General features: G+C 38.0%; 2 pseudogenes; one reads left to right on the forward strand and one right to left on the reverse strand.

Moving 5' to 3' along the window:
- Window positions 1–6,579: 6,579 nt before the first annotated feature.
- Window positions 6,580–23,418, forward strand: LOC141423994 (cytochrome P450 3A4-like; annotated as a pseudogene).
- An 11,465-nt stretch (window positions 23,419–34,883) lies between these two features.
- Window positions 34,884–36,360, reverse strand: LOC141423841 (thioredoxin-like protein 1 pseudogene; annotated as a pseudogene).
- Between the last annotated feature and the right edge of the window lie 27,216 nt (window positions 36,361–63,576).

The raw sequence follows: 63,576 nt of genomic DNA on the forward strand, positions 1-63,576 counted from the left end.
AGTAAATGGATGGAACTGGAGAAATCACTCTGAGCGAGGTTAGCCAGGCTCAGAAGACCAAAAATCATATGTTCTCCCTCATATGTGGACTTCAGATTTAGGGCAAATGCAGCAATGTGGTTGGACTTTAGTCACATGATAAGGTGAGAGCACACATGGGAGGTATGGGAATAGGTATGAAACCCAAAAAAACATGATAGTATTTGATGTCCTCAATGCAGAGGAACTAATGCAGAAACTTTAAAGGGACAGAGGTCAATAGAAGAAGGGGATCAGGAACTTGCAAAAAGGTCAGTTCCAAAAGAATCAACTTAGAATGTAACACATTTGTACATGGAAGCAATGCTAGGAATCTCCCTGTATAGCTATCCTTATCTCAACTAGCAAAAATGCTTTGTCTTTCCTATTATTGTTTATACTCTCTCTTCAACAAAATTAGAGATAGGGCAGAAAGTTTCTGCCTGGAAGCGAGGTGGTGGAGGGCTGAGGGAGGAAAGGGGGGTAGGGGAGCAGAAATGGCACAAACATTGTATGCACATATGAATAAATGGAAAAAAGAAAGATAAGGAGTCAGTTATTTTTCATAGATCAGGGTAAGGAGTTGTGTACTGCAATACTGGAAAAAAACTCAAGAGTGATTGCAAATTCCTTTGTCAAGTATCTCCTGAATTGTGTCTTCTTTCCCCTTCTGAACTCTCTGAGTTGGAAGTCACTTCTGCTAGCGAGGAACAGTAATCTTGATCTCACAGGATTCCAGTCATTTGAGGCCCAATTAGAAATGGGATCGGTACCGTTAGAATAATAATGGGATGTCATGTGGTTTCTCTTCCCAGGGTTTTGCAGATTTTGATGTAGAGTGTTATAAGAAATATGGAAAAATGTGGGGGTGACTATTCTGGAAACTCCCATTGGGTAAACTTGTTAGGATGAGAGAACCAACTGCATTGGAACAATATCAGCCCAGAACCAATTCAGATTCAGCTGCCATGTATTATGAAGTTTCTGGAGTCTTTTCCTTACAAGGATCCCATATGTCACCAAGTGTCGAGGTCCACAGTCAAGAATTAGGCTAAGACTGATGCATCTTATGACTCTTCCATGAGTATTGATACCGGGGAGACTACGAGTCCAATTTTTTGTCCAGAATCTGACTATTCTCCCTTCTCCATCTTACCTTCCACTTTAATTACATAAAATGCATCATTTGATACCTTTTTATTGTGTGCTTGGCTTTATATTTTTCTTACATTGGTTTCTTTTTTATTTCAAGTCCAAGCAACTGCATTAAAATTTTCTATTTAACAAGCCAGCCGCCAGTGGCTTGTGCTTATAATCCTAGCTATTTGGGAAGCTGATATCAGGAGAATTACAATTTCAGGCCAGCCTGAGCAAAAAAGTTTGTGAGACCCCATCTCAACAGAGGAAAAAAACAGATATTATATTGCATGTGAAGAGGATCACAGTCCAAGTTGATCTGGGCAAAAAGTGAGCCCCTATCTCCACAGAAGCAGAACAAAAAGGTCTGGAGGCATGGCCCAAGCAGGAAAGTGTCCGCAAGCAACCACAAAGCCTTGTGTTTAAACCTCAGTACTACAAAAAATATATTTAGCATGCAATTCTGAAAGAAAGTCTGGGAGACATAGTAAGCAGAACTGAAAAATCATTAATGCTGAGCTTTTTGTATTTTCTCTGCATGTGTGCAGTTCTTCTTTCATTTAATTTTTGCTTTTCAGCCAAGAATTTTGAATGGAATTATATGCAGGATTTCTTTCTCTGCTTCATTCCACTGCCCTTTAAGAACTTATATAGGATATAGCTGCACAGCTGTGCTCCCTGTGGACTTGATGCAGTTTATAATCTTGAATGGTGGCTCAGATCATTAAAGCAGCTTTTCCCATTCAGAGCTACGGGAGGTTTGGTGAGACCATTGGAAGAGGATAGTCATTTTCCACTAATAGCTAGTGGAAGGAGGCTTTGCCTTTTCTTATCTCATCCTCAGTTCTCACAAACCAATCCTCAGAATCCAGAGGCCCAACCACAGGGTCTGCTGAGTTGGGAAGTGAGATCAGGAGAATTATGATTCCAGGCCAGCCTGAGCAAAAAAGTTTGCGAGACCCCATCTTAATAGAGGAAAAAGCTAGACATTGCATTGCATGCCTGTCACCCCAGCTGTGGCAAGAAGTGAAGAGAATCATAATCCAGACTGATCAAGGGAGAAGCCTTGTATTTAAACCCCAGTACCACAAGAAAAAAGATGTATTTAGCATTCACTTCTGAAAGAAAGTCTAGGAAACATAGTAAGCAGAATTGAAAATCATTAATGCTAAGCTTTTTGTACTTTCTCTGAATGCGTGCAGCTTTTCTTTCATTTAATTTTTGTTTTTCAGCCAAGAATATTCGATGGAATTATATGCAGGATTTCTTTCTCTGCTTCGTTCTACTGCCCTTTAAGAACTTATATAGGATATAGCTGCACAGCTGTGTTCCCTGTGGACTCGATGCAATTTATAATCTTGAATGGTGGCTCAGATCATTGAAGCAGCTCTTCCCGTTCAGAGCTGCGGGAGGTTTGGTGAGACCATTGGAAGAGGATAGTCATTTTCCACAAAGAGAAGTGGGAGGAGGCTTTGCCACCTCTTGTCTCTTTCTCTTCTTTCACAAACCAATCCTCAGAATCCACAGGCCCAGCCACAGGGTCTGCGAGTTGACATGACTCATGAAGACCTTGTGATTTAGTGACAGAGTCACAGGGAGAGCCTTACATCTCCTAACTCAACTGCTCTTGCAACAGTTAGCACTTCTGAGCACTTGAACAAGTACTTGTCTTCAGTTTTTAACTGACCTAATATTCTTCTTGATAGTCCAATATTTTGAACATGCAAAGAACCATGGCTAATGCCATAGGCATGCACCACAGAAGTTCCAATGGTATCTTGTCATAACCCGTATGAAGAGCTACTTTGTGTCTTTTCCCTACTTAATTACCTTCATTTTGTCAACACTCCAATGGCTTCTGTGCTCAGAATCTCTACTTGAACTCAGAGCTCATCTTGCAATGTATTGTGGAACTTAGGGTGTGGATGATGTAACACCAAGAACAAAATCTGAATTTCTGAGTGTGGTTTCAGTTCCTTTAGGTTTTTTAATCAACTCTGTTTTTCCAACACAGGTTGTATGATGGTCGACAGCCTGTGCTAGCTATCACAGATACAGATATGATCAAAACGGTGTTTGTGAAAGAATGTTATTCTGTCTTCACAAACCGGCGGGTAGGCATCCTTTTAAAAATATTTAAATATTTATTTACTCAATTTCTATTACAAAATAATTTGAGGTTCGTAGGAAATTTCCCAAAATTGTACAGGCAGGTTTCACGTACCTTTTATTCTGCTTCACCCGATGATAATATCTTGTATAACTATAGAAACAGTATGTTCCTCTTACTCTAGCAATAGGAAATTGATACAATACACAGACATTCTTCCCTGTTCATCGATTTTCTGTGCCCTCATTTATGTATTGTGTGTATCTGTGTGCATATGTTTGTATGTGTGTGTATGTGTGTATGTGAGTATGTGTGTACATGTCCATGTGTGTATGTGTGTGCATGTGTGTGTGTATGTGTGTATATGTATACGTGTATGTGCATGAGTGTGTATGTGTATATGTGTGTGTGTGTGTAGCTCTCTGCAAATTTACCATGTGCACACATGTCTGCTATAACCAGTACAGTCATGATATTGAAGTGGTCGTTCACCATAAAGCTCCCCCTTGCTAGTCTTTTGGAGTCACCAGATGTAGCTTGTCTTTTTCTCACAATGGGAGTCTTTTTATCAGAGAAAGTCTTCTGTTTGGAGGTGGGCAATCCGCCTATATTTAGATTGTGCTTTTGGCAATAAGTCTGAAAATTTGTCCCTTACGTCTCTTGTACTGTTGTTTATTTTTCTTAAAATTTTTACAGTTTAAGCGCTTTACATTTAAGTCTATGATCTATTTGGTGTTAAATGTTGTTTGATATATGAAGTTCAGATCAAGGGTTTTCTTTTCTTTCATCATTTTTTTTAACTCTGACTCTCCAGTTCTTTCAGGTATTCCTGTCAAATATCACTTGGGGGCAGGGGAGTAAAGGAAGATAATGGACGGATGAATTCAACTGTGATATCTTTGACATGTTGTAAGAACTTTCATAAATGCCACAGTGCATCCCCAACACAACAAAAAAATCAGGTGGGGAAAATATTCTGATATTGAATGATACCAGATTATAACAGATTCAGTCCATTCATCCAATGACTTAATGAATATGTTGAGAAAAAGAGGAAGAAAGGAAGTGAGGGAGGGAGGGAGAGAAGGAGGGAGAGAGGGAAGAAGGAAGGAAGGAAAAATGGAAGGAAGGAAGGAAGAAAGTAAAGAAAGAAAGAAGGAAGGAAGGAAAAAGATGGTATGTGACTCACACCTGTAACCCCAGTTACTCTGGAAGCAGAAAATCAATTGGCTCATAATTCGAGGCCAGCCCAGGCAAAACCCCATCTGAACAAACAAGCCAAGTGTGGTGATTCGTGTCTGGATTTCCAGCTATGCTGAAAGCATAAGTAGTGTGCTTACACAGTTCAAGGATAGTCCAAGGCCAGACCAGAAAAAATACATGAGACCCTACCTGAAAAATAACTGAAGCAAAAAGGTCCAGGGACATGGCACAAAATCTAGAGTTCAAACCCAAGGAGCACCAAAACAAGAAAGGAAAAGATAGGAAGAATAGAATTGGTTGGGGCCTTGTGGTCAGATAGGTTTCTCATGTCCATTTGATCACTGTCACTTTCCCTGCTGCAAAACCACACAGTCTTGGCTACTGCAGGGACAGAGTGAATCATGTCATATAGAGTGCTTCCTTCCTCCCAGTTCATTTATTTTGCAATGAATCATTCCATCTTTTCATACTGATTCAGAATAAGTTTTTGGTACCTGGCCTATATTGTTATAAAAATTGAATTCAACTCATTGATGCCTGAAGAAAAACAGTGTCCTCATCGTGTTCAGTCTTGTGATCCATGAACACTGTGTGCCTCTCTACTCCTTTGGTTTTCTTTGGATTTCCTTCATCAACATTTTTTAGTTTTCAGTGCATGGATCCTGTACATGTTTTTATTAGAGTCATACTTCAACCATTTAATTTTCTTTGTAACCATTGTGAAAGTGATTGTGTGTCTGTGGTGCTTTTTACATATTCCTTATTTACCTTGTAAATGTGCCTGATTATCCTGTGTTGACCTTGCATCCTACAAACTTGCTGAACTCATAATACCAGAGGGGTTTTTTGTATGCACCATCAGAATCTCTAACTTGACAATATTTTACCTAAAATAGGAAATTGTTTTTCTCTTTAAAACTGCATGCTTCTCATTTTCATTTTTTTCTTGTCTTGTTGCAGTAGCTAAGATTTCCAGTAGAATGTTGATAAAAGTGGACATTTGTTTTTCAGAGATGCCAACTTTTATCTTCTACAGTCTAGCCTAATTTTGGCTGGTAAGTTTTTGTATTTTTCTATACAATCTATACCTTTACTTTAGAAAAAGAAAGGATTACAAATGTTAATTGTACATATGAGTGGGGTTCTGGGTGATATTTCAGCACATGCATACATCATACTAATCAAATTCAGCCTTCCTCTATTTGGCCTTCCATTCTATCCATCTCCATCTGTAGAAATCACTGTTCTGCATTCAGGATATATTTTATTTGTCTTTCTGTGTCTGACTCAGGAGACATCGTCAAATTTTGCCTATCATTAGAATGAAAGCACTCAATATTTCACCCAAAAGTGTGTTCCTAGCTGAAGACTGGTTTTGCAAAGAACCTCTTCATCAAATTGAGTAAATTTCCTGTCTTCCTAGTCTCCTGGGTTTTTATTATGAATGAGGATTGCAAGTATCGTTTTTATGCAAATTTATTTTTAGATAATAGATACAAGTTTCAAGGAGGTGGTGCTGGGTCTGCCTGAAAATAAAACCATCTTTCCTTTTCCATCTTTCCTTGGAGGAAAAAATTAGGAGAAAAGAGATAATAAGGAGTTACATTGATACCTCAGAATAACAGTTATAATTATAATCCTTTTAGAATTATTATCTTTTGAAATCACCATATGAAGGCATCCCTGTATCAAGATGCTTACTCAATAGATATATGAAAAGACAGAACTGGTATAAGGGAACATACAGTGAGACAAGGTCACCTACTATGTCATCAATCCTTTTTTATTTGTCACAGTCCTCATGGTTGTGTTAGCTCTTCCTTCTGTTGATGTCCCTGGAGCAACAGGTTCTCAACCAAATGGGACATTTCTTTCCAAAAGGAGGTTTGAACCTAAAATTCTAAACCCACATGAGGTGGCTGAGTGCTTCTTCCACCCTTACAGGGGGCTAATCATTTGGGATAAGTATTTATTTAGTGTTTTACATAAGACCAGATACTCTCTAGGCAGTCAGTAAATATTTCTTTAAATAAGTGGTTTAACAACTTTTTAAAACCATTGAGATCTCAAAACTTCTGGAAGGCAAATTCAAATTTTTTTTGGACTCTAGCCACTTGGTCCAGTGGGATTTATGAAAAAAGCTGTCTCTGTAGCTGAGGATGAGGAATGGAAGAGAATACGAACATTGCTGTCTCCAACTTTCACCAGTGGGAAACTCAAGGAGGTAATAAGATAAAAGGAATTTTAATTGGGAACTGAAAGAATGGATCTAGGAACAGTTAGAAATGAAGAATATAGCCATTTTCTAAGTCCTCTGAATTTGAACATCCTAAAAGTGATAGTATGTCCTTAGATCCCAGAAGAGATATTCTAAGATTCATCATAAATAAGATTTACTCCTTCATCTTTGGGAAAGCCATGGCCTTTGGGATTTCAGCATCCTCATATAATTACACATATTATTTTGTTTTGTGCTCAGATGTTACCCATCATTACCCAATATGCAGATGTGCTGGTGAAAAATTTGAGGATGAAAGCAGAGAAAGACAATACTGTCACCATGAAAGAGTGAGTATCAGTGCAGCCTCTGGTGTTTTGAGCTCTGTCAGGAGATCCTCCAGCTGCCCATCAGGGAGCTGAAATTCCCACTGTTGAATTCTCCAGGGATCAGACAAAAGCAGGTGTGTGGTGTCACAGCTGCAGTGGTGCAGACAGGAGGGGAAGCTCCCAGGAGAAAGCAGAGAAGCTGGGATGAAAGGATCTTCTTCCTGGTTTCTAAGAGTCATGATTAATTCATCTGCCTAACTGCCATTTTTGATATTCTGTATGGCAAAACAGTTTAGAAAGAAGAAACATGATCTCACCAAAGCTGTGAGTGTACAAGATAGGAAATATTGGAGGACTTGGCACCAAGCATGTGTGGGGATGGCGTGTGGACCATGTGGAACTTTAGAACAATTTAAATCTATAATGAGTTTATTGAGACTACCAGTGAAAAACTAAATCTTCCAACCATTTCTCCTTGAGACTATGGGTAGGGAAATCATATCATTTATTGTGTAAACTAGAATGTTTTCAATTTCCATGAAACATTGGTGTAAACTGCTATTGCCCTGGGCACACATATGGAGGACATAGGGTCACTTAGCTATGGGGTCCACCCAAGTCCATTTTGAATAGATTTTTATGTTCTTACAAGGAATATTATTAGTTTTTACAGTCTACAGAAATTATTCTGCTGTCATAGCAACCTCACCCCTCTCGGGTTGGGGAACAGCAGGTTTACCAGGATCCTGAGCAGGGCGTATGGGGAAAGAGTGATATTCCTGGATACTCAACACAGGTGGTTGCTCCTCTGTAATGAGCTAAGGAGGAACCAGCTCTGGGCACACACTCTGTGCTTAGGCTATACCTAGATAAAGGTCCTCTTTTTTGTGTTCCCTAGATAGTTAGAGTCACTTATTTGACCTTTGTCCTGTCAAGCACAGTGATGGCACACCTGCTATCACCCACCCTCCATTTGCACTGCTGTAGTTTGTCTGGTTATGAGTCTCTGTCTCTCTAAGTTCCTTGAACTTAGAGAGGAGTCTAACTCACCTTAGTGTCCCTGCCGCCCATGACAAGAACAGCTGCATCATTGGTACCAGGGGGGCATGTGATAGGAGCATATATTTGTCAGATGATCCTTCAAGTATTTCTAACACTGTTGTCACTCTGTCTGTCTTGCCCTGGCGTGTGAATGACCCCACTCTTCTCACTGCCTGTGTTGCAGAAGAATTGGGAGGAAATGCAGGTGTTAATTCTCCATGTCTCTCTCTACTCAGCATCTTTGGGGCCTACAGCATGGATGTGATCACTGGCACCTCATTTGGAGTAAATGTAGATTCTCTGAACAACCCACAGGACCCCTTTGTGGAAAAAATCAAGCAATTCTTAAAATTTGATTTCTTTGACCCAATGCTCTTCTCAGTAGGTATGTGGACTACCATTTCATTTTCTCTTTCCCTTGTATAATAACAGTCCACTGTGATACAATTCACGTACATATAAGTAACCCACTTAACGTATAAAACTCAATGTTTTTACTACATTCAAAGATATATGTAGCCATCACCACTGTCAATAGTAGAATTTTAAGTCAAGTCAGAAACCCTGTACCTTTTAAGTAGCTCTTCCTCTACCTCCCTCATGCCTAAGTCATCCCTTCATACTTTCTGACTGTATAGATTTGCCTATTATGGATTATATATATGAAATGATACATTCCCTAGCCTTTGTGTCTGTCTCCTTTATTATTATGTTTTTAAGGTTCATCAGTTGAACTTTAAAAGCATGGATCATTACCTCATTTCTTTTGATAGATGAATAATATTCCATTCTATAGATGAGGCACGTTTTGTTTAGCCATTCATCAGTTTGGGGCATTTTGGATTGTTTCTATCCTTTTTCCACTGTATTACTATGGCTATTCTTATACAAGTTTGTGTTTGAAAACCTGTTCTCGGTTATTTTGGGGTATCTACTCAGAAGTGGAAGTGCTAAACTATTTCTTGTAATGGCCACACTATTTTCAATTCTCACCAATAATGGATGCAGATTGCAATTTCTCCACATCTCAACTTCTCATTTGTTTTTTCCATCCTTTTGATTACAGACATCCTAATTAGCATGGAGGAGTCACACATTGTGATTCTTATTTGACTATCCCTAGTGATAATGATGGTGAATGCCATTGGCTGGTTTCTTTTTCTATTATTGTGCAAAATACTGTGCCTCTTCATGATGATTTGATAGTATTTACAGCACAATTCAATTGTATTCACTCTCCCTCATTCTCTTATACCCTGTCCTCCTTCTCTTGGTCCCCATTCCACAAATAGTTCACTTCTATGTTTTATCTCTTTTATATGTTTTTAATCTAGCTTATGCATGAGAGAAAACATGTTATTTTTCTGAGCCTTGCTTATTTCATTTAACATGATGATCTCCAGTGTAAATAATTAGTTTTGTTCATCTCAGTGGCTGAATAATCCTCCATTTGATCGTATACCACAATTTCTTTATCCATTCCTCCACTGATGGACACTAATTTCATCAGTTGGCTATTTGGAATAATGCTCCAATAAACATGGGTGTGCAGGTTATCTCTATCCTGTAATACTTCAGATGTATTTCTAGAAGTGGTATCATCAGGACATATGGTAGTTCTGTTTTTGGCTTTTTGAAGAACCTCCATATTGCTTTCACCCAGAGCTGCACTGATTGGCATTCCATCCAACAGTGTGCAAGGGTTCCTTTTTCTCCACATCTTGCCAGCATTCATTGTTCATTTCCTTGATGATGGCCATTCTGACCCTCTGGGGTGAGGGGAGATGGAATCTCAATGCAGCTTTGATTTGCATTTCCTTTACAATTAAGGATTTTGGATGTTTTTTCATGTCATTTGTACTTCTTTTGCAGCCTGTCCCATTTATTTGCCTATTGATTAATTGCATCATTTGTTCTTTGGTGTTAGGATTTTGGTGCCTTTATATTTTCTGGATATTAATCATTTATCAGATGAGTAGCTGGAAAAGACTTTTGACCACCTGTGTGGGCTGTCACTTAATTCTGGTAATTGTTTCTTTGTTGTGCAGAAGCTTTACAATTTAATTCAATTCCATTTGTCAATTTTTTCTCATTATTTCCTGAGCTATTGGAGTCTCACTCAGAAAGTCATTGCCTGTGCTGACATCTCAAAGTGTCCTCCTTTGTTCTCCTAGATTAGCTTCAAAGTCTCAAGTTGAACTTTAAGGTCTGATCCATTTTGGATTGAATTTGTACATGGTAATATGTAAGGATCTAGTTTCAGTCTTCTGCATGTGGATATCGAGTTTTCCCAGCACCATTTATAAAACGGGGTAATCTTTTCTCCAACATGAATTTGAGCACCTTTGTTGAGAACCAAGTGGCTGTAGCTGTGTGAACTGATCTCTGGATACTCTGTTCTGTGCCATTGGTGTTTGTTTTTGTGGCAGTGCTATGATATTTTTGTTATCTGACTCTGTAGTATAATTTGAAATCAGTTATTATGATACCTCCAGCACTGCTTTTTCTTTTTTCAGGATTACCTCAGTTCTGTGAAGTCATTGTACTTTCTTATAAATTTTAGGATTTTTTTCTAATTCTGTGAAGAATGTCATTGAAATTTTTATGGGGATTTCATTGAAATTTTTATGGGGATTTCATTGAATATTTAATTGCTTCAGATAATGCAGCCATTTTTCACAATATTAATTCACTGATGCATGAATCTGGGAAGTCTTTCCAATCTTCTAGCATCTTTAATTTCTTTGGTTTTCTTTGTTGAATTCTTTCCCTTATCTTAGGTATTTTTTAGACTGCTGTGATTGAGGATGTTTTCCCTGACTTCTTTCTCAGCATGCTTGTTATTGACATTTACAGAACTGCTGATTTTGGCATGCTAATTTTAGATCTTTCTACTTAGCTTCAAGTGCTTATCAGATCTAGGATGTTTTTGATAGATTCCTCAACACCCCATATTGTCTACAAATAGGTGTAACTTGATTTCTTTATTCCTTGGTAGCTTCCTTCATACTTATTTCTCTTGCATATTTCTTTGGATAAGAATTCAAGCACTATATTGAATAAGGATGAAAGAGTGGACATCTTTGTCTCATTCATGATTTTAAAGAGGATCCTTTAATTTTTTTCCCATTTACTCTAACCTTGCCTATGTGTTTGTAATCTACAGCCTTTTTTAAGTTTAACTATGTTCCTTATATTCCTAGTTTCTTTGGGGCTTTTATCATGAAGGGATGTTAGATTTTTGTCAAAGACTTTTTCTACATCTACTGAGATAATCATGTAATTTTTGTTCTTGATTCTGTTTATGTGCTGTATTACATTTATTGATTTGAATTATAGTTGAACCATCATTTCTTCCCTGGAAGGAAACCTACTTGATAGTGATGAATGATCTTTTTAATGTGGTGTTGAATTCTGTTTGCAAGTGTTTTATTGGGGATTTTTCCACCTATGTTCATCAAAGATATTGATCTATAGTTTTCTCTTTTTGTTGTGTCCTTACTTGGTTTTGGTACCATGGTAACACTGGCTTTGTAGAATGTGATGAGTAGTGTTCTTTCCTTCTTATTTTATAGGATAGTTTGAGGAGCATTAATGTTAAAAATTCAGCAGAATTCAGCAGTGAATCCATTCAGTCCTGGGCTTTTCTTTGTTGGGAGACTTCTTTATTGCTTTAAACTTATTGGTTGTTATAGACAGTTAGATGGTTCCGTTTTGCAGGTTGTATGTGTCTAGACATTTATCCATTTCTTGTAGATTTACCAATTTATTGGAACATAATTTTTCAAAGTATTCCCTAATGATCCTCTGCATTTCATTGGTAACTGTTGTAATATCTCTCCTCCCTTTTCATCTCTACTTTTGTTAATTTGGATCTTCTCCCTCTATTTTGGTTAGTTTGACTAAAGGATTTGCAAACATTTTATGTATTTTTGAAGAACCAACACTTTGCTTCAGTGATTCTCTGTGTCTATTCCATTCCTCATCATTATCATTTATTTCTGTCTATTAATTTGGGGTTTGTCTTGTGCTTTTTTTCAAATAGCTTGAAGTGCATCAGTAGGTCGCTTATTTGAAATATCTAATTTTTAATGTGTACACACAGCTGTAAAGTTCCTTCTTATAGTTGCTTTAGCTGTGTTCTAAAGGTTCTGGTAAGTCCTGTTTTCATTTTTCACTAGATTTTAGAATTTTAAAAAATTTCCTTACTGATTTCTTTGATGATATAATGATCATTCGATAGTATATTGGTCCTTCTCCATGGATTTGTATAGTTTCTCCTGGTATTTATTTCTAATTTTATTGCACATAATCTGATATGTTATATGATATATGTATTTATTTTTACATGTCAGTTTTTTGAAATTTATTTGCAATTGCTTATTACTATTTAAATATTTAACTTGATGCTTTCGAATGACCTATATATAGAGACTTTTCCTTTTTTTATTGTTGTACTGAGTGGAGGTACATTGTGGCATCCGCAAAAGTTCTTACAATATATCAAATATATCATACTTCAATTCACCTCCTCCACCATTCTCCTTTATACCTTCCTCCTCCTATTCCTGAAATAGATTCATCAGGTCTCATTTTAACATTTTCATACATGTGTACACAGTGTCATGGCCTAAAATGAGTTCTATTTTAAAGAAAGTTCCATAAGCTGCTGAGGAAAAAATGTATATTGTGCAGCTATTGGATGGAATTTTCTGTAGAGATCTGTTAAGTCCACTTGATCTATGGTGCAGCTTAACTCTGAAGTTTCTTTGTTGATTTCTCTTAGCCTGAATGATTAATCTATTGATGACAGTGGGGTTGGAGCCACATACTATTATTGTGTCCTGTGACATATCCCTTTATGTCCAATAACAGTCCTTTCATAAAATAGGTGCAGCAAACTCAGTGAATACATGTTTCCAATCATTATATCTTCTTAATGACTGATCCTTTTGATAGTGACCGCCTTTATCTCTTCCAACTAGTTTTGGCTTAGATTCTTCTTTGCTATGAGTATAGGAACTCCTGCTTGCCTTGAAATTCCATTTGCTTAGTATATCAGCTACACTTCCTTTTCTCTATCTCACAAGCTGTTTATATTGTGTTCTCAGTTTTACCTTTCAAAACAATTTCCTTTTTTGTTTTGCTTTGTTTTGGGCAGTACTGGGGCTTGAACTCAGGGACTTACACTCACTAAACAGGTGCTCTACCACTTGAGCCACTTTACCAGCTCAAGACCATTTCCAATTGTGATTTATGATTCTTCTTTGATCCAGTTAGTTATTTAGGAGTGGAGTAATTAGTTTGCACATATTTGTGAGTCTCTCAATATCTAACTATTGTTTTCTGGCTTCTCTCCATTGTGATTTGTTAAAACAAGCTATGTTTTTTCTCCTCTACAACTCTTGTTTCAATAGCATGATGAATTTCAGTCCCAGACTAAAGCCTGGTTGATCCAAAGAGGCTTTATCACAGTCTGCAAAATAAAAATAAGTCAGGGAATTTAATCATTTTTCTACTGCAACAATGCAGAAATGGTCAATGACCTCACTTCTACAGTGGTGGCCCTGGGTGTGTCATGCCTTTGCTCTGCCAGTGGCCTGGAGCCCAAAGATCACAGAGGGAATGGCTCCTGTTAGAGAAAATCTGATGACTTTTACTGTTCTGAGTGTTTGAATAAATGTAATTGTTCCAGGTAAATATTGCATTTTCACCATGGTTTCCTTTCTTCTTTTTTTCCCCTACAGTAATGTTTCCATTCCTTATACCAGTTTATGAGACATTAAATATTTCCATGTTTCCAAAACATGTTATAAATTTTTTTAAATCTTCTGTAGAAAGAATGAAAAAAGATCGCCTCCAGGATAAAACAAAGGTAATCTGGTGATGTGGTTCCATGAGGATGTTCACTGGTTAATAATTTATTGGGAAGTATACATACTATTTCTGTTCTTCTCTGTTTTGTTAATGGAGAGACCTAGGTTGAGAGCAGGAGTGTTCAGATTCTAGTGGAGAATGAAGAATGTAATGGTGGGGAATAAGAATATACAATGTGCCAGAGAGAAAGAGTTTAAAATGTCATGGCATAAATATTTTGAGATAAGTACTTTACCACATCCCACAAAAAAAGAACCCTTGCACACGATTGGTGGAATATCAATTGGGGGAGACATTAAGGAAAATGCTTTGGATATTCCTTAAAAAATTTAATTTTTTTGCAGTGTAGGGGCTCAGACCTAGGGTCTCACACATGGTAAGCACGGATTCTACCACTGAACAATAACCCTAGTAAAAAATTTAAATAGCACCACATGATCCATCCATCTTCCTAGTGGGTATATACTCAAATAAAATGAGATTGGTATAGTTAAGAGACATCTGAATTCCCATGTTCATTGCAGCACCATTTAAAACATTTTTATTGACATAGTAAATGTTCACATTATTGGGGTTTGGTGTGATGTTTCAATATATCATTGCAGCACTAATTATAATTGCCACAAAATGGCAAAAATGTTAAGTGTCCACCAACTACTGGAATATGGTGCTATATAGAATAGGAATATTATTCAGCCCTTAAGAGGAATAAAATCCTGTGTTTTGTGGTGTTCAACATGATTGGGACAGGCAATCATTATGTTAAGTGAAACATGCCTTTCATAGAAAGTCAAGAGCTGTATGATCTCATTCATATGTGGAATCTAAAAATATGACCCTCATAGAAGTGGAGATGTAATGGTGGTTGCCAGAGGCTGGGAAAGGAGATAGGGAAAGGTTTCTCAGTGCATACCAAGCTATAGTTAGATAGGAGTTGAGGGTTTTCCTACCTCTAGTCATTGTACAGTGGCTATAGATAACAATGATGTACTGTACATTCCCCAAAGCTAGAGGAATGGATTTTGAAAATTTTCAGCTCCTCATGACCTGGGGTGGTTGTAGGGCTTCTCTGGACACTCAGAACAAGGATGCCTTCAGGTAAGGAGGCAATACCAGTTTCCCCCAGGTGTCATTGAAAAGCCTTCAAGATCCCAGGGTGGTGGAATATTTCAAGATGCTTGCTGCCAACTTGCTGATTCTCTCTGGAAATGGGTGGAGTTTAATCTATGAGGTTATTGTGTATTAAGAATGAAGGTAGGAGAAAGAGGGAAGTCTACAATTTCTTCCTGAGCAAGCAGGTGTGACAGGAGAAGGTGGTCACTAACTGGCCAGGAGTCTGTGTTCAGAGCCAGAGAAACTCAGGTTCAGGGACAGCAAAGATGAAAAGCTTCTGAACATAGCCTGATTTCTCTCAGGAAACAGACTGCTTTCCAAAGTCTATAAATGGATTGTTTTGTTCCCTGAAGAATCAGGCAATACCAGGTAGACTTTTGGACTTAAAGGGGCCATATGCTCAGAAGGCAGGTGAAGTTTAACACTGACCTATTTCTGACTTCACGAGTGACTTTCTGTCTGAAATTTCTCTTTATTCTTCCAGCACTGAGTGGATCTCCTTCAGTTGATGATTGATTCCCAGAATTTGAAAGAAACAGAGTCTCATAGAGGTAACCCAGGATGCTTCACAGACTACAGATGGGGAAGCTCAGAGGGTGGGGCTTATTCTGGAAACTGAAGTCAATTTCCAGGTAGAAAAGCATTTTTGCAAAACTTCAGAAAGATATACACTCTAATGTTATATATTGCATCCAAAGGGTCTTTCTTTCTCTCTCTCTCTTCCTCTCTCATCTCTCTCTCTCTCCTCTGTCTTTCAGTCTCTCTCTGTCATCAATTTAAAGCTACCTGACAAAATTAATGAATATATATTCATTATAGAGAAGGGCAATGGGTTGATTCCAGCTTGGTGGTGCAAATACATCTACACATACATCTAGTTGCACATCTATCACTCTGCCATGTGTCTCTCTGTTTATCAACCATATAGTTCACTACATCTTTCTGCACTACAGGAAATAATCTATGGATTCACAATTCAATACAGTAACCAGTAGCTACATGTGGTTATTGAGCACTTGATGTCTGTTTAGTGCCACTGCAATACTGGACCTTCAGTTATATTGAATTTTAATTAATTTAAATGTAAATATCCATATGTGAAATGTAGCTACCACAGTGAATGGTCGAGCTATAAATGCAGAAGTTATAGTAAATTTCAGTTCAACTTCATGGGGCTCAAAATCATTGAGAAAGTAGTTTGATTGTTGAATCCCCCCACAACCACATCACTGAAGTCATCATCAGTCAATCTGAACTCTGTAGAACTTTTAAACACTCACTTATTTTTAAATTTCCATTTCATGTTTGGGGTAGGTGCCATGATTATTTCAGGGCTCTGCAGACTAAACATCCTAATGCAGTTCCTGATCAATAGGCCAGTACCCCAGGTCTTCTAATACCTGATGCCTTCAAAGGTATAATCCCTGTTTCCCAAGCTAGTTTGTGCACACTGATCATCACGATTGATGAAATTTCACATATTGATTTAGTGATAGGTTTAGTGTGGGTTTGAACTTGTGCCTTTCTACTAATCTCCAAGAAGTTCCCGAGGATGCTGGGCCAGAACCATACTTTGAGTACCAAGGTTCTTTCTCCTCAGTATTTTTACCTCAGTTCCTCCAAACATGTTTAGATAAGAGATCCTTTAATTTCCCATACACCAAAGCCTTAGTGTTGCAAACTCTTTCAAAGTGTTTCAAGCTATAGTTTAGCTGGAATAATTTAAAATTTCCTGAGGGAGAATGCTCCTTTTTACTTATACATTTCACTTATACAAATTAATTATTCAGATATCTAAGGAGTATATCAATAACACTGTATATGTTAGAAACGTTGTCTTTTAACATTAACTAGCTGTGACTTGGTGAGGGTGGCAGAAAGAGGACAAGATGGACAGGTGTAGGGTAGCCTTTTGAAACCATTATTTGGATTTTTTTTAACCTAAACTGTGATGTTCGGTATTGACTGTCTTTATCTAAAATGTGTGTTCTCTTCTATTAGCTCTATCTGACCTGGAGATTGTAGCCCAATCAATTATCTTTATCTCTGCTGACTATGAGACCACCAGCAGTGCTCTTTCTTTTGTTACATATTTTTTGGCTACTCACCCTGATATCCAGAAGAAATTGCAGGAGGAGATTGATGTGGTTTTTCCTGATAAGGTTAGGGAATGACATCATACCTGGATAGGGAGGGAAAAGTTGAAGCATTAATAAGAATGACAGTTCATAATTTCCAATGAGAATTTTTCCAAAGAGTTGTTAAGCATTGATTATTTCACCAACTCTTCAGGAAGAGTCTGAAGAGAGAAGTGAAGGGGAAACATAAGTATAGGATGCTTCTCACAGAAATAGAAATTCTTTATAAAGAATGCTGACCCAACTGTATCCATCGTCTGTCACCAACATAAAACAAGTAAGAAATAGCCAGAAAATCCCAGTGACATGGAAGTATAAGCACATATGACTCAAGTGTCTAGAGAGTTAGTTGTGTTGACATTGTGAGGTGTGCTCTGGTCTGGCTGTGGGCTGAGCAAGGGTGACCTTGGCTGGGCTATGCGGGTGACTCAGCTGTGCCCCACACATCCTCACACTCAAGTCATAGAGGAAGAGGTGAAGCAGCCAAGAGAGGAGCCTGGATGTCTGATTCCAACGCCAAACTCTTAACCTCTACATTATGGTCTCTCTAATATAACACCAAGTGACAGGCACTTCTTCATTCACCCAAACTGAGATTCTGTGGGGTGAAGCTACCTGGACTCTGGCACTGGCATGACTGGTCTGGTTATGAGATGAACACAAAGCATTTTCTGCAGAACTTACAGTCAGCCCTGAAGCAACAACCAGGAGAATGGTCCTAAAACCAAGGGTGGGGCTGATTGTGTGGGTTCCTATCCTGTGTAGAAACTGTATTAGAGCTAAAATTGTGTGTCATGACAGCATCCTTCTTTTGTCATATTTGGTGTAGGAGAGACTAGTTTCTACTCAAATTATGTATAGAGTTTTTTATTGTATTATATTATATCATTATATTATATACTCAAAAGAGTAGCTTTGCAGGCTATTTCACCTCAATGAAACAAGATTTCTCTCTTTCCTATGTACTAAGCCCTTATGAAATGGCTGTTGAAAGGTGACACTGACTTTGGTATACTTTGTTTAGCATAATCATCACAATCTATAGTCACATCTCCTCAAGTGAGAAAGCAAAAGCAGTACATATTAATGCTGAAGATTTCAGGCCCTGGGATGGGGATTGTTCCTAAAGATCTCTCAAATTTGTGACTCCTTTGTACTTCCTGATTGCCATTAAGAAGGTCAACAGACATGGTAGTTAAAACACTTTCTCAATGTTCACATGCTTTACCAACGTGATTTATTCCATAGTTCAAAGTTACTCCCCAACTTTATGAAAATATCTTCCTTTCTTTCTAGGCACCTGCCACCTATGATGCCCTGGTACAGATGGAGTATCTAGACATGGTGGTGAATGAAACGCTCCGATTATACCCAATTGCTGGCCGACTTGAGAGGCTCTGTAAGACAGATGTTGAAATAAATGGAGTGTTCATTCCCAAAGGGACTGTGGTGATGGTACCAAGCTACGCTCTTCACCGAGATCCAAAGTTGTGGCAAGAGCCTGAGGAGTTCTGCCCTGAAAGGTATAGGGTCTATGGGAAAGGGAACCTACCCTAACTAGGAAAGGGAACCTACCCTAGCCAGGAAAGGGAACCTACCCTACCCAGGCTGGTTCAAGTGTATTTTTATCTTTTAGTGTAGAAGACATAGGTGTGATTGTTCAATTAGTTATGCAAATGTACTTTTATTTTTAGGAAGATTTTATATTAAAAACACAATACTTTTTTCAAAATTATACAAATTGACTAGAAATAAGGATTTTCATCCTACGTTTCAGACCCAAAAATAATCATGAGGTAATAATGTGATGAATATCCTCAAGAACATATTTTTGTGCATGTAAATCTTTAAAATAGAATTGTACCTGGTTGGTACAATTGGGAGAGTGCCTGTCTAGCAAGTGTGAGGCCCTCAGTTCAAACCCCAATAGTACAAAAAAATACAACATCAAAATATAACTGTACCAAATTCTGATTGATTTCAAACAGCTGCTTATTTTTTGTAACAGCAAGGTATAAACTTTTCAGTATCTCATATTAAGATCTGCAGTCATCCATCTATAACTGTAGGCTTACATCTGTAATTTCAACCAACAGTAGATCAAATTATTTTGAAAAACATGCAGCAATATTGAGAATGTGCAGATCTTTTTGGTCATTCCTCACTAAATAGCACAATGTAAGTATTTGTACAGTATTTACATTATACTGAGTGTTCTGAACAATCTAGAAATAATTTAAAGTGTGCTCAAGGATGAGCTTTTGTCCTTTCTAAATCTTCTTGTATTTCTTATAAGGGATTTGAGTATCCATGGATTTTATTTTGGTTAGATCATGGAACTAATCCTCCAACAGACACAGTGCAAACACATGTGCAAATTTTTAGGATGACTGTATACATCTGCCCTAATTTCTTCAACGCTATCTTATTTTAGGTGTTTAGGCTTCTTACTCCTTTCAGTTTTTAATGTGCTCTTCCTTTTAGCTCTCTAAATTTATCACCAGCATTAAGAAATGCTTTCCTCTTGTGTTTGGTTAAATATTCCATCCTGGGTCCTCCAGGAGGGTGGTTGTGAAATGCAGGCTGAAGAACTGAGGAGGCCTCTTCTCTGATGGTTAGGCAGCCTCACTGAGGACAGAGGCAAGCTCAGGTCCTCCTGGTCCTGTCTCTGCTGCTGTCCTGGGCCAGCTCCTTCACACTCAGTTTACTTCCTGACTCTTCCACAGCTAACTCATCTGCTTTCTAGACAGCTAAGAAATTCTTCCTTCCTTGAAGATGTATTGAGTAGACTCTTCTAGAAACTTGTAGGGCCTTAGGCACACTTTTGGTCTAGAAATAGTTTAGTTTTCTCATTATTATGTTGGTAAGCAAAGTAGAGAATGAAGTTTTACAACAAGATGCCTCTGATCTACTCTTTTATTGGCTTCTTACTAAGCATTTCCTGAGGGCAGGGACGTTGTCTGGTTGGTCATGGTGTCTCTAGTGGTACCACAGAGTCTACACATAGTGACTTATTGAAGGAAGAATAAATTAAGGTTGATAGAATCCTCAATTTTCTAGGCAAGAGGACTTCAATGTTTCTTCCTAGATCAACTCTTCTACCTTCTGTATGCTCACAAATGTAAAATCAGAGCCCACTCACTGTCTTTCTTAGATTCATTCAATTATGAAGCATACAGTAAGTGTTCACCGTGTATCAGGGACTAGTCCAGGCTGTGATCACTCAAAATGTTACCAGATATCTCTCATAGAGAATGCTTGACAAATACACAATTACAACCTACAGAAACAAATCTACAGAATAGCTTTAATGCTGCTCCATGTGCCCACCTCCTTCCTCAACAACCATCCACCAATATCATCCACACTCCACCACAACCATCCACTGACTCTCATGTTTGTGTGAAACACATCAACTGTGTGTATTTCACAAGGTTCTCCACAATACAAAAAAGCTTTTCAAATACATAACCACAATGCCATTCTCACTTTCCCCATGTCATTGTTTTTTCCTTAAACACTCAGTAGGAGGGGAGATAGGAAATAGTAATAGAGGGAGTGAATATGATCAAAGTACATGATGAGAATTATGGAGAAGGTCATGACAAAACTCCATACTGCAGGCAATTCAAATTTGTGTAATATTTGGGTCTAGCCTCCTAAGATTTATACCCTAAGGAAACAGCTGTAGAAGGAAATTAATGATGATATTACAGCAGAGTAACATTATATGACATTGTAAATTATCTCACTTAAACTATTCAAGGATGTAAGAATGGGATAAAGAAGAATAAGGAGAAGAAGAGGGAGATGAAAGGAGGAGATGGGAGAAGGAAGATGGAGGGATGGATAGAGAGAGAGAAAAAAGAAAAGAAATGAAAGAGAGGGAAAGATGGAGTGGAAAGAAGGGAAAATAAAACTTCCAATGGTAGGAGGCATATTTCCTTCTGCCTCAATGATTCGATGATGAACAGAAGGGTGAGTTAAGGTAGGAACATATTTTCCTTCCATTGGTCTCATTTCCTATGTTTCAAGGTACGAACACATCTCCACTACAAATGGAGTTTTAGTGTTTACTAAAGATAAATTTCGTTTAAATAGCACTCATCACCTCTAACAAAACTTAAAGCTCCTCTAGGATCAGGGGAATGGAAAGGATCTGTAGCTTACAATTCTTGTGGCAAAACCACAGCTGCATTTCAAAGACCAACCCAGAAATTCATGCTGTCTACTACTGGTTAAGGATGTCTGCAGGGAACCCCAAATATGTAATTCCTCTGGTTTTCCTATTTCACCAACATGTTCTCATCCACTGCTGCTGCCCAGGCTCAGTAAGAAGAACAAGGACAGCATTGATCCGTACATATTCATGCCTTTTGGAAACAGACCCAGGAACTGCATTGGAATGAGGTTTGCTCTCATGAACATGAAGTCGCTCTCGTCAGAGTCCTACAGAACTTCACCTTCAAACCTTGCAAGGAAACACAGGTCAGTATAATTTCTGAACAAATACTATTTTATGGAAGTTCTTTCTAACAGAGGAGTCTACTTACAGAAAAGTATGTGCTCATTCATCTTTTAATACTTTATCCTACAGGCCAAAGAATCTTTCTTTGTCCTGTTTATTAGATTTTAAGTTCATTTGATTTTGGAGTCACATCTTTTGCTTTAAAAGGACCAAAAATAGAAAGATCATCCATAGTTATGCAAATAAGCATGACACGATTGTGTTCAGTGTCTTTGAACTTGAGCAAAGTTTAAGTTCAGCTTAGTGTCAACTGGAGTTAGGATATTCTGTGGGCAGTTGTGATGGACAGGCATTGTGTCGTTATGAAGATTGAGTGTTGCTCTCCTCTACAAGAACTTAAAGAAATACCTGAATACAGTGATTTATTTCCAGGACTCACACATTTTAATGTCTGTAGACTTTCTGCCTAGGAGAAAGGGCAGATAGAAATTATTTCCACCTTATTTGTGGCTGCAGGGCAGCTGTGTAGTTCTCCTGTAAATGTACTGTCAGGGTATTTCATTCTGAGATAATAAAGGACTCTGGAACACCAGCGATGAGACAGACACCTTGTCAAGCTCCAGGTGTTTTCTAGGCTGGAGAGTCTCAACCTCATGATAGATTCCTTGTCCTTCCCTATACTTTCTCTGTATTAAGGTCAGAAGATTACTCAATCAGAGGATTCACCACCACTAAAAGAATGACTCTAAATATGAAGTAAGAGTTTAATGAAAGTCTTAGAAATTCCCTATTTCCACTGTTCTTTGCTGTTAAAAGATGTTAGCAAAGAAAAGAAATAAACCATGAGTCACATGCTGGTGACTCACACCCGTAATCCTAGCTACTCAGGAAGCAGAGATCAGGATGATCAAGGTTCCAAGCCAGCCTGGGCAAATAGTTCACAAGACCCTATCTCAAAAAATATTTAACATGAAAAAGGATGGTGGAATGGCTCAAGGTATAAGGGCTTGAGTTCAAACACCAGAACCAGAAAAAAGAGAAATAAACCAAAATTCTTCCTTAAATTCTCTTTAATCATTAAACTGAATTGGTTTACTTGGAAGAGATGACAGGATTCTTTAAAGGTTGAGCCCTGCCCATATAACTAAAATATAAAGTATTCATTCAAAGTTATCTTGCAAAACTCAACAAATCGAATCATGGAAGGAATGAATTCAAGCATGATATACTCGATAAATTGTAAGAACTTTTGTAAATGCCAAAATGTACCCCCACCCAGCATAACAATTAAAAAAAATCCAACACATACAAAATTAACTTTTTATGGCTTTTCAGAAATAGGTTGTCTTAATCTCTAAGAGTCCGATTTAAATTTTTTAACTCATCCTTGTACTTTAAATTATATCAATAAACATTCTGACAAAATTTTTTTCACAGAGTAAGTGCTCATAAAATATATTTTTCTGATGAATTAATGAAAGCTGTCACTACCCAGTCTTGGCAGAGCTTAACAAATGAGTAGAAGGAATTCAAGATAAGTGATGTTAAAAGTAGTTTTCATGTGCTTATAAAACATTACTGTCATTGTATCTTTTCTTCATTGTTCCTGTGATTGTTGGCACTTTATTGCTTGTCATTGTGTTTATCTGTTGCAGATCCCTATGAAATTAAGCCAGAAAGGACTTCTTCAAGCAGAAAAACCCATTGTTCTAAAGGCTGTGCCAAGAGATGTGATCATAAGTGGAGCCTGATTTTCTTCAGTTATTCCTGCTACATGCTTCAAGGAAGTTGACCAATTTATTTTTATAATGAAAACTCAGAAATGAAGATGAACTTAGTCTTCTGCAATTGATTAGTGATTAGAGTTTATGGACACTCGTGGAGCTTGCTCAGTGTGTGTGTAGGGTATTGTTTATTGTGTAATAGAAAGGTGACTACTGCAAAGCCTCAAGCTCTCTGGTTTCCATGGAAGTATCTCCATCTTCCCCAGTTATCACCATCAATTCCTCTGAGCTCTGAACAGAGAATAAACATTTATCACTGATTTTATCAACAATTGTTAATGAAAATAAGAATTATTGGAGGCTCTACTAGTGACATTTCCATCAAATGTTTCATTTGCAGCATTCTACAATCTGTATTTTACTGAGAAAGTCAGTAACCCCCCTCTACAAAAGAAGGATCCACTGCCATCATGCACACTGTGGGGGAGTGGAGATCTATAAAACTGAATGAGGAGTCAATTTGTGAACATCACATTCAATGGTCATGTGCAGTCTGTTTCATGACTCCAATTTGATTATTGTAATAGCTAATTCATTGTGACTTTGCTCATTGCTTGGAAGGGGTACTTATAGTGTAATTCTGCTGTTTTAAGTACACATTTTTGTAACACTTGTCCTGAGACAGTGAATTTTATTGTGTTATTAGTTTTGATTTAATGTCTCTATCCCATTCCCCTGATGTTTCTGGAAGACTGAACACATGTTTTCTTATATTTGTTTGTATTCCATCTTCAACTTCTAATAATGTTAACACAATGAACATTGAATAAAAATGATTGCTTGGTCAATTGATTCTGTAGCAATTCTGCAAGCACTCATTGGTTTCAGCTGGTTTCTTTTAATTCCCTTTTCCTCCTATTGCCTCCCTTTCTCTTTGTTTCCCTTCCCTATTTTCTCTTTCCCTTCCCTCACTTACTCTTAAGGCCATTGCGTAGGATACAACAGGTTGTGGGCACACATTGTAGTGGAGAAGGGAGTCATGATGGCTTCAAGTCAGATATAAAGTAGGATGAAGAAATCACACCTGGCCTGGGTGTGGAGCCCATGCAGGAGGATATGGATACATGCATGGCCTGAAAAGAGTAACCACTGACTAAATAGAGTGTTGAAAATTCAGGTGAGTGAGTTTAACAAGAGTGATAGAAGGTTTGTCACTGTTTGTGAGGCGAGTTACTTATTCAGAAAGGGAGAACACTAGAAAGAATCCTATGGAATAAGGTTGGGGTAGAATCTGGCAGTGTTAACTTATGATTTTTCAGAGAGAGGGGGAAAGAGAGAGATAGAGAATGAACAGGAGAGGAGAGGAGAGGAAAAAGAGAGGAACAGAGGGGACAGAGGAGGGAAGGGGAAAGGTATATATAGAGAAAGGATAGACATGTTAGATAGATAGAAGACAGGTAATAGAAGAGAGAGAGATGATACAGTGAAGATGGATGATGATAGATAGATAGATAGATAGATAGATAGATAGATAGATAGATGTAAATGTGTGTATCTTTGGTATATAAATAATAAATTCCTTGCTTCTCTACACTGCCAGGGCTAGGCAATAATGTCATTCTAACAGCGATGTGCACGCCGATTTCCCAGATCTTGGATTATGAATAATTTCTCTAGTCTAATAAGCAGGATATTTAGAGAAATGACTGATTCCAGGGCTAGGGCAGGGAAAGTCCAAAATGAGCCTGGAATACTTTGTTGTCCCCAAAACATGGAAATGCACAAAAAGGACAGAAACATATAGAAGGGACATTAAGGTGAGACCAAGGGGCCTTCACTGACCTAATAACACACCATGTATAAAATTAAGATTACAGCCCATTGAATTAAGTAGTAAGACATGAGCACATGAAAGTGTGTAAACAAATAAACAAATCTTGATAAATATATTTACACAGTTTTGGTGTTACATCTGTCAGAATAAGAGTTAATTATAAAAGGGCAAAGAGTAACTGTACAGTGGACACAGCTGGTAGACACCCTCATGAATCAAGGAAGTGGAAAGAATATCCTCAAAAGTGGGATAATTGTTCACAGGACGAAGTCAAAAGAACACAGGATCTCTTCTGTAATATTCCTGTCAGTGAGGGAACTCTGAACAAAACCATGAAGAGACATCAGAGACACTGGGGCTTAGAAATCCTCTACTCTTACTGAGCCTGTGGCTCACATCTATAATCCCAGCTACATGGAAGGCATAAGGGAGAGGATCATGATCCAAGGCAAAAAGAGAGAGTGTATCTAAAAAATAAAGCAAAGCAAAAAGGGTTGAGAACATGGCTCAAGTGGAAGAGTGCTTGCCTAGCAAGTGGAAGGCCCTGAGTTCAAACCCCAACAGTGCCAAAAAAATTAGAAGGTAAATTTTCAGAAACTCTACATGGAGTTTTAAATATGAAATCACTGGAGTCACATGAATGCTTTTTTATATTTTCCCAAAGGGCAATATGAATGTTTATACTAAATGAGTTCATTTGTGATCACAGCTGATTAGGGGCAAAATTGGAGGATTTGTGAAGGGTCTGGAGGAAAACTTTCCACCTGAGTTAACCTGGGCTCACTCCTATTCTCCCTTAGAACTTTCTTTTCTGCTTCTGGGGTTATGGAAAGTCTTTGCTGTGTGTCCAGGCTGTGTTGTGTTCAGGATACATGAAATGCTAGGCGGAGATCAGCCTATCCCTCTGTTAAGTCAAAGATACCCAGGCAGGACCAGGACAAGGTCAAGTGCACATTAGTTCAAGGACACTTCCTGTCCTGTGGCAGGTAGGCTGACACCTTCTGTGGATACTTTTTTCTGGGTCATTGTGGATGGGCCTGGAAGACCCTCAGTTGTCTCAAGTTCCATACTCACTTCTTAGGCCAAAACTTGTCTTCTTTGTGGGCTGGGATGGAGCTTAGTGGCAGACTGTTTGCCTAGTACGCTCAAGGCCCTGGGTTCCATCCCAGCACCACAAAAAAATTGTTCACTTCACAGAATGTGGTGTGATGATGCAAAATCTTCAAAGTGTGGAACTATATTATGTATTCAGGTAGTTGTATGTTTCTATTCATTATCTATGTATCTGCCTGTGTATTTACATATCTATGTATGTATCTATCTAGCACCTGTATGTCATCTATTTTACATCTATCCACCTACCCATTTATTCATATATAACCTATAAATCATCTGTCTTTCCAGGTGAACCATGTGAAGACAGCCATTAGGGTGACACCAGCCCTAGCCTGTTTGCACCCATAGGAGACCCCAAGCAAGAACTGCCCAGGTGATCCCAATCAAGTCTCAGTTTCATGGTAATACCTATGCTGCAGCTTCAATGTTCAGCTCTTTCAAATAAACTAGTCCACCACTTTTAATTTTGACCTTCCATAAAGCCACGTGACATGGACAGAGTGCAGTCAAGTCCATGGCTAAGGTGTAGCATGGATGACCTGTCCCCTGGTTCCCAAGAAGAGCCTCATTTCCACCTGAGCATAGACTCTAGTCTCCTGGTTTTCTAAGCCATCAACAGAATTACCCATACTTCTATAATTACAGCATTGTAGGCATTTTCTTTTAAAAACTGTTTTTATTAACATATATCACTCACATTGTTTTATTGTGGTGTTACCATGCACACATGTACTGTGATCATATTCACACTTTTACTCTTTCTTTTCCCCAACCCATTTATTTTTACAATTTTAGTGGGTCTTATTATATTTTCACACATGCATATAATATACTTGGGTCATATTCACCCCATCTTCCTTTCCTTTCTCCCTCTCTCTTCCTACTGCCCACCCCGAAACTGTTCCCCATTTACATTTATATAGTGTGTGTGTGTTTTAGCCCTAGAGTCTGCATATGAGAGAAAAAATATGTGATTTTGTCTTTCTGAGCATTGATCTCCAAATCCAACAGTTTTCCTACAACTGACACAATTTCATCCTTCTTTACAGCTAAATAATTCCTTATGTATACATATATCACACTCTCTTTATCCATTCATCAGTTTATGGGCACCTAGGCTGATTCTGTTTATTGGTTATTATTGTGTCATCAGTCTGGGCATTTTCCATCTGCTCCTCCAAACCTCTTCCCAGAACCCCATTCCAACATCGCTACAATATTTTCAGGTATAGTAACTGCACTCATCCTACCAATTTCTCTATTAGTCTATTCATCACTACTGTAATGAAGTACATGAATCTGGAAGGTGGATACTTAACTAGGAGTTATAAATGCTTAAAGCCCAAACAACATAGCAGTGGTTTTGGCCAGGCTACCTACATCCCCTCATAATGGTTGACATCATGAGGGGAGTTCTTGCAAGAGGGAGATGTGATAGGGAGAGGCGGGATACCAGAGAGTGACAGGGTAATAAGCATTTTCCACTAAACTAAATCTTCAGAAGGTCCTACCCCTTCTTAACATTTCCAAACCAAGCACTAATCTTGCAACATGTGAACACTTGGAGTGCAAACCCCATCCAAGTCTTAGCACTATACAAACATAAGACATCTCCTATAGTGATTAGAAAACCCAGTGATTTATCTTGAGGTTTTGCTGAAACTCAAGTCTTTGTTTACTAGCCAATGGTAAGTCTTTGCCACAGAAGCACAAAAGCCATAGCTTCGAGTGGAACCAGTTTAATTCTGGATTTTCAGAAATTAAAACTAAAATGTGTACACTATAATTTGCAACATAGAAATATTATACATACTCAACAATGAAACTCTCTATGGTTTGAATGTGTCCCCCAAAGTTCCTGTGCTAGAAACTTAACCCATGCAATAAGATTGGGAGGTTGGACATTTGAGAGGTGATTCCTGAAAAGGTCTACCACCATGAACTAATTAATCCCTCTATTGTGATAGTGTGTTAGTTATTACAGAAGTGGGTTCCTAATTTGTAAAAATGTGTTTGACTGCTTTATGCCATGAACTGATGTATCTAGAAGACCCTCATCAGAGGCATACCCTTCAACCTACTGCTCAGAACTGTACATGATAAAACTCTGTATGTCCCCAGTCCCAAGTATTGTTAACATAGAACCAAACAAACCAAGGCAATGATGGTGGTATATCTAGGCTGCTCTCACTATTGGGAAATGCCTTCTGTCTTTCTCTACTGTCCTTATGCTTCAGCCCGGATCCTCTTATCACTGACTTCCCTAAGTTCCTGGTACCTCTGTAGGCATCTGCTTGCAGTGAAGTCCCCATGATCATTTCTAGATATGGGTCCCTTTGTCATACTCTTGTGCCTTACTGTTCCGTCCCCCTGGCAGTATCACAGGACCCAACAGAAGACCCAATTCTGACTGGTAGGGAAGGCCCTAAGGCTTTGGAGGTAACATAATCAATCAGAAAAGGGTATCTTGTGCTATAGGTCAGGAGTGTACTGACCTAGGCTGGGCAGAACCCTTGCACAAACTGTAGTTGGCAGGCTCCATAGTGACCAGCCTCCATCAGGAGCCCTTTCAACTGCACGCAAAAGGGGTGGGTGCTTGTTTATTTCCTGGGAAGATGGTTCATCACTTCCATCTGATTATCACAGAAGCTCTTGCTCTAATTAATGGTCAAAAACTCCAGCTTGTGTACAGACGGGAGCTAGGGTGAATGAACCCAGGGCCATCCTATTTCCCCAGTGCTTTACCAGCCTTGAGATAAGGTCAGTTCTTGAAGCCTCATGAGGTAAAAAAAAATAACCTTTTGATGGATTTTCAGACTACCCTTTTGTTTGATCCACAAGCTGGATTCCTGAAAACACACACACACACACATGCACACACATGCACATGCACACGCACAATGGGTCATTACTGAAAGAAATAGGTTAGTTGATGCAAGTTCCATTATGTTTTTAAAATTTTTTTCACCTTTATAAATGTCATATGCACCAATTTAAAAACATTAAAGTAGTATAAGATGATAATGCTTTTATTCTACTAGAAAGATGTTTTCTTCAAGTTTCTGGCAGATAATTTTATATGATAAAAGAAATTCCCTGCCATTTGCATTTCAAGAGTTTTATATAATAAATGGTCAAATACTATAAAATGTCTTCTATAAAGTTATTGAGAATATAGGAGTTACTCTTTTGATTTGTCAGTGAGATAACTGGTATCTATATATTTTTAAAATTCTTTCTCCTTTTATAATTTTCTTAATTTTGAGGAATAATATCCCATATCTTATTGCTACTAAAGTCTAAAGCAGCTTATAAATTTTCAAGTAGGTCATTCATAGAACATATTCCATACCAGACAACTGCCTACAGTGTGGTAGGTGGTATAACATCTCATTTAATATTTAACTAAACTTTTCTGAATTAAGTTTAATAACAAGTCTTTTATCACATAGTATTTCAGGGAGGAAACCCAAGAGGTGAGGTGTAGACCACTAAGAAGGTGAGTCTCATTCAACCCAAGAACCTGGTACACATAAAATTTATTTTTCTGAGCTAACCACCCTTGAGTTCCAGGATTAAATAAAACTTAGTCATGGCATGTCATTTTTTAAAAATATTTTAGTATTTTAATTAACTATTTAAGTGGAACTTTTTCCAAAATAGATCATATTGGAGGCCTCAAAGCAAGTTGTAACAAATATATGAAACAATTCATTGTATCATGTCAGTTTAAAATGGAATGAAATTTAGAGATTGACAAAAACAGAAAATACACAAATGAAACAAACACATAAATATTGAACAATATACTTTTGAATAAACTGTAGTTCACTGAAGAAATTGATTTAAAACATTCCTAGAATCAAATGAAATTGTGACCACAATATACCAGATACAAAAAAACAATACCAGATACAGTGAAAGTACTGCTAAGGGAAGTGTTTATAGATTTGGATGCCTACATTAAAAAAATTAGAGAGATATCAAATATAAAATATAAAAGGCATCTCATGTTCACAGAAAAATAAAAACAAAACCAACCCCAAATCAAAAGAAGGAGAGAAATGCTAAAGACTATGGCAGAAATTATGAAAAAGAGCCTAAACTAAAAGAACAATACAAAGGATCAGTGTTTTTTTAAAAAAAGAAAGAAAAGAAACAAGACTGACAAATCCTTAGCCAAACTGGATAAAGAAAGAGAGAGAAGACCCAACAAATAAAACTAGAGTTGACAAGAGGGGCTTTTACAACAAATATTACTAAAATACAGAGTATCACTAGGAATGGTTTCAAAAATCCATTTGCAAAAATTGAAAGATCTATAATAAATAGACAAATGTCTAGACACACATAATATAATAATATTGAATCAAGAGGATATAAATAACCTAACTAGATCATTAGCAATCAATGAGATCAAAGTACTAATAAAACATTCACCAATAAAGAAAACCAAGGACAGGATGGATTTCATCTTTTTGAAGAAATACTTAAGAAATAACTAACCCTAATGATCCTTATGCTAGTCAAACTATGCAGAAGCTCTTTGAAGCAAAGACATTTGTCAATTCTTCTATGATATCCTGAGCTATTGGAATCCTATCCAGAAAGTCAATCCTTATGCCTGGATCTTGAAGTGTTCCCCCTTTTTCCTCTACTGGTTTCAATATTTCATGTGTTTCATTAAGGTCTGCAACCCATTTTTACTTAATTTTTCACAGGGTGAGAGATAGGGATCAAGATTAGTTATCTACATTGTTGATCCAGTTTTAACCATTATTGAAGAGGTTGCCATTTTCTTACATATGATTTTGATCCCTTTGTTGAGAATCAGATGGCTGTAGACACGGGCTTGTCTGTGGGATTTCAATTCTTTTCCAGTGGTCTATTTGTTTGTTTTTGTGCAGACACGTTTTTGTTACTATGGTTTTGTGGTATAGTTTGGAAATAGATGTGGTACATCCAGAAGTTCTCTTTTTGCTCAGGATTTCCCTAGCTATTCAGGGTGTTTTCTGTTTCCATATGAGTTTTAGAGTTGTCTACTTCTGATGTCTTTTTCTTTATTACCAAATGAATGTAACAATTTCTCAGTCTCATCTTAAATCCCTGATACTCTTTCTTGTGTTTTATCTAGTCTTCTGGTGGTCCTTTCAACTGAGTTTTTATTTCATTTATTGTGCTTTTCACTTCCAGGACTTTTTTCTCAGAATCTTTATCTATTGAACAATATTTTTAGCTAAGTCTTGAACTGACCCTTTATTCATTCACCTCTGTATTTTTCTCCTCTTCGTGATCATTTGTATGCTTTTTCTCCTCTTGGTGGTCATTTGTCTTTTATGAATTTTTGTCTGGTATTTTAGCCATTTTGCTTTCTTTGCACTTGGATATTGAAGAGCTAGGAACTTCTGGAGGAATCATGTGACTTGCCTTTTCATATCTTGTGTTTCTTCATTGCAATTTGTGCATCTTTTGGGAATGGGTATCTCTCCCAGCTTTCATAGGGTCTTTTTAGTGAATAGTTTTCTTTTGAGTTCTCACTCCTCATTATCACTCAGAGAAGAGCATGCAGCCCACAGTAACAACTCAAAAATAAATCAAATATTTTAGTCTGGGAAAATATACTTGGAAAAAGCAAGTATGCCCCCTAAGTAAGGATATAAAAGAAAGGAGATAAGATACATGTAGGATAAACTAAAGATTTTAAATTATTATTAAAGTATTAAAATATTAATAAATAAGTTTTAAAAAGAAGACAGAGAGTGGAAAAAAGGAAGAAGACACAGATAGGAAAGAGAGGAAAGGCATATTGGATGAAGATAAGAGAAGTAATAATGAGAAAAACAAAATAAAATAAATATACAGAAAATACAGAACAAGACAATAAGAAAGACCAGTCAATAGTTCCCCTTGCTGCAGAGGTGGGGGATGTACATGATTTGCCTTTCCTCCCAGGATTCCTGTTTTACAGTTTCCTTTTACAGTTTACAGCATGTAGTGAACAGTTTTCTCTCTGAGGTGTAAACAGGTCAGACCAGAGAGAGTGGTCTGCAGATTGGCAACACCCTGCCTTTCAAACCACAGGGGCAAGCTACTATGAGTGTCCTTGGCACACAGACCTGGCAATGCAGTGAGTCCAGGAGCCACGCTCAAGCCACTCCTGCTGGCTGAGCACATAGATAACCTCACACCAGAGGCACTCTGCCAAAACTTGCATGGGCCCAGAAATGTCTCAGTGGTGGCTACATTTTCATTTAATATTTCTGGGGCTCTGAGTGTCGAAATCAGCTAAGCCAAAGTAATCTGTGCTGTGTGGGTGAGGTGCATCCACTGGGTGATCCTGCAAAGTCATGCCAGTCCCCATCTTAAACCTACCTTCCTCCAATCATATTCACACACATCTGGGCTCATTCCTCTTTCCAGAGATTAGGCTGCCTTTTCAGAATTAAAGTGCTCTCCATTTCCCTCTGCAGTGTATCCCACAGTTCCCACCACAAAGACCTGTGCCACAAAGTCTCCATCAAAGTCACACTCAGTTTCCTGGGCCCAAGTGTTGATCTCAGGGAGGTTTCTTACTTAGCCATTGAAGAGGGGAGCCCTTTGTGGATTCTAGAAATAGAAATCCAGGGTCTTCTGCAACTTGTAGCTGAAAAAGTTGATGGTAAGACCTCTCTTAAGATGGTCCCATAGTATAGCACTAGTGAACAAGCTGGGAGTTGTGGAGGACCCCTTCCCCAGTGACTTCTTACTGCACAGATCACAGACATCCTTCTTAAAGTACAGAGTGCCATAGTGTGTGCCCATGAAACTTGGCAAAGCCTTCCATTCCTCTTTAGGCTAACGCCTCACTGAGCTGAAAGAAATTCTACCCTTTCCACACCTTATTGACTAGCACCCAATGTTAGGATTCTTTGCTTCGTTTTACAATTCCAAAGTTAAGTGTTCTGGATTTCACCTGGTCTATGTCTACTGTCTACTATTGTATCTGTGCCTTTCCATACCATCCACCTCTCCCTGAAGTCAGGCCCATGAAGTTTACTTTTGGACTCATGGAAAACCAAGAAAGTTCTGGGGATTGCTAATCTGTCACCTTCCCTTTGATTTGATTTTAATTTTTCACATTTTTCAGATGTTTTGTGGCCTTTCATTTGATCTTCCCTGCATAGTGCTCCATGTGCTTATGAGGAAAATGTGTACTCACAAACTATTTGATGACAGGTTTCACAGATGCTTGTTAGGTCCATTTGTTCTAGAGAGCAATTTAACTCTGCCATTTCCTGATTTTCTGTCTGGATGATATGTCTATTGAGGTGTTAAGGGCTCCAGCTATTATTTTACCAGAGCGTATCACTCACTTTAGGTCTATGAATATATTCTTGATATAATTGAGGGTCCAATATTGGGTGCATATATTTTTAGAATTGTAATTTCTTCTAGGAGAGTTGACCCATTTGTAATTATATAATGGCCTTCCTTATTTTTAGTTAAAGACTATTTATTTGATATAAATATGGTTATTATTCTTTTTTTAGGAGTATTATAAACTTTTATTTTTTGCCGATCTGCCACCAACTTAACCCAAGGCAACAAAATTTTTGAAAGACATACAATATGACATCAGCATAGACCAGTTACTGTGTTCACATACAAATGAACTAAGCATTACCTAATGACACTTGGGTTTCAGAAAACCACTTTTGACATTAAAACTTATAATTTCTTCAAAATCATGTATAAATACATTGGTCTCAAAGGGCAAACAGTATTGCTACTTTATTTCTACACAAGAATGCTCTCAATTTATTAACTGAAAGACAACTTAAAGAGTATATAAGATGCTTACATATTCTTTAAAGTACTTCATTTAGAAATATTTAGAAATTTAAAAATTAAATTTGCCAAGACTTTCTAGCTTACAATTTTAAGATTAAAAGAATAAAGGACAGATATTTAGCCAGCTTCTGTGAATCATCTTTTAAATATAACTTTTTACAAACTCATTTTCATGACCTCTGTATATACTCTGCATGTTTTGGTAATTCAGATAATACTGGATTAAAGAAAATAATTTCTATTGTTAAATGTACTGTATTTTTCCTAACTGTCTGAATTCAATATTTCTCTATTAGTAAAGAAAATGTCTGATTCAAATTAAAGTTTATACAGACCATATTAAAATCTTGGTATGGGAACTTGTAGACCCATTAACTAATTGCTTTAGGTAAGAGTACTTAAATCTTATTGAACCTATTTATTTCTGGCAGTTTATAATATGAGTATACTCAATATAGCCCAGATACTCAAATGTCTTTTAATAAAAATAGAAGTCAGCACCTGTTTGAGCAAGGTTAGCTGTGCAAGTCCATTTATCATAGTCATTCTATGTGTACATGTACACAAGTACTCCTTAATTCCTTACAACAGTGTTGATCCTCTGAAGACGGAAAGTAGCTTTCAAACAATATGCTGCCAGACAATTAAGTCTCTGCTAAAATCAGAAGCTGGCAAATATTCAAATAAAAGGTAAGTGATAATATTTATGCATAGTGACAAAATTTACGCTTGCCAAAAGTAATGACTTTTATTTACAACTGCATGTATCAAGATTACAATAGAAACACTAGTGATATCATCTGAACAAAAGCAATGATTTATTGGTAATTGCAAACAATGAAACACTGACAGTTTCTACAGAGAATCAAGCAATTATCCAGGAGCTGCAAATCTGATTGCAGTAGGTCTTCCAGTGTCTTTTGTATCTTAGTGGCTTTCTCCTTTTTTGCTAACTACTCGTTTGAAGTTATTCATGTTTGTTGTTTGGACTGGAGAACCAATAAAAGTAAAATACCAAATTCTTGTTGTTTCTTCTTCACCTTGATTAGACTGAACAAATATAGTTACTGCTAATGTTCTGACACTTAACAAAAAAAGGTGGAACAATGCTATCTTCTTTATCCTCTGTCAGCTCCAAAGCTTGAGTTGGTTCACTTCTTTCTGTCTCTTCAAAATCCATGGATTGCGGTAAGCTGATAAAAATGTTTACATATTTAGGCCCTTGACATTATCTGGCCCTTGAAATCTCAAGGAATAAAGTTTAAGCGGTTGATTGCACTCCACAGTAATAAGTAGCTGTTCATCACAGTCAGATTCCAAGGTCATGTCTTTTCCTTAACATTTGTCAAACCCATGCTCATCGCTTTCATTAAGACATTCTCAACCTGCTTTGTTAACAGAAGGCATTAAATCCATATAGCCTTTTGGAATATCTGTGTCCTCGCTGCTTCCAGGGTCATTTTCTAAGTGCTGCTTGATTTTTTCTTCTAATCCTACAGCATCTGCTCCCTGATATTGATCAATTCTCACTTTGTTTCAGAAAAACAAAAATGTAGGTGTTACATTGTTGGTGGCAGCTGTTCCCTGACACCAATGTACATCTACTTCTAAGAAAACAGCCTGTGGATATTATTTATAGAATTGAATGCTGGGGCACTCCTTAGACAACGGTCCACACCCTCATGGTGAACTTGACCACCATGAGTCTGGAGCCTGCGCTGCTCAGCTTCAGCTGGAAATCCGGATTGATTCCAACTGGCTTCACTCCGACCATTCTCTGAGAGCCCGGCAGGGTGGCTGCCACTTCAAAACTGAAGAAAGTGCAGGAGTGGAAAAGGAGAGCTGAGTTGAGGCCTGGACAAAAGGAAGAGATGGCGACTGTGGGGTCTTCTCCTAGGGATCTCAGTGCAGAGTCACGCCAGGGAGTGGGGCCAGGAAAATATTTTCTTTCAAAGTCACACAGAACTTTCAATGAGTGTACAATAAAATTTGATAAATAAAATGGACAGATTTTCCCCCAATAAAAGCTTAAAATGGGTGAGACAGAAGCATTAAAATGTGTCTCAGATGTGAACATTATCACTGAGTCTTGGCTTGCAGCAGGGTTTTGGAAACCCAGTGAAATCTTACAAATCATGCAGCCCAATCAGCAGGGCCAAATCTGTACCCTGACAGTTAGGTGTACTGAGTCATTACAATGGAGGAGAAACACATTGAAGAAGTGAGGGGCAGCTCTGACAGGCCGAAACATTTTGCTGTCGAAACAGGACCGAGTCGAGAAGCCAAAGACCAGGACCCCCCCCAACCCCGCGTGCTCGGCACCGCCCCCCCAACTTCGGCCGATGGAGCCGCTCCTGCCGAGCCCACAGCTGCTGGTGTCTCAAACTCTGCCGCTTCTTGGTTCGGGGTCCTTGGATCAGACGAGCCCCCGGCTCCCCCGTCTCTTCAAAATGGATGAATCAAACCCTATTATTCTTTTTTATTCACTTTTCATGGAGTATCTTATTCCATCCTTCCACTTTCAGTCTGTCCTTAGAGGTCTGACTTTCTTGTAAACAAGATAGTTAGGTCTTGCTTTGTAACCATTCCATCACTATGTCCTTTAATTGGAGAATTCTATCCACTTACATTGGAGGTAATTATTAACAGGGAAGGAATTACTACATTCATTATGCAAATATTTCTGCTCTCCATTCTCTTCTCTCTCTCTGTATATCTCTCTCTCCCCCTCCCTTGCAGTGCTCCTTTATTTATGATTAAGTGATTTTCACTAATACTCTACCTGCCTTTTCAGAAATTTGAAGCTGGATGTTCATTTTTTCCTCAGCCTGTAGTGACTTCCACTATTTCAGTATTGAATATCATCCAAGTCTGTATTTGCCAGGAGGCAGCTGTTGGTGTGTTATCACTGTTTCAGTACTATAGGGCAATCCAAGCCCACATTTGTCCCACATATGCTATTTGTGTGTTGTTCAGAAAGGACCAGGAGAGTACATACAAAACATCCTTTCAGAAGACCAGGGGAGGCTCAATGCCTCATCCACAGTGACTAGCCTATGGTCTATCACTATGGAATATTTCAGAATTACCATGAATGGACCAGCTCCAGGATCCTATGTCACACTTTTCACCATGAACTCTATGAGCTATCTCATACTTTGAGCCCAAAGTCCTCCAAGAGGTAGGAACAAGGTCCACATTCCTATGAGTTGCCTATTGATAAAGTGGACTTGTGGCAAAGACAGCCACAGATGACGGTGCATGAAACAGAGGTAAAATAAACTGAGCCCACATGTCTGCTTTGGCACTGGACCTGTTCCAGAAACCCCATCTGAGGGCAAACGTGGGGTTGTGGGCTGTTAGGATCTTGTCACGATTAAGTTTCATTATCCCAGCACTATGTTCCAGGTCAAAATCTTGTAGTTATTCTCCTATCCTGAGTCTCAAAAATGTGGTCTTGTATCACACAGTGTTGCCAAGGTTGAGGTGGTGTTAATGTAGGCAGTCCCCTGGCTACCTAGGTTGACGCTAATCTGGGTTACACCTGAGACTTACAGTGGCAAAGACCTGTATGATCTCAGAGTACACCAAGGCCCATTCCACATCTCATAATGGTGTGGGTTAATAGATAAGTCCACCTCACTGGTCACAGATCTGGGTCTGGTGGGGGGGCAGCTCTAGAAACCCATCTGTGAGGAAAGACTTGGTGATAGCTGTGCTGTCTGAGATGAGGGATTGGTGGTGCAAACAGTCCGTTGACCTGATGCTGAGGCTGAAACTAAGCTAATTGTAACATTCCAGCCCTAGTCTCCAAAAGCTCATTGCTGTCTCATAGTCAAAGTGCATTAAATAGTCCACTTCCAAGAATCCCCAAAATCTTAACACTTCCAACATTAGGAAGCAGTTAGTCATGAGTGATGGGAGAAGCAGGATAGACAAATGAGGAGGCAGGGATATTTTCTTATTTCAATGTACATTAAACAGGCCACTCAGACATTGAAATCAGAAAGTAGACACTAAAAGCCAGATCACCTAGCCACACCTTCCATCTCCTGTTAGATGCTAAGTTACAAGGATAGGGAGACATAAAGAGGCTGACTGCATCTCTCTTCTTTTTTCAGATGTGAACAAGTTACAAGGATCCTTGAAATGGCTTGTCTGCCAAAGGCCAGTTCTTTTCTTCATTTATTTAATTTATTTTTAAATTATCATATTATTCTTATACTGGGGTACATTGTGACATTTACCAAGATTCTTACAATGTATCATAGTTAAATTCACCCCCACATCATTCTCCTCTATCCCCACTCCCCCCATTCCTGGAATAGTTTCATTTTTCCATTTTCATACATGAAGACATAATATTTCTACCATACTTACTCACAAAGGGAAGATCTAAAGCATACTTACTGTCCTCATGTTTTGGGTAGGCTTATATGACATCTGCCTTACATATTCCTTTTATAACTCTTCAATCTTCACTCTATGTATTCATCTGTTTTTTCCCTGTTATCTATTTTGTCTTCAAGTCCTGAAATTCTGTCTTCCACTTGTTCCAGTCTTCTAGAGTGGATTTCAACTGTATTTTTAAATTTTACTTGAGGAACATTTTATTTCCAGGATATCCATTTGATTCTTTTTTTTAATACGACTTTCCATATCTCTGTTAAACTCCTCTTTCACATCTTGTATTGCCTTCGGTGTTTCATTTATCTTTTTTTAATAATTTCCATGGTTTCATTCCAATGTTTGTTTATATCCTCTTTGAGTTCATTTAGTTGTTTCTGTATCCTCCCCAGTTTTATATCTGTACTCTCTTGGAATTCATTGAGTTGTTTTTGTATGTCCTCTGTGAGCTCCTTAAACATTCTTGTCATCATTCTCTTGACCTGAGAAACTGAGGTTTCATCCCTTTACTGTCCATCAAATCCTCTATTGTGTGATTGTTAACATTTCAAGAGTCTTGTTCCCCAACTTCTTATATTCTCCATGCTTCTATTTGAGCTTTGTTATGTGTTGTTGATTAGTTGTTTGGGGGCTTTAGTCATCTGTCATCTTTCCTTTGATTTAATTTCTATGCTTTGGCTTGCTTGGTTGTTAGCCAGGTTGTTGTATGGTTTCTGTTCCCTGACCTGGAGATATAACTTAGTATTAAAAATGTCATGGATGCAATACCAATCCAGTTATTTACATGATATATAAAACCCTTGGCAGTATTGTCTATAAATAGAAGGTCGTTAGGGAAATAAAGTTGTTTGAAGAGAGATATAAATTTAGGTACTAAAAATAAGATGGCAGAGTGGTTCAAGTGGTAGAGTGCCTGCCTAACAGATATGAGGCCCTGAGTTCAAACCCTAGTATTGTAGCAAGAAAGAGGAGACCAGAAAAGAAACAGACAGGCTGGTGTTATGACAACAAGACAAGGGGAGGGGAGGCCAAAGCAGAGAGATAAAACTTAAAGAATTGGAACATGAAGGTCACATAGCACTGGGGAAATGAAATAGCCAATGAAGTCACATGCAGCCATATGTGGGTTGAGCTTTGTTTTTTGCTTCTGTAACCTGCTTGCAAAAGTATATAAGGTGTGACTCCTTTGTTCTCGGGGCTCAGCCTTTGGACATGAGTCCACTGGGTCTGTGCTGGCACAATAATCATTTCTTCCTGCTAATCTGCTTCAGAGACTCCTATCTCAGCTCATAATTTCCCACAACATTACTTGGGGGATCATCCAGGATTATGGGAGACAGTGAGTTATCACCCCCCTTGTCACCAGGGTGCATCCCCCAAGCCGCTGGGAGGAGACCCACCAGGTGCCAGTGGACAGCTTGATCTGGAGAGGGGATTCATCCTCCTGGCGAGTTGGGGCCGGGGCCTCCGATACACAAAGGAAACCACTGAGGGGCAGGAACTAACTTAGAAGTACCACCCTTCATACTGGTAAGAACCAGGTTTGAATTTAGGCCTGCCTCAGAAGGTAGAAGGGGAGTCTGATCACCTCCTAGAGACTGCTAGTAACTGCCTGATGGGGTGAAATACATAAGAAGGGGACAGATAACTGGCAGCTAAATCAAAAGTACTTGTTATTTAAGTTTAAAAATGGAAACACCTTTATAAAGTAGAATATAAAACAAGTAAAATCAGAAAACTCCCAGTTAAATGAACTGCCCAGGGAAAAATAACCCCATGAGCATGGACTACTAAAAAGATAAGTTTGGAGCCAGCAAAAATAAAGTGTCTTTACTTATATAGAAGGCCTTGGCTTAAAATATGAGTTTGCCTTCTGTCAGAGGTGACTGCAAGGGCTTGGATGTTTAGTAGTCCTGTGTAAGATCACTTCTTTAAAACCTCTTGGCTTTAGTAAATTTTGTGAGGTCTGGCACAGGTGACTCCATCTGGATTGTTACTCCTTTCCTCTCTTGTCTTCAAACTCTCTCTGAAGGGTCTACTCTGAAGATTTTGTCAATTAACCATCTGGTTAATGAAAGCTCCTTGGTGCCAGAATAGCTTTTCTGGATGTTTTTGACACTGGAGAGGAAGAACCAAGCAGGTGAGGTGAGAATCAGTGCCAATTAAGACCCACTGAGCCAAATTCTAAGCAACAAAAGAGACTTAGAAGAAGTGGGCTTGCCTAGCATTCATTTTTAGTTCTGTCTGGACTATAGATGACACCCTGACAACTTAAAAATACTGCAGAATGTCAACAGACAACAGTTAAATGTTTTCCAAAAGCAAATATTTAGAAGCCTGACTCAATTGAAAAATAGGTATTTGTTAGAATTATTTTCAGGGGTTTGACTGCAAATGCTCCAGAGAAGAACCCAGACTGCTAATGACAAGACTTAGGGTCCCAGGGTTAAAATACTAATAGTAGTTTAGGAACTGTCAGAATATCTATTATTTTTTATTGTAGACAACATTTTGACTGACAGAATTAAAGAGGCAACACTAAGTGCTCCTTGTTACAACTAGGAACTAGGAACACATGGACACAATACACCTGCTTGGTGATGTTTCTTTCTTTATTTGTTTGTTTGAAGTGAAATTTAGAATTTAAGCTAGTAAGATAATAGGTATACAACATGAATTAAAGTCAAAACTTTAGATCTTTTACAAGTTAACGGGACAATGCCTGTGATCTCAATTAGCTTTACTTTCTAATGTACAAATCCATTATATATATATATATATATATATATATATATAAACACTTATTTGACTAAAACTAATATAGGCCAGGTTTTCAGTAGAAGGATTGCCAAATGGCAGGTTGTTTCTGAATGTTACTGATTACAAACAGCAGAACTGTCAAAAGTTTCATTAACCATATTATATGTCAAAAGTTTTCCTGAAATGCTTTTGGATAAAAGAGAGCTTTATCTGGTCATTTTACATAAACTGACACTTTTAACTTTGCAAGTGTTTATACAATATTTATATAAAGTCTAGACACAGAATACAGTTATAAGGTGATCATTTAAGAGACCTTTGTATGAGCAAATATGTAAATGAACTCTAATTTAGTAGCATTTAAAGCTTGGCAAGATTAACAGAAAATACAAGCAATTACTTTGATAAAAATCTTTCCCTATGACAGTTTTTTACAGATGTTACTCAGAGCAGAGCCATATTAAGATAGCCTTGTTATTTTATGGGCATAAAGAATCAGCTTCTAGCTTTACATGACTATACAAGTAACTCTTAGATTATAGTCGACTTAATCAAACACCTAAGGTTTTATCATTTTCATCTATTATGTACTTTTAAGACCTACTCAGGACCTTTATGTGACATTTTGAAGTTTTTGATTGCTAAAATGCTTTTTTATTTAATAGTACTTTTTTATTTCCTTTAACTTTTCCCAAAAAATATTTTAACACCTTTTTATATCCTTTATAGACACATGAAGAAAGGCAATTTTAAACTGGTTTTTATATAATAAGTAATTTATAGACACCATTGGTTAATAGATCTAATTATAAAAGAATTGAATGTAAACTATATTTACACAGGATGAAATGGATTAAGGTTACTGTTCATAAAATAATGCCTATATTCTACTTAGACCTGATTGGCATAAAACATTAAAAAACTGGTTTGCCTTAAAAGTAGCAGCAGAAGATGTGGGGAGAGAAGAGAACAGAAGTCTTTTATCTTGTACATTATAATAAGAAACATCCAAAAGATGTTTAAATATACACATATGTAAAAAGTTTTAAATTAGGCATGCCATAAGTACCAGTTTAAGCAGGCATAGATTTAAGAATGTGTAAAAATTAACTGAGTGGCCATAAATACATTAATCAGTTATTTTTTAAATTTTTAGGAGCAGATTGAGGTGTGTCCCAATCTGTTCTTTTAGGACTCATTTTGGGCAGCTTGATAGCTGAAGTAAGAGCAAATTTTAACAAAGTGTTTTAAGTCATTCTCAGGTTTTAATAAGATTGTTGTCATAGCTATTAGATTTTTGTCTCTAATAAGTTAATCATGTAGTAGACATACACAAAGATTACACAATGACACACAAAAAATTACGTTCATTTTAGGTGTACTCTTAGGTATTGAAGGCTTTAGATTTACCTCTAGAGGTTGCTTCTTAAAATAATTTCTAATAATAGTTTTCCTTGGGCTACAGTAGCTTTGTTAGTAGCCAAATCTTCAAAGTTAAATGAGTGAGCCTAGTCTTGGTATGCTGTTGGCATCCCATATCCTCCCCCAGACAAAGGACATGGGATGCACGAGGGGAGGTACAAGTTTATCCTATTTTATATTAAAATTTGTTTTTAAATTAGAATTTGTATGACAGGGTGGAGAAAGGGCAGACTGTTGTGGTAAAAAGGATTACATCTCCATTGAAACTGGTGATAGCAAGTATGGAAAAAGGTAAAATGAATTAGCACTTCAAGACTTAATTTTAGGTAATGGCCCTAATGGAAAAAAATCTAAATGCCATATTGAATCCATAGCAGAACTCAGAAAGGCTGTTCTCTTGCCTTTTAGGTAATGTCATCACCTGGAAAACTGAAAATTGAATTTTAAATACATGGGGCATTTTAGACAAAGAATTGAAATTTTGTCTTTAGTCCCTTTAACCCATGCACACATGAGGCTGATGGCATGGGCCCATAATTTCAACCACATGGTGTCTTGGCTAGGAGAGCATATAGCCCAGGGTCACCACCTACAGTGACCTGGATATGATCTGATCCTCCTCCTGGCCTTGACATGTCTGTGATAGGGAAACCCCCCATCTCAAAAGCAAGACTTAAAGGAGAAAACTGTTAGTAGAGTGTTTAGGCAGACTTAGAGGCTTAGCATTAGGTAGGGAAAAAATCCAGGAGGTTGAGACAGAAAAGTATCTCAAATCCTCAGCCATATGTCATTTAGATTTTTAATTGATTTTATGTTTGTAGTCCTGGGACTGTGTGAGTCACTCAGGAGGCTGAGAAAATTGACAACACAATTTGAGTAGGACTTTTCTCTCTCTCACTCTGTTTTTTCCCTTGTCTATGTCTGTCTCTGTTTTCCTCATTTGGATGTCAAATCCAGGAGAGGAGACAGGAGCAAGCTATGGAATAGGAGTGAAAGAAACTTCCATGATGGCTGAGACAGATTCAGAGAGAAGAGTTTTAAAGTTAAAGCTTTTTTTATATATTGTGAGATGAGGAAAGAGGAAAGGATGACACACAGTTGTGTACAGTCAGAGGAGGAGGGTTTTTTTTTTTAATGAAAGACAGAGAAACCCGAGGGGGATTTTTGTTTAGGAGGAGAATATGATGAGATGAACAAGATTGGCAGAGGGAGAGTCTAGAGGGGAGATAAATAAAGGCCTACATATAGGGTACTTCAGACCGTGTTCCACAGCATTGGAGGAAGTTTTTGAGATCATGCTGAATTTGGAAACTGAAAGTGTCCTGTTTTTGTCAATAGTTATTATTGTCCAATTTATATTGGTGTCAGACTGTGTTACAGTAGAAAATCAGTTTAGACTTATGCTCTCTGTGAGGCTCAGGGTCCAGAGGTTTTAAAGGAGACATCCCAGCAGACTGTCCCACAGGGGTTTCTGACCCATTTTGTGGAAAATATGGTGAGTAACCCCCATAGTGGTACTACCTGGTAGGACAGATATCAGAGGGAAGTAACATCTGTATATCTACTGATAGTCTATGATATGCCTCTAAGGCAGTGTACGTGTATATTTCCTAGGAATCTTCAGAAAATAATAGGTGAGTCCACCCAGTCAGTAAATGGAAGGAGTCTCTTGCCTGGCTGGTGCTTCTGTGGTCCACAGTAGGACATTCACACTAGGACTAGAGAGAAACCAAGATGAAGGGGGAAAATCACCAAAATTGAAGACCAGTATTAGATGGAGGGTCCAGCAATGGGGAGTGAGCCCTGATAGAGCCATCAAAGAAAGGAGAGGAAGGAAAGGGTGGGAGAGATAGAGCAGTGAAGAGGGAGGGAGAGGCATTAGGGAACAAGAGAAAAGACTCCAGCCTCTAATTAAGGCCCGAGAGTGAACCTGGGAAGAACTGCTGCTGTTTATTGCTTTTTAGGTTGTGGCAGTGGAGAGCTGGAGTTAAAACTATACACCTCAGCAGTTTGAACAAAGGGAGAATTGGGAAAAAAGTTAGAAGAAAGCCTAGAGATAGGGAGCCTCTTGTCATTTGCTTTTTCTCACCATAAAGTTGTTAAGGTCTCAGAGGACATTGGGATTAAAAGTTTTAAATTTGGACCATTTAGAGGAATTATCTAATTTTTATTGAGGTCAAATTTTTACATCTTTAACTTACCTAGCCAGGGACTAGTCTCACTGGCAGCCAAACGGCCAGAGAATGAGAGGGAAGAGGAGAGATAAGGAACACCAAAAGTGAGAATGGCCAAAGACCAAAACACCAAGGTGCCACAGAGTGCCAGATAGAGAGGCCAGGTCTTACCCATCACTGTAGAAACTGGAGCCAGTGTTGAGTGTGCAGAGTGGAATCTGCAAAGGGGCCTGCAGGAGGTCACGGAGGAATGGGAATAATAGTAGTGTTAGAATCATATAGAGGGTAGTGAGGAGGGAGAGAGAGAACAGTGCAGGTGGTTTTGAGATGAAGGATGTTCTTCCTTGCTTGAAACTCTCTCCTGGGTTTTGGCACCAAATGTTAGGAAATTAAAGGGACATGGACAACAAATGCTAGCTAGTTTTTTAGGGGTCTTACCTATCCTCACCCCTCCCTTGTGTGCTCTCGCTTTTATCATGTGATCATAGTCCAATCCCATTGTGTGTTTGCCCTTGATCTAATGTCCACATATGAGGGAGAACATATGATTTTTGGTTTTTTGGGCCAGGCTAACCTCACTCAGAATGATGTTCTCCAATTCCATCCATTTACCAGCGAATGATAACATTTCGTTCTTCTTCATGGCTGCATAAAATTGCATTGTGTATAGATACCACATTTTCTTAATCCATTCGTCAGTGGTGGGGCATCTTGGCTGTTTCCATAACTTGGCTATTGTGAATAGTGCCGCAATAAACATGGATGTGCAGGTGCCTCTGGAGTAACCTGTGTCACAGTCTTTTGGGTATATCCCCAAGAGTGGTATTGCTGGATCAAATGGTAGATCAATGTCTAGCTTTTTAAGTAGCCTCCAAATTTTTTTCCAGAGTGGTTGTAACTGAGGCCAATAGGAAAAGGGGACCAGGAACTAGAGAAAAGGTTAGATCAAAAAGAATTAACCTAGAAGGTAACACACACACACAGGAAATCAATGTGAGTCAATGCCCTGTATAGCTAACCTTATCTCAACCAGCAAAAACCCTTGTTCCTTCCTATTATTGCTTATACTCTCTCTACAACAAAATTAGAAATAAGGGCAAAATAGTTTCTGCTGGGTATTGAGGGGGTGGGGGGAGAGGGAGGGGGCGGAGTGGGTGGTAAGGGAGGGGATGGGGGCAGGGGGGAGAAATGACCCAAGCCTTGTATGCACATATCAATAATAAAATTTTTTTAAAAAGGGACGTGGATGGGGCAGAGAGCTCAAACACCAGCACAGGGTTTATTGTTCAGGCAGGAGCCCTGTAGAGGGGGACCCCATCAAGAGAGCTAGAGCCCACTGCCACACACAGGCTTGGACTAGATACAGGTGCTAGTGGAAAAATATCAGGAAGGTAACTAGGGGATATCACTGCTGAGCAACCAAGAAAGATATGCTGTGGTTAGGTCACTTGTCAATTGTCCTTGGCACTGATCAGGACATAAAGGTTAACGACTATCCCTTTGTCAGTCTTTGGGGTGGGGAGTTTCTAGTAAGCCATCTGCAAGGGGAGGGTATCTGGTCCTAACATGGCTGTCCTCACAGTTAACCCCAACAGGGATGAGATGAATTCTAGTAAAGTTTTTATTTGCAACTCTTTTATAACCATGAAAGTGGAACATTTCTTCGTGTTTTTACTGGCCATGGTACATGTTCCTTTGAGAAGTCCCTGTTTAATTCACGTGCCAATTTCTTCATTGGCGTGTTGATTATTTGGGGGCTGAGTTTTTTGAGTTCCCTGTAGATTCTGGATATTAGTTCTGTATTAGATAAGTAGATAGAAAATATTTTCTCCCATTCTATGGGCTGTCTCTTGAGTCTGGTGACCATTTCCTTTGCTGAGCAGAAGCCCTTTAGTTTGATGCAGTCCCATTTGTTCATTGTTTCTCTTATATGCTGAGCCTTTTGAGTTCTAATTAGGAAGTTGTTCACTATACCCATCTGTTCCTTGGAATTGTTTCAAAGTTTTTGGCCTTATATTAAGGTCTTTGATGCACTTTGAGTTGATTTTGGTACAGGGTAAAAGATAGGGATTGCATTTCAGTCTTTTGCATGTGAATATCCAGTTTTCCCAGCATCATTTGTTGAAGAGGCTGTCTTTTCTCCATCATGTCTTTTGGGCTCCTTTGTTGAAGAGCTGTTGGCTACAGATGCATAAGTTTCTGTCTGGATATTCAATTCTAATCCATTGGTCTTCCTGTCTGTTTTTGTGCCAATGATACGTAGTTTTTATTGTTATGGCTCTGTAGTATAGTTTGAAGTCTAGTACTGTGATGCTTCTAGCATTGGAGTTTTTGCTCAGAATTGCTTTGGCTATTCAAGAGCTTTTGTGTTTCTATATGTGTTTCACAGTTGATTTTTCTATTCCTGTGCAGAATGTCATTGGAATTTTGATAGGGATTGTGTTGAACATGTAGATTGCTTTTGGTAGCATGGCCATTTTCACAATGTAGGTTCTACCGATCCATGAGCATGGAAGGTTTTTCCATCTTCTGAAGTCTTCTTTGATTTCTTTCTTCAGTGGTTGACAGTTGGCATTAAAAATGTCTTTGGTTTCTTTCATTAAATTTATTTCAAGGTACTTTATTGCTTTTGAGGCTATTGCAAGTGGGATTTTCCCCTGATTTCTTTCTCAGTCTGTGTTTTGTTGGTCTTTAGAAAAGCTACTGATTTTTGTATGTTAATTTTGTGTCCTGCTACTTTGCCAAAAGAATTTATGATTTCTAATCTTTTTTTTTGTAAATTTAATGGGGTCACTTAGTTATTAGGATCATGTCATCTGCAAAAAAGGAATAGTTTGACTGCTACCTTCTCTATTTGAATCCATTTCATTTCTTGCTCTTGTCTTATTGATCTGGCTAGGATCTCCAAACTTATGTTGAATAGGAGTGGAAAAAGTGAATAGCACCGTAATTCCTGATTTTAACAGGAATGGCTTCAGTTGTTCTTCATTTAGTATGATGTTTGCTCTAGGTTTGTGATTTATATCCTTAATTATGTTGTGGTACATTCCATCTATTCCTAGTTACTTTAGAGCTTTTATCATAAAGGGGATTGTATTTTGTCAAAGTCTTGTTCTGCATCTATTGAGAGAATCATGTGGTCTTTGTCCTTGCTTCTGTTCATATGCCATATTATATTTATGGATTTACATATGTTGAACCATCCTTGCATCCCTAGAATGAAACCAACTTGGTCATGGTGTGTGATCTTTTTGACATGTTGTTGAATTCTGTTTGCCAGTATTTTGTTAAGAATCTTGGCATCTGTATTCATTAAACATATTGGTCTATAATTCTCTTTCTTGGTTACCTCTTTTTTGTGTTTGGAATGCATGTAATGCTGGCTTCCTAGAATGAGTGTGGTAGTGTTCCTTCCCTTTCTATTTCCTGGAAAATTTGAGAAGCATTGGTGTTAGTTCTTCTTTAAAGGTTTGGTAAAATTCAGCCTTGAATTCATCAGGTCCTGGGCATTTTTTGTAGGGACTCTTTATTACTGCTTCAGTTTCATTTGTGTTGGTCTATTTAGGTGGTTAATATCTTCATGGTTCAATTTTGTTTGGTTATATGTATCTAGTAATTTGTCCATTTCATCTGGATTTTCCAGTTTACTTGAATATAAGTTTTCAAAGTACTCTTGTATGATTCTCTGGGTTCCATTTGTTTTTGGGATTTTGTCCCTTTTTTAATCTCTTATTTTATTAATTTGGATCTTCTACTTTCTCCATTTTGTCATGTTGGCTAAGGGTTTTTTGATTTTGTTAATCTTTTCAAAGAACAAACTTTTTGTTTCATTGATTCTTTGTATAATTTTCTCTTTTTGGTTTTGATCTCATTCATATCAGCCCTGATCTTTATTATTTCTCTCTCTCTCTGCTGGTTTGGGATTTGCTTTGTTCTTGTTTCTCTAGGAGCTTATGGTGCATGATTAGATTGTTTATTTGATAGGTCTCTGCATTTTTAACATAGGCATTTATCTCTATAAACTTTCTTCCTCAGCATGGCCTTTGCTATGTCCCACAGATTCTGGTAGGATGCATTTTCATTTTTTAAAAATTTATTTTATACAGAGAGATGCCTAGCATTGCTTCCAGGCACACATGTATTACAACCTGAACTGATTCATCCTTAAAAGACCTCTTCACTACTTCCTTGTTATGTTCCCATAGTGACCTCTATTGTTTTAAGGATAGTATATTAACTACTCTACAGTGGACACATCAAACACTTTCAAGCTTTGGGCTTACCACCTTTCCCTATTCCTCATGTATGTGTTATCCCCTTAGCATATGACCCATGTCCAATAATATTACTGCATTTGTTTTAGGTCTAAAGTCCACATATGAGGGAGAACATATACTTTTTTACCTTCTGAGCTTGGCTAACTTTGCTTAAGATGATGTTCTCCAGTTCTATCCATTTACTTGCAAATGATAAGATTTCATTCTTCTTCACAGCTGAGTAAAATTCCATTGTGTATAAATACCGCATTTCTTAATCCATTCATCAGTAGTGGGGCATCTTGGCTGTTTCCATAACTTGGCTATTGTGAATACTGCTGTAATAAATGCGGATGTGCAGGTGCCTATGAAGTAATCTGAGTCACATTCCTTTGGGAATATGCCTTAAAGTCGGATTGCTGGGATCATATGGCAGATCTATGTTTAATTTTTAAAGCTTCCATATTGTCTTCCGGAGTGGTCATACTAGCTTGCATTCCCACCAGCAGTGTATGACGGTTCCTTAATCCCCACATCCTCACCAACATTCTTTTTTAGTGGTGTTTTTATTGATAGATATTCTAACAGGGGTGAGGAGGGATCTCAGTATGGCTTTGATTTGCATTTCCTTTATGGTAAGAGAAGGTGACCATTTTTTCATGTGTTTTCTGGCTATTTGGATTTCTTCCTTTGAAAAAGTTCTGTTCAGTTGCCCCTTTCTGTGTTGGTTCATTGATTTTGGGGGTTTAGTTTTCTGAGCTCCCTCTATATTTAGCTTACCATCCCTTTGTCTGATGTATAGCTAGCAAATATTTTCTCCCAGTCTGTGGGTGGTCTCTTCAGTTTAGAGACCATTTCTTTTGTTGTGCAGAAGCTTTTTAATTACATATATTTCTATTTGTCCATCCTTTCTCTTAGTTGCTGGGCTGCTGGGGTTCTACTGAGGAATTCTTTGCCTATACCTATTGCTTCCAGAGTATTCCCTGCCCTTTTCTGCACTAGACTCACAGTTTTGGGTATGATATTATGGTCCTTGATGCATTTTGAGTTAATACTAGTACAGGGTGGTAAACATGGATAAAGTTTCAGTTTTCTGCAGGCAGATAACCACTTTTCTCAGAAACATTTGTAGAAGAAGCTATTTTCCATCATATGTTTTTGGTGCCTTGTCAAAAATAAGGTGGGCATAGATGTGTGGATTCATGTCTGGGACTTGTATTCTGTTCCATTGGTCTTCATTTCTGTTTTTGTACCCTTACCACGTTGTTTTTATTGCCATTGCTCTGTAATATAGTTTGAAGTTGGGTATTGCCATGGCTATTTGCAGTCTCTTGTGTTTCCAAATGAACTTTAGGGTAGATTTTTCAATCTCTGCGATGAATGTCATTGGGATTTTGATGGGAATTGCATTGAACATATAGGTTGCTTTGGTAGTATAGCCATTTTTATTATGTTGATTCTACCAATTCATGATCATGGAAGATCTTTCCACCTTCTGTACTCTTCCTCAATCTCTTTCTTCAGAGGTTTATAGTTCTCCTTGTAGAGGTCATTCACATCTTTTGTTAAGTTTATTCCTAGGTATTTGGTTTTTTTCTTAGGCTATTGTGAATGAAATTGTTTTCATATATTCTTTCTCAATTTGTTTATTGTTGATGTATAGAAAAGCTACTGATTTTTGTAAGTTGATTTTCTATCCTGCCATATTGTTGAAGTGGCTTATGGTGTCTAGGAGATTTTGGGTAGCATTTCTTTGGTCTTTGAGGTATAGGATCATGCCATCTGCAAATAGGGATATTTTGACAGTTTCTTTACCTATTTGTATTTCTTTTATTTCTTCTTCTTGCCTAATTGCTCTAGCTAGGAATTCCAGGACTATAGTGAGTAGGAATGGGGATACTGGGCACTGTTGTCTCATTCCTGATTTTAGGGGAAATGGTTTCAGTTTTTCTCCATTAAGTATGATGTTGGGTATAGGTTTGTCATATATAGCCTTTATAATGTTGAGGTACACTCCTTGTATTCCTAGTTTTCTTAAAGCTTTAATCATGAAGTGGTGTTGAATCTTATTAAAGGATTTTTTCTGCATCTATTGAGATGATCAAGTGGGTTTTGTCTTTGCTTCTATGAATGTGCAGTATTACATTTATAGATTTGTGTATGTTGAGCCATCCCTGCATTTCTGGGATGAAGCTGACTTAGTCGTGGTGAGTGATCTTTCTGATATGTTGTTGGATTCAGTTTGCCATTATTTTATTGAGGATTTTTGCATTGATGTTTATTAAGGAGATTGGCCTATAGTTCTCCTTTTTGGATGTGTCTTTGTCTGGTTTGGGGATGAGTGTAATACTGGCTTCATAGAATGAGTTAGACAGTATTCCTTCATTTTTTATTTCATGGAAAATTTTAAGAAGAGTTGGTATTGGTTATTCATTAAAAGTCTTATAGAATTCAGCAGAGAATCTGTCAGGTTCTAGACTTTTCTTTTTTGGGAGACTCTTTATTATTGCTTCAATTTCTTTTCATGATATAGATGTATGTAGGTGGTTAATATCCCCTTGGTTCAATTTTGGATGGTCATAAATATCCAGAAATTTGTCCATTTCTTCACAATTTTTAAATTTATTAGAATATAGGTTCCCAAAGTAGTCTCTGATGATACCCTGGATTTCCATGGTGTTTGTCGTTATCTCCCCTTTTCTGATTTTACTGATTTGGGTTTTTTCTCTCCTCATTTTAGTCAGATTTGCCAGGGGCCTGTCAATCTTGTTTATTTTTTCAAAGAATCAGCTTTTTGTTTTGTTGACACTCTGTATTTTTTTTTTTTGGTCTCTATTTCATTAATTTTGGCTCTTATTTTTATTATTTCTTTCCTTCTGACTTTCTTGGGTTTTCCTTGTTTTTGTTCTAAAAGTTTGATATGTAGCATTAGATCACTTATTTGAGATATTTCTGTCCTTTTAATATATGCATTTATGGGTATAAACTTTTCTCTTAGAACTACCTTTGCTGTGTCCCATAGGTTCTGGAAGGTTTTGGTAGGTCATGTCTTCATTTTCATTAACTTCCAGGAACCTTTAATTTCCTTTTTTATTTCATCAATGACCCACTGAATATTGAGCAATGTGTTGTTCAGCTTCCAATTATTTGCATATTTTTTGCTGTTCTTTTTGTTATTGAGTTCTATTTTTAATGCATGGTGATCACATAGAATGCACTGGATTATTTCTATTTTCTTATATTTTCTGAAGCTTGCTTTGTGCCCTAAGGTATCTATTTTGGAAAAAGTTTCATCGGCTACTGAGAAGAGTGTATATTGTGTGGATATTGGATGAAATATTCTGTAGACATCAGTGAGGGCCATTAGATCTATGGTGTGATTTATTTCTAGAATTTCTTTAGTAATTTTTTGTTTGGATAACCTATCTATTGGTAATAAGGGGTATTAAAGTCTCCCACTACCATGTGTTGGAGTCTATATGTGCTTTTAAGTCCTTTAGAGTATGCTTGATGAAATTGGGTGCACTGATGTTTAGTGCATATAGGTTGATAATTGGTATTTATTTTGTTGTATTTTCCCTTTTATTAATATGAGGTGTCTTTCTTTATCTTGCTTGATCAATGTAAGTTTGAAATCTACTTTGTGAGATATAAGTGTTGCTGCACATGCATGTTTGTGGGTCCATTGGCTTGGTAAATCTTCTTCCAACCTTTCACCTTAAGCCAGTGTTTGTTTCTGTCAATGAGATGGTTCTCCTGTAAACACAGATTATTGGATCTTCATTTTTATTTCAGTTTGCCAAATGATGTCTTTTGATGGGGGAGTTGAGTCCATTGACATTCATTCTTCGAGTTCTGAGATTCTGTTTTCTGCTTGTTCTCGTCTGCTGGAGTGGACTTCCACTGTGTTTTGTGTTTCTGCTTCATTCTTTTTTCTGAGGTTTTTCCATGTAATGGGTCACTTCCTCATTAATATTGTCTACTTTCAACTTCAATTCATTTATCTCTCTATTTATGGTATTCTCTGTTTCACTTTGGTGTTTGCTCCTATGAGTTCATTTATTTGTTTCTGTGTCTGCTCATATTTTTTTTATTTTTGGTGTATTGAAATTTCTTGAGTGCATCTTGTATGTTTTGGTTAACTGTATCTAGTATCATCTTCATGAAATTTCAGTGATTACTAGCAATATTTCTTCTTTAAGGATGTTTTTGTGAACATCCTTGGGATCCTTGGTTCACCTATCTTTGTTTTGTTGGAGACAGGAACTGGATATACATTTTCTTCATTTCCCTCTGAGTCCTATATTAAATTATTTTTGGTGGGAGAATGGTTTTCTTCCCTTTTTCTTCTTCCCATTGCTTCACTTGATACTGTGCAACTATGTTCTTGATAGGCTAGTTGGTGTTTTCAGTCACCTATTATCTTTCCCTTGATTTAATTTTTGTTTTGTGGCTGTCTTGGGTTTTAGCTAAGGTGGTATGCTATTTCTGTCCCTGGTCTGGGTATAATTTAGTAATAGCTAATTCACAGGTTTTTACCTGACCAATACTTTAAATGTTATATAGGAGACCCCTTGGTGGTAATATGTATAAGCAGTGGGAGTTGCAGGGTTAATGTTTGTAAGGCTAGCTATAGAAATTTGGGGAGTTAGATAGGGTGGCACTTAAGGGGTAGGTGGGAATTGGAGTAAGTGAGTGGGGGTAGCAGTGTGAGGGCTGTTGATTTTTGTGGTCCTTGTGTGTGTTTGGGTGTATTTCTGTTGTTGTAGTAGAGGTTGCTTGCATTAGGGATTGCAGGTGTTTGGGGTTGTGTAAAGTTAGTATAGTATGTTGGTCAGTGGGTGATGAGTGTGTAGGAGGGAGGGGTAGTCCTGTAACAGGTTCGGGGAGAATGGGAGGAGAAGGTGAGCTGGGGGAAGAGAGTGGCTGAGAAGGGGCAGAATGAATTGTTGGTGAGGGGAGGAATGGATTTAAGCACAGGAGAAGGAGGGAGAATAAAGGGGATGAGAGTAGGGATGAGAAGAACATGATGATGGTAAAGTTGTTAGTAAGAGAAATAAAAAGAAGATAATAGGAATAAAATTAAAAATAGAAAACCAACAATAAGAAAACAAACCAATAACACAAAGAAATCTACAGGAAAAAAACCCCAAATAACCAAACAAATAAAAACAAACAAACAAAAGACAAAACAAAAAAGGAATAACACCAGGTTCAGGAACTTCAGCCTTAGTTTAAGTTCTGGAGTTATTCCTTCAGCATCCAATCCTGGTATTGGCATATAAGCAGAAGTTCTGATGTGGTCTTGCCAGGTGTTTGGCTTGTGAGTAGTGTTCTTCTTTTCTGTCTACCAGTTGAATTCAAATTTTGAGGTGAGGTATCTTTGCCAGATCATGCAGGGTGGTCCAGGATATTAATCTCCTCAGCTGATAGTGGTGCTACCTTTCAGTAGCAGCTGCTTAGACACCTCCTCCCACAGCGAGATGTGGTTCTTTGTTTGAAATTTGCCCTCAGGTTCAGGAGATCATATCTGTAGTCCATAGTTGTCCTTCTTTGGAGGTGCTTTTTGCTGTGCTTGTTTATTGAGACTTGTGGGCTGGGGGCTTATTTCTTTGCCCCTCATCCTTTCTCTGGGGCAGGGCCAGTGTTCCATCAGCCTCCCCCCACCTGCCCTGTTGTCAGTGTGTTATGATGGTTCCCTGTTTTTCAATTTTATGGGGCAGTTTGACTTTGGGTGCTGTTCACTTACTCAGGAGATGAGCTCTGTGATCCACTACCTGCCCTGCTTTGGGGAGCATCTTATTGCCTGCCCACTCTTGGCCTTTCTGCTTTTCTGGCATTTATTTACTGATAGTTCATGCCAAGATTAGCTCCTGTCCCTCCCCCCTTCTCCAGTGCACTTTCGGCTTTCCAGCCCCTGCTTCTGTTGTGCTACATTACAGTTCACTGTATATTGCTCAGGGTTTTTTGAGGGGGGTTGGTCAGTCTGCTCAGGAGCTGTACTGGGTTATCCTGGGTGTGGCTGGTGGAATCCCATATGACATGTGGCACTCACCTGTATAGTCTGTAGAATGTCTCACAGGCAGGTTTGGAACCAGTGGTGGCAGCTGCAGTGGTGGTGGCAGCCCTCAAGTTTTCTCAAGGTAATGTGTGGGGATGCCTTCCAGAGGCTACAAGCACAGGGTGTCAAAGGCTCTATTCTGGGTGGTGCTTTGCTTTCTCCAAGTTTGGCTCCAGTGTCTCAGCCAGATTTTTGAGCCTGAGCTCAAGCTATCTGCTTCTGCACCATAATCACCATCTTGGATCTCCTGTGTATTTTCATTTTCATTGGATTCTAAGAATTTCTAAATTTTTTCCCTTATTTCTTCAGTCACTCACTGGTTTTTCAGCAGTGTACTGTTCAGTGTCCATGTGTTTGGAGATTTTCTTGGTTTCTTTTGTTGTTGAGGTCTAGTTGTGTTCCATTGTGATCTGGTATGATGCAGGGGGTTATTTTAATTTTCTTGAATTTGTTGACTCTTGCTTTGTGTCTTAAAATATGATCTAATTTGGAGAAAGTTCCAAGAGCTGCAGAAAATATTGTGTGTTGCCTGTTTTTTGGGTGAAATACTTTGTAGCTATTCACTATGACTATTTGGTCTAATGTGTGGAGTAGCTCTGAAGTCTCTTTGTTGATCTTTTGCCTGGATGACCTATCTATTGGTCACAGTGGGGTATTCCAGGCTCCCACTATCACTGTGTTAGCCTCTATCTGTGCTTTTGGGGCCATTAGAGTTTTTTTTTAATGTAGATGCAGGCCCCTGTGTTTGGTGCATGTATGTTAAGGATTGATATTTCCTCTTGATGAATTGTGCCTTGAAGTAACATGAAGTGACCATCATTGTGTCTTCTAATTGATTATAATCCAAAGTCTACTTTGCCTGTTTATGGAGTCCATTTTTTTGGAAAATATTTTCCACCTTTTGACTTTAATCCAGTGTTTAATTTTTCAGTGAGATGAGTCTCTTGTAAGCAACATATGGTTGGGTCTTGTTTTTTAACCCAACTTGCTATTCTGTGTCTTTTGATAGGGGCACTGAGGCCATTTACATTCAGTGTTAAGATTGAGAGGTGCCTGTTGTTTCCAGTTATTTTTATTCCTCTGTTGTTTAGCTTTACCTATTCCTTGTTTACTGGTCTGCTTGCTAAAAAGTATTAATAATTTCTTGAGTCTTCCTGTATCACTCCAGTTTCTTATTCTAAATGTAAAAGTCCTTTAAGTATCTTCTGTAGTGCTGGCTTGGTAGTCACAAATTCCTTTGGTTTTTCCCTGTTATGGAAGGTTTTAATTTATCCTTCAATTGTGAAGGATAACCAAGGAACTGGTGGCTCACACCTGTAATTCTAGCTACTCAGGAGGCAGAGATCAGGAGGATCATGGTTTGAAGCCAGCCTGGGAAAATAGTTTGCAAGACCCTATCTCGAAAAACCCTTCACAAAAATAGGGTTGGTGGAATGGCTCAAAGTGAAGGCCCAAAGTTCAAACTTCAGTACTGCAAAAAAAATTAAGAAGGATAGTTTTGGTGGATAAATTAGTCTAAGTTGACAGTTGCTTTCTTTCAGGGCCTGAATCGTGTCTTTCCATGACCTTCTTATGTGTACAGTTTGACTTGAGAAATCTTCTGTTATTCTAATGGGTTTGCCTTTATATGTGACTTGTTTTTACACCTTTGCAGCTTTCTGAAATCTTTCTTTGTTCTGTGTGCTGAGTGTTTTGATTATGCTGTGTCTGTGGGTGTTTCTCTTTTGGTTCTGACAGTGGTGTTCTGCAAGCTTCCTGCACTTGGGTGACTCTCTCTTTCTCAAGGTTAGGGAAGTTTTCAGCTATTATTGTAAGAAGTAGATGATCAATGCCTTTTGTTTTTATCTCTTCTCCTTCTTCTACACTGATGATTTGTAGGTTTGGTCTTTTCATGGCCTCCCAGATATCTGGAATGTTCCATTCATATTCTCTTAGCATTCTTTCATGATCCTTTACTGTATGGTCTAAAACTCTGTCTTCCCTTCCTGATACTCTTTTCAACTTCTTCTACTCTGTTTGCCAAGTTTCAATTGATGTTTTTATTTGGGATGTTGAGTTGTTTATTTTGGATTGATTATTTTTCAGGGTTTCTGCATCTTTATTGATTTCCTCTTTCATATACTGGATACCCTTCTTAATTTCATTCATCTGTTTATGTGTATTCTCTTTATGCCCATTAGCTTATTCATGCCCATTTTGAGGTCAAATGCTAACTTTTGTGTTTCTTCTTTGGAGTCCTTAATAATTTTTACTATTGTTTTTTGAATACACTATTTACAGTCTCTTCCTCTATGTAGGTGGCATTGGTTCTTAATGGAAAACAGTTGTCTTGCTGTTCATTCTGTATTGAGATTTAAACATCTGGAGTTGTTTTGGGTTAGGGTTTTAATCTTTTGTAGCCCTGTAGTTTGGGATTTGAGGGGGTTTTTTCTCCTGGAGCTCCAGCAGTGTTCCTCAGAGAGGGGTATGCTGGATATGTTGCCCTTTGCAGGGTTCTTGTTGTAGTGCCAACTACCTCTTTTCTACTCTCAGCAAAGGGTGGTGGAGTTCCCACACTCTGATGGAGGCACAGAGACTTCCCTGAAGTCACAGTGGGGAGCACTGGGTCTCTGTGCATTGTGGGAGGCAGGCCTCATAGCACTTGCAGAGTAGCATATTGTCACTCAGTGGAAGAGCTGGGTTCCCAGCTCTTGGACAGAAGAGATGGGACTCTTCTGCAGGGATATGCAGTGTGAAGCACTTTTCTTCTGTGCACATTTGGCCTTCTGGTGCTGTCCACAAAGTAGCAGGTAGAGGGGCCTGGAAGGATGGGGAGGAGAAGGTATGCCACTGTCACTGACTCAGGGCACTGAGACACTGGCTGATGCTGCCAAGTTGTTCCTCCCCACAGCATGAAGTTCATGAGCTCTGTGGCAGAACTCTGGATCTTCCTCTACACCTCCAGCACCATTTCTGCCACACATAATCCTTGCCTGTCATCTGAATCCACAAAGAAATGTGGGGTGAGTGCAGCCTACCAAGGGCAGAGCACAAAACACACCAACTCCATTGCTTTGTTTTTTTGAACTATAAAATGACCCTACTTGTGAAGACATAAAGAGGAAAGATGACTACAGAACTTGTCCTATTTTCTGCTATGACATGTTAATAGTTCAGAGTGAAAATTTTGTGATGGTTGTTGTATCTCAGAAATAAACTGCATCCCTAAAGTTTTGGGGATGCTGTGAGACTCAGAGTTGATAATTAGAGGTTTTTTTTATATGCTTGTTTAATGTATTCCATTTTGACATTAATTAAACTCCAAACTTTGCTTCAAAAAAAAGACAGTGATGATGGATGTGATCCTGAATTTTTCCATGGAAATCTGGGTGCTCCTGGCTACCAGCTTGATGCTCCTCCATCTGTAAGTAACCATCAGGCTCCTGTCCTCTGTTTCCCTGGAGCCAAGGTGCTAATCAGACCCCTCTTTCCCTTATCTGTTTGGAATATCAACAGAGGTAATGGAGGAGCAGTTGATAGAAAGTTATGATTTTTTGGATTGTATGAAGATTTTTTCAGTGTCCACCCCCTACTCTCTGTTCCTGTGACTATGAAGGTTACTGGAGATGGTAACCTTCAATCTGGTTCTATAGCAATCAACTAGAATTTAGCACATCTGGATCACCAAGTGAGTGGGAACCACAATCCATCTCCATATTTTGGTAATCTTAAAGTCAGGAGGTTGCTTGGGCTGTAATAGCAGTATCTTTGCCTTCTCTCTTCTGCTTGCTAGCACAGATGTGTGTGGAAAGTTTGTCCCTAGTGGACATAGACATTTTATGTTTCCTTCCTCCTACCTCCTGCATAAGGTCCACAGTATACTCTGGACTTAATGGAAGGGTCAGACATCATCTTCCCTATTTGCTGTAACTTCCTGGAATTACCATCCTCTATTAGAAGTTCATTTCTTCTTCCATCAATATGCAGAGGGTTTCCACTCTGAATCATGAGCATTTAGAATGGAGGACACCTTTCTTAAATCAAGTAGCATGATCCTACTCCTGCTGAGTAGGAGGGTCATTGCTGAGATGCCTGTGGCGGAGCTTTCAAACACATGCTGTTTCATTGAAATTTTAAAAATTCATTTCATGAAAATTGACAATTACCAGATTTGTACAGTATATCAGCACCCATATACACCTCCAGAGTATAAGAAACAAGGGTTCAAGGTGTCCAGAACATATTATCACTTCTTAATTTATGTTGCATGATGTGTGTCTGGCTATGGACAGGTAGGTACCTGAAAATTGGCGAGCCTCCCCTGTTGTACCTGAAAAACTATTCTTGGGGCACATTAGACCATTTATTCTAATACCATGCTCTTTAGCCATATTTTTCTCAATATGCTGCTATAGCAACTAGCTAAAACTGTTCTTTGGAAGTCTCTTTCCTAAGTCTGTCTTCTTTCTCTAGTCTGCCATCTGTCAGCCACACTGGAGTGGGAACGTGTTCAGGAACCACAATCCCCAGTACTCTTCCAGGGAGAAGCACACTCAGTGGGGCTTTACACAGAGATAGTTGATGTGCAGAGGCAGTAAGCTAACTGCTTGGTAACTGAACAACTTGAGCTATACAAGCATGGTTGTAATTGTGCTTTGTACATTAGGATTACCAGGTGGAGGTCCAGTTTCCACATGGAGAGGAGTGGGGCGGAAATTATGTCTTAGTTATTCATTGTCCTGTAATGTGTCCTTCAGTGATCATATGGAAGTGCAGCCTTCAAAAAGTATCCCTGGGATGAATCTGAATTGATCATGCTGTATGATCTTTTTGGTATGTTGTTGAATTTCGTTTGCCAGTATTTTATTCAGAATTTTTGCATTTAAGTTCATTAAAGAGTTTGGCCTGTAATTGTCTTTTTTATGTTGTGTTCTTTTCTGGTTTGAGGATGAGGGTAATACTTGCTTCATAGAATGAGTTTGCCAGTGTCCCTTCCCTTTATAGATCATGGAAAAGTTTGAGTAGTGTTGGTATTAGTTGTTCTTTGGAGGTCTTATAGAATTCAGCAGTGAATCCTTCAATTCCTGGACTTTTCTTTTTTGGAGTATTCTTTATTTTTGCTTCATTTCATTGTGTGTTATAGATCTATTTAGGTGATTCATATCCTTTTTTGCTCAGTATTGGATGGTTTTAAGTATCTAGAAATGTGTCCACTTTTTCTAGATTTTCCAATTTATTTAAATATAATTTTCAAAGTGGTCCCTAATAGATCTCTGTATTTCCTTGATGTTTGCTGTGATCTCCCTTTTAGTTTCTAATTTTATCAAGTTGGTCTTTCACTTCCTTATCTTAGCCAGATTTTCTTGAAGTTTATCAATCTTGTTTATCTTTTCAAAGAATCAGCTCTTTGTTTTGTTGATTCTTTCTATTTTTTTGGCCTCTAATTTTGTTGATTCGAGGGTTTATTTTTATTATGTCTCTCCTGCTAGTTTTAGGTTTACTTTGTTCTTGTTTTTCTATGAGTTTGAGATGCAGACTTAGGTAATTTATTTAGATCTTTGAGTGTTTTTAGTATATGAACTCATGGCTATAAATTTTTCTCTTTGGATTGCCTTTGCTGTTTCCCATAGATTCTGATTGGTTGTACTTACATTTTCATTAAATCCCAAGAACTTTTTGATTTCCTCCTGTATATCTGTAATGATACACTGATCATAGAGCAGCATGATGTTCAATCTCCAGGCATTTTAGTAGTTTTCTGCTGTTTCTTTTCTTGTTTTATTGTGTTGTGGTCAGACAGTATGCAGGGAGTTATTTTTATTTTCTTATATTGGTTAAGACTTACTTTGTGACCTAAAACATGATTTATTTTTGGGAAAATTCTGCAGGCTGCTATGAAAATGTATATTGTGCTGTTGCAGAATGGAATACTCTGTAGACGTGTCAATTCCATTTGGTCTATGGTGTCATTTAATGCTACATTTTCTGATTTTTTGTCTGTATGACTTATATATTGGTGATAGAGAAGTATTGACATCACCCACTACCACTGTGTTGGGTGTCTATTTGTTATTTTAAGTCCAGTAATATACATTAAATGAAGTTGGGTGTGTAAAAATTATCATTTGTTAGTTCCTATAGATGCACTGTTTCTTTATTAGTATGAAGTGACTTTCTTTGTCTCTTCCAACTAATTGAGGACTGAAGTATAATTTACATAAGCAGAACTACTCCAGGATGCTTTTGGGGTGGTTAGCTTGTTAAGTCATTTTCTAGCTTTTCAGCATAAGCCAATTTTTTTTTGTCAGTAAGGTGAGTTTCTTGTAAACAATGAATCGTTGGATCTTCCTTTTTAATCCACTTGCCAAATTAATGATTTTGTTGGGGAAGTTGAGGCCATTAATATTTAGTGTTAATATTAAGAGGTCTGTGTGATTCCTGCCATTTAACTGTTTTGTTGTGTAGGGTTTATGCATGTAACTACTTCTGTACTAGTCTCCAGTTACTTGCTTGCTCTTCTATTACATTTTTGGAGATTTAATAATTTCCAACCTTTCATGGCTCTTTATTTTTATCTTTTGTGTATATCATTCCTCACAGAATCTTCTGAAGTGCTGGTTTAGTGGTCATTTATTGTTTAAGTTTCTATTTATTATGAAATGTTTTATTCCTCCTTCAATTTTAAATGATACTTTAAGATTTGAATTGTTTTCTTTCAGCACTCAAGGTACTTCACTCCATGCCATTCTTGCACTTAAGGTTTCTGTTGAGAATTCTGCTGTTATTTTGAAGGATTTACTTTTACATGTTATTTGATTTTTCCTCTTTCAATAATCTTTCCTTGCTCTCTGTGCTAATTATTTTTAATGATAACATGCAATGAGAGGTTCTATTTTTGGTCATGTCTGTTTGGAGTCCTTCAGGCTTCCTGTATGTGGATAGGCATCTCTCTTTGAGATTTTAGAAGTTTCCTGCTATTATTTTGTTGAATATATTACCTATTACTTTGTCTTGCCCCTATTCTCTTTCCTTGATGTCCATGATTTGCAGGTTTGATGTTCTGGTAGAATTGTAGAGTTCTTGCATATTGCTTTTGCAGCTCTTCAGTCTTTTGTCCAAGCATTCTGTTTTTCTTTAACGTCTATTTTGCTTCAAGTCATGAAATTCTGTCTTCCACTTGTCCCAGTCTGTTGGAGTGGCTTTCAACTATATCTTTTGACTTAAGAAAATTTTGTTTTGAAGGTTTCTGTTTCATTTTTTGAGCCTTTATATTGTTCTTAAACTCCTTTTCACGTCTTCTTTATTTCATTTATCTTTGTTAAAATAATGTCCTTGGTTTCATTTCAAAGGATGTGGTTTTTCTCCAGAGCAGATGGTGCAGCACACTCATCACAAAGCTTTGTAGTTCTTTTTGGTGCTATCAAGGGCCAGCAGCCTTGGTCACATGTAGGCAACAGACAGAAGTTCCACAACCATGAATTTTGGTGGGTCCAGGACATTCCAGATGCTTACAGAACTCATTCTACAGTTCTCTGCATTGAGATTTTACTCTTTGGAGAGAGGAAAAACAAAAAATCAATCACAACAAAAGACCTGGAGAGAAAGTTTTCAAGCAGGTGGGCCAGCAGAGCTGCCAGTCCATACCACCCAGCCTTTTAGGGCTGTAATGTGCTATAAGAAGCTGAGTTGGGGATAATGGAGTGGCACAAGTGTTACAGCACCTTCTTAACTAGTGTGAGGCTCTGAGTTCAAACCCTAGTACCACAAAAAGCTAATTTAAAGGCTGGTCCTTGTACATTATGTTCCCCCTATGTACTGTCAGTATCCTAGTTGGCATAAAGCCAGGTTACCAGATCCTCTCTACCATGAAGCTGAAGAATTCCTTTAGACTCATGAAAGCTCAGGGTTCCAGGGTCTATTGACTATCCACCATCTTGGTCTCCCCATCTTTGCCTTTTGGATGTATCCCAATTCTTTGGGGGCACTTTCTTCCTTTCTGGCACAACAAGATTCCAAGATCATCTTGACCTTCCCAGCTTTCACAGAACAATCATTACTTCTCTAAAATAGCTCTGCTTTCCTACTGTAGAAACTAGTATTTATTAGCCAGGATCAGGGTAGGAGGTCTGCTCATAGCTGCTACACCATCATTCTATCTAGCCCTGTCAGTGAGGATATTAGGGAATATACACACACACTTTTACACCTATTCTCTTATCTTCTAGAAAAGTATGAAACATCCCATTCCAGTCTGACCTTATTGCATTTATTCCATATATCTACTTTGTGATTTTTCTAACTGCCTTCTCCAATATTGACAAAAATATTTCCACTATCCTTGACATATTTAGTTACTTAATC

The sequence above is a fragment of the Castor canadensis genome, chromosome 6 (assembly GCF_047511655.1).
Source record: "Castor canadensis chromosome 6, mCasCan1.hap1v2, whole genome shotgun sequence".
In the NCBI taxonomy this organism is placed as follows: domain Eukaryota; kingdom Metazoa; phylum Chordata; class Mammalia; order Rodentia; family Castoridae; genus Castor; species Castor canadensis.